Genomic DNA, 60,948 nt, shown 5'->3' with positions numbered 1-60,948 from the left:
TATCATGGATAAAGAATTATGGTGTACAAAGAAATCAAATTTTTATTTTTATTTTTATTTTCATTTTTTGAAAAAAGAGCATCTTAAATATATATATATATATATATATATATATATATATATATATATGGCAGATTTTAAATCTCAAATAAATTTCTTGAACCCTTGACTTGTCGGAGACTCACAGATATTTGGCAAGATGTGGCATAGTTACTTGACATCTAACAACACGTATCGCAATCACTTCACGTCTGTCAAGTAAACATGTCGTATATATGCATACAGCAATATACATTAAAACATAAACAGGTTGATATAGAGATAAATATGTAGACGTAGACATAGAGAAAAACTATTTTGGATAAACATAGTCAACTCCAATATTTCCATGTTTGTCTTGATGTTTAAGATCTATCTCAACAATGAGTAGAATTGATAATACTAAAGTATGCCTATTATTAGTTCTTCTACGAAAAATGACTTTTTGTTATGACAAAAAAAAAAAAAAAAAAAAAAAAAAAAAAAAAAAAAAAAAAACATTTAGATTTTTAATTTCAATGTAAGAAATTGTAGTTAGTTATCTTTTGCTTGGAGTTCCACATATAAATCTTATTTAGATGAGTGATTATTATTATTATTATTTTAATTAGACTAATAACTGCACTAGTAAGAGTTGTGTGATTTTTATTAGAAGCAATGTTAGGAAAAAAAAGAAAATAAGGAAATATATGACCACATGTAAAGTTATAATCATGGATTAACAATTATGATGTACAAGGAGGTAAAAAAAATTAATTTAATTTAATTTTTTGAAAAAAGAGCATCTTAAATATATCTTACACTGAAAATTCTCTCATTAATATGTCTGAAAAGAAGACAAAAACTTTGTTTAGCCCTAAACAAAGATGATTAAAGAATCTAATATATTTCAAGACTACAGTCCAAGCCACCTTAAAGGGAATAACAACAGGCCACAGACCTAGAGCATCAAAACAGCATCTCTCACGATCACTTGCTTTATATACATCCACATTTGTCCCACTCAACATCATCACAGAGCTCTTCTTCTTCTTCACCACACCTCACAAATCAATGGCCTTCCTTGCAACCATCCCTAACAATGAAAATTCTTTTCTTCTCAAGAACTCAATCAATGGTCTCAGAAACCCTACCAAAACCTCACATGGCCACCTTAAACTTGCTCCCATGAAAATCCAGGCAACCCATACTGCACACACATCTTTTGTGGAACAAAAACTACTCGAGAAATGGCTAAGTGAACCGGTAAGCTACCCGGTTCCTGAATTCCAGTTCGGAGCATACATGACAACAAAGGCGAAAAGAGTGAACAGAGCACTAGATGAGTCAGTTCCGTTGCAGGAGCCGGTGAAGATCCACGAGGCAATGAGGTACTCCCTTCTTGCGGGCGGAAAACGTGTGAGGCCAATCCTGTGCATGGCTTCCTGTGAGTTAGTAGGAGGGGACGAGTCACTCGCGATCCCAATGGCCTGTGCTGTGGAGATGATCCACACCATGTCACTTATCCACGACGACCTCCCATGCATGGACAATGATGACCTCCGACGAGGCAAGCCTACGAACCACAAGGTTTTTGGCGAAGAAACTGCTGTTCTTGCCGGTGATGCCCTCCTGTCCCTTGCCTTTGAGCACATAGCTGCTAGGACCGTAGTGTCACCGGACAGGGTGGTTCAGGCCATTGCTGAATTGGGCTCTGCAGTTGGCTCAGAAGGGCTTGTGGCAGGGCAAATTGTGGACCTGTGCAGTGAGGGGAAGCTAGTGAACTTGAGTGATTTGGAGTACATTCATGTACATAAAACGTCCAAGCTTTTGGAGGCCTCTGTGGTATGTGGGGTTATAATGGGGGGAGGAAATGCTATTGAAGTAGAGAGGATGAGGAGATATGCTAGGTCTATTGGACTGTTGTTTCAGGTGGTTGATGATATTCTGGATGTCACTAAGTCATCGGAGGAGCTCGGAAAGACGGCCGGGAAGGACCTGGCAAGCGACAAGGCGACGTATCCGAAGCTTATGGGTCTCGACAAGGCTAGGATGTTTGCAGGTGACCTGGTGGATAGAGCTATAGAAGAGCTTGGATACTTCGATGCTGCCAAGGCTACACCATTGTATCATTTAGCCAACTACATTGCTTATCGACAAAACTAGTTCATATCTTTTTTTTCCCGGAATAAAACTAGTTCACAGTGGTTGTCTGTTGCTTGTCCCATAAAGGAATGTATTGTACAATAAGGTTGAAAGAAACATTTGCTCTGTGTCTACATGTAATAGAAATAATCTTGAAATTGTCTAGAAACTATTTGACCACGCAAAACCTCACTTGCTTAAACAATTGTAGGCCAATTCGTAAGTTATTCTTCTAACTAAGCTTGAACAAAGAATAATATTAACTCCACCTACTATTCTGACATATATATGTGTGTGTGGGCGCGAGCGCGCGTCTGTAAAGCACGCAAGAACTAAGAAGTAACATAAGTCTTGGAATTCATGGGTGTGGGGGTAACGAAAAATGAATTAATATAATGCATCAAAACAATTGGCATAGGAAGTATCGCACTGGATTTCAAAGTAAAAACACAAGTCAAACAAGAATACAAAGTTTCACATTTACATCTTAAAGAGAAATGTAGAGCTGAAAAATTACTGGGTAATAACTACAGACCGATTTTAAACCATCACTTTTGGTCGCCAACCCTCAATCACATCCTCTCGCAGAGCTCGTGTCTTGATGAATGAATCCATGGAGAAGATTGTCTGAATGTCACAATAGAACATGGTTAAAAGCAACCGATAAGATGGATAAAAGTTATCCCATAATAAGTTATTTGCATAACTGGGACAAAAATAAATAAAATATGCCTCATTCAATCATATTGAATTTTTGACGCGACATTTAACACTTACTAGTTAAACATGAATATAAAGGAAGGAGTTCCACCAAACATATATAAGCATATATAAATGTGCATATACTCTGTGCAGTGGACAGCAGACTCGTAAGAAGAAATTTCTAATCAGCTGTGAATGGACCAACACCTTCCCCCACTTGAAGGGCAAGAAAGTGACCCTAGGTTTGCAAAGGGCAAATTTATTTATTATTTTTTTTTTTCCTTTTACTGAAAGGTTGTCCCGACTAGTTGTGTGCCAGGAAACCAACCCAATTCTCCTGCCAACCTGGCAGATTCCAGAAGTAAAAACCTGGAGATTGGTTGGGGAAGAGATCCAGATTTTTTAAAGATTCGGAGGAATAACACTCTCATCCAGAGGCTGAAGCCTGAAACTCCTCCCTACCATTTATGTAACCACAACCTTTAGGTTGTTAAAATTTTAAGTTTCACCATTTTCTTCCTATTTTTTACTTAATACACTAAGAGACCTTCCAACCCATTCCCCATAACCACCCACCCAACCAAAACACCCTCGAAGAAGATTTTCTTATTAAGACACTCTGGATTTAACATTCACAGCTCATAACCAAAACTAATTTGCGAGATATCAAAGAAGCATGCCTATGTATTAAAGATTGAGATCACAGGTTCACAGAAGCTCAGTTACCTGCAGTCCATGTATCGTTCATAGTTGACAGTGCAACATATAAAACCCCTGATTAGCTGCTGGATCAGATTTATAATTACCATTTTACTGGTTAGAAGAAAAATTAAGTCATTGAAGTTCTCATTCCCGAAGATGAACAAAAGAAGCTTGAATAATTAAGACCATGAAGGAATGCCTTCCTTGTAGCATTCTAAATAGTTTTTTTTTTTTTTTTACTTAATCTCATTTTATCTTCTTGCCAAGAAAGAAGAAGAAATAATTGAATGCACTAAACACAAAAAAGAGTTTCTTTCAAACTAAGAATATAAGATAAAAGTCTCCTAAAACTTCTTAAAGCTTCGATAAGATCCATATACTTCTCTCTCTCTCCCCCACTTTATATTATATAGTAGTGACAATTGTTCAGTGTAACAGTGGAAGCTCATATTGTGAAACTTGAAAAAGTAGGTTTAAGTCTTAAAACCGGCAGCCACTTCATTCAGATAATACAAATGTTCTACAGAGTTGCCCCACCCCACAGCCAGTGTTGGGGAACAACAACCCTTTATCTATGAACCTAAATACGCGTGTGCATTTATATAAATATTTAATAGGCCGAGTTCATGTAATGTTATGAATTGTGGTGAGATTTCATCTCTCTCAGTCTGCAACTCCATTAAGCTAGTTCCGAACATGGCACGAATTTCTTTATCAAATAAAATAAGGATACATCTGCTAAATATCCTTCTTCCACCTGATTAGCTGGTTTCTCTCTTTGTTCTTAATCTTGATCCCACATTTATCAAGCTGGTTCCGAAGAGATTCAATTTTAAGCCTAAAAAGCTTTAGCAGATTTTGAGACAATACAAGCTATTTAAAAAGTAAATTGGTCTATATCAGTTTCCTATGCATTTATGGCTGCCTTGCAGGACATCCTCAGACTGGACATCAGAAAGCAATGAGTTCACAAACTTCACGCAGTAGGTAGATTAAAAACAAAAGCATCATTGCAACGTAAAAGTTAACAAAAATTTAAGGCACGCCATGTTGAATCAAGTAGCGTAACCAAACTATGCTCTTTAACTAAAAACCTATCATTCTTTTTGCAATGAACATTAACATACACATGCTTTGCAAATCATGGACTATAAATGGAAAAGAATAGATTCTTAAGGTTTGACTTATACTTGACGTACCTTCATGTAGGATTTTACATAGGGAAGTGAATCTGGAACCGACCAATTCTTATAATGGCCCAAAGAAATCTCTAGATGGTACAGCTTTGGCCCAAGGGACAAGTCTACAGCAGACACTGCTTTTCCATTCACAAATGGTCCCTTCAAGTAACAAAATCAGAAAGTATTGTATTAGATACTATTTTTTATTTTTTGGATATATTTATATAGAAATATTTATAGTTTCTCTGCACATGAGACTGCAACAAGTGATTATATTAATAGAGAGGCACCAAAATGAGAACTTCCAAATTCAAGCAGACAGCACATGTTCCAGAAACTGAAATTGATTGGCCCAAACATACCACAGCTTTTTATACTGTTTAAACATATTGAGTAAGCTTCATCCATTAAGCCAATATTTATTTTCAGAATACAGAATGTTTTACTTTATACACTTTTAACATGGAATTAGAAAGAAAATAATAGTAGCAATAGCAACAGCAACACAAGGAGCCTCACATTTTCTTTGATATAATCGTCGAAAGCAGTCAGCTCGTCAAGTAATGCTTGCTCCGTTCCATCATTGGGGTCTTTACTTTTAAGGAAACCAATAAATGTGGAGAAGATCTTTGATCCACTACAGGAATATATTTGAAAAAAATGAGACAAGTTGCTGCTCATAAATCCACACATGTTATTCTGCAACACTTTGGAAATGTGATCTGACTTAAACCTTGAAGATACAACATCTTGCAAAATTATACCAAAAAAAGAGTACTCGCCAACTACTAAAACATAAGAGACTCACAATATCAATAACTGTTAAAGCAGCTTACATATTCTCTAAATGTTTTATAAGATTTATTTATTTATTTTTGATAAGTGGATTTAAAATTCTAATTTTTAACTAAGGTTACAGACTTACAGTCCAAATATTAAACCGAAAGACTAACAAGCTGAAGACCAACCCTTCATGTCTTACACTCTGTGGAATACCGTCCAACTTCTCTCCGGTATTGGCGGGTTTCCAGTATTTATTGCTGAGGTGAGACCTTAACAGGTCCACAACTTGTTTGTTCACTCCTCCCTCGAGACTGGATTAAATTCCTAATTCATTTAACTATATTTGCATAAATTGATTGAACTCAAAATTACAAGCACCTTTTCAAACTTTATAGTTCAAACTTTTATCAATTAAACAAGCAACCACTCCTAAATTTTAATATAATGAAGACGCATGGGAAGCCTTTGAACTCTATTTAGGGATCAATGGGTAGATTGGCGGAAAACGTACTTTTTAGTTTGAGGTTTCACAATGTGGGTCAAGTGGGCCAAAACAGTACCACACGTGACCTAGAATATGACTATGGTGAAGTGTTTAGGGGACAGGCATAGGAAAACCGTTGAAGGGGTAGAAAATTTTATTTGTCTCTCTAAACATAAAATTGGAGCTCTCTTTTCCAAGGTTATAAAACTCCTCGAATTTGCTAGATTCTTCGGTAGAGTTCTTGCCAAAACGAAAGTATACTTTGTATGAATTCCTTCTATATTCTTCTTGTGTATATGGATGCATCCAAATGATATTTATCGAAAAACTGGGAAGATTTTGAACTCTTATACAACAGCTTGTGGCATCTAGCACACATCAAAATTATGAATTCCCTCTAGTTGGGGATATAAATCAAAAATCTCATCCCCTAGAACTTTTTCCTACAGTAAGTAAAACTATATGCATTTTGTGGTGAACATATAATATACACCCTTTAATGGAGGAAAAATTAAAGAAAATAACATATGACATACACTGAAGTCTTCTCAGGTGGTGTTCCCAGAGGTGGTTCAGGAAACTTCTCTTCAAGCGATTGTGTGATAACATCTGAATCTGCAATCCACTTCTCATCAAGCTTTATTATTGGAACTTTACCTTCTGGACTTATTTTTAAGAACCTACATCCAGAAAATTGAATAAGCAACCTGCAGTTCGAAGGGGTATTTGAATATAGCTGAAAAAAGATAAATTAATAAGATTTGGCTCAAATGGGTTACTCTAATTACTACCATTCTGGCTTGTTGGCCAAATCAACCAACTTCACGTCATAAGGGAGGTGCTTCTCCTCTAATGTGAGTAGAACTCTCTGTGTAAATGGGCCTGGAAACACAATCTTAAAGAAAATCAACAGGTGAAGAAAAAAAAAACCATTGCTTTAAAACTAGCACAGAAACTAGTGTATTGCATTGCATCCTTCTACTAACTCATTTCCTAATTGAATGAGGGGTAACATACATGCCAATGCAGTGAAAAAAATTGCTTTTTGATTGAGTGAGGTTTGAAGGAAACACAATTGTTGTAAACAATAAAAGAATGTGAATTTAAGATGGAAATTAATAAAATGAGATTTTCATTAAATAGTTGACATTTAAAGAAGTCTTGTTAAAGGGGTATGGATTGGCAAACTGGATAAAAAAAACTAAAATTTGATATCATTTGAACAAAATGGTTGCCTTCATCCAATCCCGAGGTTATGACAAAAAAATTAATAAAAAAGAAAACTATTGTTTAACGGGAGAAAATCCAATTATTATTTTTTTTTTTCAATTTTTTGCTTCATCTCCCTTATCTTTCAGCACCATTCTCTACCCAACAACCAAATTGAGCAGATAATGTTCTGGGAACCTCATCAGTCATCTCCAGTTCCTAGCATAAGCATGAAAAATCTAAACTTTTAAGGCTGCACTCACATGGTCCAAAAGTATTTTAATCTGCATATTCTCAAACAAATTATGCACTTCCATTCTCAACCCCTTTTTAAAATAATAATAATAATAATAATCTTGCATTCACTTATAAATTCGTTAAAGAATCAAAGCACAGCCAATTTTTTTTTTTTTTTTTTTTTTGATAAGTAGAGCACAGCCAATTTCACAAGCCTCATTACTAGATTAAACCATTACTTACAGTAACCACGTGAAAGCAAAATGAAAATCATGCACAGGGCTCCAAATTCTCAACAATTAACAGCAATAACAATAATACTAATCAATTCAGAGAGACAGAGAAAGTAAGAGATAAAAATTATTCATATTTAAATTTCAAAGAAAAATAAAAAGAACTGCAAGACTGCAATAAAGAACAATACTACAAATGTCACAAACAACAAGCTAATTAACCTGGAAGCTAATTGCTGAGAAGAAAAGAAGAGAAAAAATAAACAAAATTCTCAACCTAACAATCATTTGGGTAAAAGTTTATTCTTCTTACCAATACCATTACCACTAATAAGAGCATAAATTCAAACCCATCTATTCTTTCCTATTTTCTCCCATTTTCTCATTAACCGTTTCTCTCAACCTAACTGCCATTTGGGTGAAAGTTGATCCTTCTTGCATACTTGATTACCAATAATAAGAGCACAAATTCAAACCCTTTTTTTCTTTCCTATTTTCTCCCATTTTCTCATTAACCGTTTGTCTCAACCTAACAGTCATTTGGGTGAAAGTTTAAACTTCTTGTGTACTCGATTACCACTAATAAGAGCCCAAATTCAAACCCTTTTTTTCTTTTCTATTTTCTCAGTAACCAAAATAGGCATATTAAACTCATTTGGGTGAAAGTTTATCCTTCTTGCCTACTCGATTACCATTAGTAAGTGCATAAATTCAAACCCTTTTTTGCTTTCGCATTTTCTACCATTGTCTCATTAACCGTTTGTCTCAACCAAACAATCATTTGGGTCAAAGCTTATCCTTCTTGCCTACTAAATTACCAAGAGCACAAATTCAAACCCTATTTTTCTTTTCTATTTTCTCCCATTTTCTCAATAACCAAATGGCATATTAGAGACATTGACAGTTGCCGAGATTGTTGGGGGTTGTGATGGAAGCTTTGACGCAGACTTCAAGAGGGTTGGAGACTGAAGAAGACGACATAGTCCCGGTGAGGTTTCTTCTGAACCATCATTACGCCTCAAATGGCCCAAACCGTTGGTCAAAAAGGAGTGATTCCGAGTAATTGGTGGTTGCAAAATTCGTTAATCAATTTATGGTGGTTGCAATCACATGGTCCAACAGCAAAATTCTCAGGCAATTTATGCACTTCCATTATCAATCCATTTCTTTTTTCTTTTTCTTCTTTCCATGTTTTCAGTTCTACATTCATTAAAAAATCAAAGCATAGCCAATTTCACAAACCTCACTACTAGATTAAAGTTTAAACCACTACATACATTATCCACAGGAAGCAAAATGGAAATCAGGCAAAGGGCTCCAAATTCTCAACAATTAAGAGCAATAACAATACTAACCAATTCAAAGAGAGAGAGAAATTAAGAGATAGAAATTATTCGTACATAAATTTTATGAAAAATTAAATAATGATAACACTAAAAATGACACAAAAAAACAAGCTAAATGACACGGAAGCTAATTGCTGAGAAAATTGATGAAAAGAAAAGGAAGAGAAAAAATAAACTAAACGTCTCAACCTAACAGCCATTAGAGTGAAAATTTATCCTTCTTGCGTACTCGATAATCACTAATAAGATCACAAATTCAGACCTCTTTTTCTTTCCTATTTTCTCCCATTTTCTCATTAACCGTTTGTCACAGTGTAAGTTTTATCCTTCTTGCATACTCGATTAACAATAATAAGAGCACAAATTCCAACCCTTATTCTCTTTTTCTAATTTATCACATTTTCTTAGTAAACAAACTGCAAATTAAACTCATTTGGGGTGAAAGTCTACCTTCTTGCCTACTCGATTACCAACAATAAGAGCAGTTAATTAACCGTTTTCTCATTAACCGTTTGTATCAACCTATACAGTTAATTGGGTGAAGGTTTATCCTTCTTGCCTATTTGATTACGACTAATAAGAGCATTAATTCAAACCCTTTTTCTCTTTTCTATTTTCTCACATTTTCTCATTAACCAAACGGCATAAACAAGAGACTTACAGTCGCCGAGCTTGTTGGGGGTTGTGATGGAAGCTTTGACGCAGACTTCAAGAGGGTCGGAGACTGGAGAAGACGACACAGTCACGGTGAGGTTTCTTCTGAACCCATCACTGCGCTTCAAATGGGCCAAACGGTTGGTGGAAAAGGAGTGGTTGCGAGTGAATTGGTGGTTGCAGGTAAGGTGTTTGATGGTTGCCGAGAAAGATGGTTGCATTCTGGCGGTGGACATTGTCTCTCTGATTGGAAGTGTCCAGAAAGCGAGCTTCGAGTGGAGTGTAATCTTTACAACATATTGTTAGCACTTTTGTCTCTGCGTTTTATATCCGCACGCCCGATTTTTTTTTTTTTTCCCCAAATATAACTTCAAAAATAAATATGGTCTATTTTCATTTCTGTTAAAGATATGTAAAAAGATAATTTTGTATCTGAATATATCAAATTTATAAATAAAAAGTAAATAAATAAAAAGACTATAATACCCCTAAATACACTACAAATTTATAATTATAGATATATCAAATTTATATATATATACCGAGCAGGAATCTAAACGAGAACTTTTGCAATAGCAAAATTTCAGCAACCTCCTAGACAAAAAAAATAAATAAATAAAAATAAAAATGGAAGGTAAAATAGCCGCGCACATGTATATTTCCTGGTAAATATGAAATTTTGGGTGGAATAGTTTTGTTGAAAATGAAAATATGAATGTTACAGCAGTTAAGCTAGCAATTAATTTGAGTTGGGTTAAATTTTGAGTCCCGCTACATAAAGGTGAATTGAAAAATGAGTAATAAAATAAAATAATGTAATGTAATGGAAGATGAATAATGAGAAGAGTAAATGATAGAGAGATTGATGGTATAAGAAGGAATAGAAGGTGAGAGACCTGTCGAGAGATGGATTGATGAGCGACCTTGTAATTCCCGTGAAGGACGTAAAGACCCAACCCAGACGCCACCGCTGCCCTGCGAAGAACAACGCCAATCTCACTCGAAGAACGTAACCCATGATTCCTGTCTTCCTTTCCTGAAATCAAAGATCAAATATCCAAGTTTGGCTAAGTTCAATTTTCTTAGGTTGTTTGGAGAATTGGACAAAATTTTTGGGATATTTTAGTCGTTTAATCTAATTGTTGCGGGCAAAAGAGTTATTTTGACAAAGTTAAAGGGTATTTACGTCATTTTATATCGTGTCAGAACTATTCAACTAATGGTTGGGGAGTAAGTGAAGTACGGAACAAAAGTTTATAATGTGAGCTATAATTATTTTAAAAAAATATTTGAGAGTGATATTTGATCAAACATATCAGTAAAATTAACTCATTTTTTTTTACTCTACAAAAGTTTGGATCTTTTTTAGTGCATTTATGAATACTTTTTAGTATTAAAAAAAATAAAATAAAAATTTTAGTTTAATTAAATCTGGAATACAATTCATGGACTACAATATTTTTAAATCGAGATCATAATAACAATGAATAAAAATAGTGTTATAATGTAAAAACTTGATATAATATATCATTTAAATGTTGTCTAGTCAAAATAAATATATTGCATGAATGTATGCAGTATTACATGAATGTTGTATTTTTGGCAAATTGCCCACATGTTTTAGTGTTGTTTTTTTTTTATTTTTTCTTTCTTATTATTATGTTTTTATTATGATTATTATAAACTTAGATTTCTTAATGTTTGGAGAATATAGAAATAGTGGTTTTTCCATCATGATTTTAGAATATTTAATGCATTACCAAGTGAAAAGTGTGGATTCACCTTTATATCATATGTTTGTTTTTTAACGCTCATCTCATTTAATAAATATATTTTCCTAAAATTAATCCCTAACATTTTTTTTTTACTTTTCTTTCATATCCTTCTACTTTTGAAAAGGAGACCAAAATTATATCCTTTTAGTTAAATTTATAAAAAATGATATATTTCTTCACTTCCATATTAAAAGTTCACATCTGTGATTTATAAGATTGTGAGTGACAGTTCTCGAGATGAATTTTTAATATGGGACAAAAATATTATATGATTTGTAAGCAATTGGGTACATCCAAAATATAAAAATTGCAAACAATGTGAGAGTCAAAATGACTAGCGGGTAAATTGACTCTTCCTTAAAGTAAAATATTTATAATTTTAATTAATTCATTTATAACTAAAAGCAAGAGAAAATAATTTATTTTAGTTGGGGTTGGTGGTGGTGGGGAGTAGGGTGTGATATTTTACAGATGAGATCATGAGAGTAAGAAATTTACAAAAGGGGTTCAAGAACCCCAAAGCCCACTGTCAAAGCCTATTGGGCCTACAAAAGAACAGGTCCATTAGGGCAATAACAAAATGTACAATACACAACCAACGGAGCCCAATTTAACCCAGTCCAGACAAATAGTCTAGTGTCTCCGGTCTACAATATATAAAATGCATATATTGAGTGATTTACAAACGTCCAACTGGTTCAGTTACTCCCCGTTGTTTTTGGAGTCACGCTTTTAGCCTCTTATAATAAAATATAACAGCCCAATAGCCCACGTAACAGTCTCATTTTGAGTTTGTCTTGCTATTGTAATATTTCATTAAGAGGGAAAATCTAGGTAAGTCTTTAAGGTCTTAAGGTCTCGTTTTCGAATACTTTTAACTTAAATAATGCGTGTGTTGTGTGGTTGATACACGTGCTCTAATAAATAAATAAAAAGGGACCAATTTTTTCTTTTCTTTCAATTTTTTTGATGTTACTTTTGGGAGTATCGAATCAACTCCATATCCAAAACACCAATTCGATACTTTCAAAATATTTCATATACCAACCAAAAGTATAATGAAAAACTAATTTTTCTTTCTTTTCCTCTCAACCAAACGAAGTGTTTAGTTGCCTAGCTATTCCATTCTATTCAGTTTGTTCGGAACAAGACTGAGATGGTGATACAACTATGTCAACTTAAGAATGAATTAAGAAATTATATGATTTTTCCTAGACCTAGACCTAGTCCTGTTTTGATTGACCATATTATTTTTCCTTAAAATGTGATAGTGTCACAATTGAACCTAATATAATATGTCCTAGACCTAGTTGACTTAATCTGTTGCCATCCCAATCTTGTTCAAGAACTCCTAAATTGTAAACTGAGATTTAGATGAGTACTAGAAGAAAATCCAAATAGAGGTGCATTGTATTTTCCCACTATCAATGCACCAAACAAAGTTTATATATATATATATATATATATATCAATAAAAAAAAAATAAATAAAAAATAAAAAATAAAAAATTCAAAATTTAGAAACAATCTTCCATCAATTGATAACTAGTTCTTGTGTCTCAGCCGGCAGCAACTATTGATGCAAACCAAGTACATGCCAATAAGCAATTGAATGATAATAAGTTCATAGTGTTTACAACTTGACATGGTTGTAAATGATAAACTTTTGAATCTAAAAAACTATTATTTGCCAGTTTTACTCTCTGGGTCAGAATGTTAATGTATGAGATCAGTGAGACATTAAACCACTACCTTGATAAAGTCCCGGAGTACTGGCCACTACGTATTTAATTAGGTCATAGTGTCTTGTTAAGCACTCAATCTTAATTAACACCACAAACTCAAATTCCTTAATCACTCTCACATGCCTCAAGAGACAATTATTTTATCTCTCATTTATCGAACGATGTGAGGGGCGAGTTTAGTGTAATAGTAAAATTGTCCCATTATAATTTAAAAGTCACGAGTTCGTAATAAGATAACACACTTGGCATGAAAAATTAAAACTGTGTAACTCTCCTAAACTCTACCATGACAATAACGCGTTACATCCATCAGATGGAATAGTACATAATATCGGTATAGCGGCCCTCTACTCTCAATTGGTTGATTTGACTTTCAAGTTTACTGTAACAAGTCTGAGGACTTTGATGGCACAAATGTTTTTTATGGGTCACAAACCACCAAACAAGCATGCATATTCTAGGAAGCTAGTGTGAAACACTGTGGGTCATAAAGAATTGTTTGACCAGATGTATAGACAAGGGCGGATTTATGAATTGTTACTGAAGTGGGCTAATATTTTTTTGAATGCGCTAATACTATTAAGTATAGTAAAAAAAATTTACGGGTGGGCTTGAGCACACTCGAGCCCCCCTGGATCAGGGGGTACGTATGGGCATCTAGAAGTTGTTCTTGTTTGGAACATTCACCATGTTTGTAATCCACAACTTCTGCACTCACCACGAAATTATGGTGTAAAAGTGCAATGCTGCAAAGGGTAGCCAAACAGTTTTTTTTTTCCACCATTCTAGAATTCATTATCACAATTTTCAAAGTAATATAGATGCTTCTGCTGAAAATGCCATCCCCAATCATAAATTATAGTATATACGTGTTGAATACTACTACATGGACCCCCTTATCAATGGGCTATTATTTCAATTTTATTATGTATTTTAGTCGGGCGCCGTTTAAAAATTTAAGAATGCCATGCGTAAAAAATATATATTACTAGCAAATTTAGAATCAAACTTAAGCATATCATTGAACTTTCGTAAGCTATTATTTTAATTTTAAAATGAATTTTAGTCAACGGACTATTTAGAAATTTAAGCATGTGATGATGCGTTATTGTGTTTAGACCTTGCATGTAAGTATATATATATTAGCAAATCAAGAATCAAAGTAACTAAAGCATATATATCATTGAACTTTAGACACAATTAACATTCATTGAACTTTAGACACAAATAACATTTTTTATTTAACTAAAAAGTTAGAAATCTTAGCTTTTAAGTTTTGGATTTAATGGTGAACGAGTTTAATTGAAGGTTTGAATGCAACAATAAATGCGCAAGAGTTTTCTGTTAGTTTTTCTTCGACCGGGAATGGGTCAAGAATGGTCAAGTTCTTAGTGCTTCCACTCATTTTTGAATTGTGTGCGATCTATAATTATGCAGTGCTCCACTCAAAAGACATCAAAAGTGGTCCAAAACGTTGTTTTACTGGTTTAAAAGTTAAAACAGACATCTCCAATATTTGTTTCCTAAAACCTCATCCTAAATTATTTTGATTTCTTAAACACTTTTGTCATCTGATTATTAATTTTTTTAAAAAATAATAATAAAATTATCTTTCTCGTACTTCAATTTAATTTCTAAGAGTAAGATCCAACCTAAAATATGATTTAGGGCAATACCCGGAATAAAGGTAAATATTTGGACACTAGGAAAAATAGCGAGTCTGGATCCTTTGCTATAATCATTTCGGGTTAGTGTGCTGTAATTTTTTTTGACACATTTGTTCTAAAATTTCAACAGATATTTTGTGTTTAAACCTAAAATAAATGTATTGAAAGATGTTTTAAGCATGTTAATATCTCTTTTTAATATTATTATTTCATGTTTCAACACATTTTTAAAATATTTAATAAATTTGTCAAAATGTAGAACGCTAAGCTATGGTAGTAATGCGGCATTAACTTCTGGATACTTTTTTTACTTTTGGTTTTATGATGGATTTGTTTTGTTTATAGTTTATCCAAAAGGTCAGGGCCATGAGGCCAAATAAAAAATTGATTTTAGATCATAAACAAGAAGAATCATCAAAAACTCTATTTATTATGACTTAAAAATACAATAAAATTTAAAATGGTTTTAGGTACTCCAAATTTGACTTTTTTAGTCGAGCCAGTTCTTCGTGCTTTTAATAACCCAAACAGTGGATTAGATCTGATATGGTTTAAAGTAGGTAATATTATAAGTTGTCAGCATTTGACTTTATATTATAAAAAGTTTCAAAAAAAGTGGCTAAATCTAATGTGGTTCAAGTCATACCTTAGCAAAGGCAAACAAGGATAAAATAATATTAACTGTATTGTACTTGAAGTTCCTACTTTAATTAACAGGACCCTCGGAACATAACCGCATTGAGAGAGATTTGAAAAGTAAATTTTTATTACTTTCGAATGATACTTTTAACTTGAATAGTGTATATATTTTGAAGCTGATACACATGCTCTAAAAAATAAAAAATAAATTAAAAAAAAAAAAAACTTCTCAATCAATAATGTTCATGTTTTTTAATTTTACCCAAAGGTCCACTCAATTAAATCTCAATATTTTCAATATATTTCATACTTCATTTTTTTAATGACCCAAAATTTGTAACTTCCTACCCATAACTTTGTTTTACATAGACTAATTACAGAATCACCAATATAAAAGTGTTGATGAGTTAAGCTTCATTTTTTTAGTAACAAGTCAAAACACTAAACCTATTAAGCTACACGAAAGAAATCGAGTAAACCAATAGATGTTATGTCATTAATATTTATTGGTTATCTTCCACTCCTACTGTCTAATCTGTTCAGTTTTCTTTTTTCTTTTTTTTTTTTCTTTTTTTTTTTTTAATTTTGAATTCATATATAAGTAATATTTGTAGTGCCTCAATGTGCCCATTCACGTGGAGGGAAAAAAACAAAAGTTTTACCTTTCAAAATAATTTTAAAAAAAAAATTGTGCACACCCCACCCATCTCAACTGAACACACTATTAAATTGTCTTAATAAAAAATAAACCACTTCAGTTATAACTTCCACAAATTAAATTATTTCTGATGAAGATTTCTTATGGCTCATACAAAGCTTCATTTGTGTCCACACAATCTATATATTATTGTATTTGCATGATACCATTTAACAAAATATAAAGGACTTTACTCTCCTACTCTCACGTCCCACTGCCGGGCTACAAAACAATTTTTATGTTATTGCATTTGAATGATACGGTCTTAAAAAAATATAAAAGATGACTTAATAGATTGTAACGGATTTAAACAAATATTGATGTAAATCGATCTAATCGGCTCGTTCATGGAGGTAGGTAGCAATATCAAATCCTTAAAAAAGAGTTAAGAACAGGGACTTAAATTCAGGGTGCACAGTGTAAAAAAAATAAAAATCAATAATCACACCAATAAATATAGATTCTATAAATCAAAAGACAAAGAATAAAAATTACTCAAAATAATATGTCAATTAATGAGTAGTTTAAGAATGATAAATGGTCAACAAAAAATTTAGAAAGGAAAGAAAAATGAAAGAATTTTAGAAAGGAAAAAAATTGGAGTTTGATTCAAAAAGGAAAATTTGACTTTTTTTAAAAGGAATTTAAAGAGTAAAAAGGAGAAGAAATATAAAATTTAAGTAATAATTTTAGAAAATAAAATTTTAAGTGTTGCATTATATGAATTTTTTCATATATATATATATGTAAACATATATAAATTTAGTATATATTTTATAATTTTAGCTTAAGATTATTGTTTTAGGCCAGGCCCCCTAGACATAAACTGGTTCTGCCCCTGGTTACGCTAAAATATAAGTGGTACTGAAGCCTACAAATTAAAGCTGCATACTATAACAATAATCTTAAGCTTATAATTTGAAGAGTGGATTCTCTCTTGACCTATGCCCAGGTGCAATAAAACAATCTTTATGAATTGTATATGTATGGTAGGGTTTAACAAAATATAAATGATATCTTAAGTCTACAACCACAATCTTAAGTCTATAATTTGGAGAGTGGATTTGGAGAGTGGATCCCGACGTGTCCTATATATATATATATATATATATATATATATATATTATATTTGCATGATACTTCTTCCATCTTATAAAAAGTCACTTTTAGAGAACCGTGACTCTCACAAATTGAACTGACACGGTTCTCCATTAACGACATTCTTATTAGGACGGAGACAGTAGCTTTTAACAAAATATAAAGTACTTCACAATGAAGTGAATGAACCCTAAAAAGTAAGTGGTACTAGAAGCCGTGGACTTCAACTACAATCTCAAGGCTGTAATTTGGAGAATGGATCATTTTCAATTCTATGCCCTATAGGGTGCATCAAAATAACGTTTCGCTGCACTAGATGGCCAGGTACGGAACCCTCCTGAACAGGAGGGAATCTGGGTTCTTATATTTTTGTCTTTACAAAGTGATGTTGGCCTGCTTTTATTCAATTTTGGTAGGCAACACTCGAAATACGGGTGAAAAGAAGAAAGTGACATGGGTTTTGATGTGACACACCACATCTAGGCGAGGAGGATGAGAAATGCAAATAAAATTTGGTGGGTCAACCCGTTTGGTATAGGAAGGTCTTAGGTTCAATTTAAAACAACTTCAAATATTCGTTTCAGTTGATAACTTTTGAAAGAAGGCATATAAAAAATTGGACACAACGACATTGATGTCTATTGAATTCACTCGTCCTTCTAGTTTGGATCCAATGAATACGATTTCTCGAAAAGTCTCTCATTGTAGGTCCATTTTGTTCACAAAAATCAATAATGATAACGACTTTATAGTTTATAGTTTACTGTTAAATTTATATTTAATATTTGACATCATTTACACAAAGTAAAACAATCTGAAAAAAACCAAATCAGTATTGCTCTATAACCTAACTTCCACGTCATTGATTTAAACAAATACTATTAATTATCTTATTTTTTGTGAATTAGAGAAGTGTGAGACTGTAATTTTAAGTACATCAACAATAATTATGTTCAAAATAATGTCAACTGTTAAATATGTATTCTAAGATTAATTAAAAGATGTGGACATGGTGATGTTTAGGTATTAATTATCATGCTTCGTCATTAATTGTTCAATTTGGCAACATCAATCAAATAATATTGACGTGTCTAACTTCTCTAATAATGTATGTCACATTTTCACGAAATTTAACAAGTATTATGTTTGACAAGTAACTATACATTTCCTCAATTTTCATGTTTTTTTTTTTTTTACCAAATAAAAAAAGTCCATTTATACCCACATGCGTTATCAATTCTTATTTGGTGCAACTGATTTTCATTTTTAATTATAAAAGATAAATCAGTGATATCAGTATGGTGATATAATCTTATATATAATATAGGAGTTGTTTATTTTGTTCACCAGCTAACCATATCCTTTCTATAATTCTATGTATTATATTAACGGAATCCAATATCTTTATAAAACTACAATTTGTCTCCATGGAATTCTAAGGTTCCAAGTCAAAACCTCTGAACATGCAAAGAGAAAAATATGTATGTTAGTTATCCAAAAAATAAAAATAAAAGTATGCATGTTATTAGATTCAATAGCAGATTCATTAATTATCAATGGGGTAGCTAATATTAAACATAAATTTAGCCAATTTGAACTTATTTGGGTAATAGAGTCTTTTGGCTTAACATTAAAAGTATGAAAGACATTTCACACTTTTAAGTCTCGTTTGGATTGAGGGTTTTGGAGAGAAAAATTGAAGGATAGGGATAGGTGTATTTGGATGGAGGGTTTTGGAGAGAAAAGAAAGGATTGGGAAGGATTTGGAGGGATAGCCTAGCCCTCCAAATCTCTCCTAAACAGTAAAACCAAATCCCTCCAAAATTGACAAGATTTGGAGAGAAAGGGAGCTACTGGCGTTTGGAGCCCATCCGAAAAAGTTGCCGGAAGTTGCAGAGATCGTCGGAAAATTCGCCGAAAATTGCAAAGACTGTCGGAAAACTCGCCGGAAGTTGCAGAAATCATAGAAAAAGTCGCCGAAAGTTGCAGAAATCGTCTGAAAATTCGCCAGAAGTTGCAGAGAACGCCGAAAAATTCGCTGGAAGTTGCAGAGATAGTCTGTTGCAGAGATCGTCTTCTGATTTTGGTAGATTTTGTAGATTTTGTAGTTGGCAGTTGGAGAGAGAGAGAGCCGATATGGGTTTTGACCTTCTAGGATTTTGTAGTTTGCAGCTACGGAGAGAGAGAGAGCAGATGGGTTTTGATCTACTAATTTTGGTAGATTTTGTAGTTGGCAGTTGAAGGGAGAGAAAGCTGATATGGGTTTTGACTATTTTTGTAGATTTTGTAATTGGAGAGAGAGAGAGAGAGACACACGGAGGGATCTGTGAGATCGGGAGTAGATAGATGGAGGAGGTTGAAATGATTTTGCCTTCTAACCCTACCAAAAAGGGTAAGATAGTAATTTTATTATTATCAATTCTTTTCTTTTCTCTCCTTTTTGTTATCTAATCCTGTCTATCCAAACATGAATATAAACATTTCCGTCCCTTTCTTTTCTTTTCTTTTATCTCATAATTATTTCCTTTCTTTTCTCTCCAGTGTATCCAAACAAAGCCTTAGGGGATGTTAAAGTAATAAAGATCAAACTCCCTATCAATGTATAATTTGTTCAAATTTTAAAAAAAAGTTAGTGTAATTTACCTATTCTTTTTTTAGTACATCTTACCTAATTTTGTAATACGTTCCTTTTGCTTATTTTCTTACCCTAGGACAAAATAGAAAATGTTCAATTTTGAACCCTACAATTTATTTGGTCCATTTAAATGCCCAAAATTGCTTCAAGATGGGGATATATGTGATGTGAACCACCAAACGTGGTCGGTTGGACACTCGGAACCAATCAATTTCTCGCATTATGTCAAAAGTCAATAAAGCTATGATGTAGTCCTATTTTAATATGATGTGGTCCTATGATCACTTGAATAGTCATGCATTCCCTCCGAATGAAATTCTCTATGTTTATGCTTTATTTTTGGCTAAATAATGGGAATAACTTTAATCATTATTTAATTTTATATTTTGAATTATCAACTTTTTAAATTTGAACCGGACCCAATTCTTAATTCGATGTTACGCTAATACTTGGTCCAGATGTATCCGGTGCGCCACCCTAGATAGGCAAGGTGACTTTGAGGGCACGAATTTGGGTAGGGGAGAATGTTGCAAGAGAGGTTTGTTTTCGTATCAAATCCAAATGGAAAGTGAGATGTTTGAAGGGGAGATTTGTTCCACATGAGATTTGAATCCAATGTGAGACAAGTCTCACTTATAACATCTAATTTATTTATTAAACTGAATGGAGAGGAGAAGCCAGAAATTTTCGATTGAAAGGCCAAATAGTGATATAAAGTTAAATTTAATAAGTAAATAATAATTGCAATAATTTTTTTCCCCGGTGCATTTTTAATGTATACTTTAAAGAACAAATCTATAAACAATATGAGAAAAATAAATAGAAAAAAGATAATTAACGGTCCAATAATAAAGTTGTCATTGTCGAGTATTCTTTTTTTTTTTTTTTTTTTTTTTTCTTCTCTTTAAATCACAACACATAATTTATATATTTATATATATATATATATATAGTACTAATACGTTTTTGCAAGACTTACAAAATAATAAAACACTTCTATAATTCAATTTGAATTTTTAAAGGCAATATCAAAAGGTTCCAAAAAGTCATATATAATTTATTTCACAAATCATCTTTACTTTTCATAAATAAATAACTATAAATAACAACTTTATAAAATGTTAGAAAGGTCAACTTTAATTTTCTTATACAAAATTACTATTAAGCCTTGGCTCCGCCCCTTGGGAGTTTCTTGTCTAATTCATTAGAGTTTCCATATTTGGTGGTTTAACGGAATAAATTGCTGACTTAATAAGGTCTACAAAGAAATTTTGAACTTGCATCAAAATCTCAAAAGACTAATCATGAAGACTCAAATTTGTATTCCCATGTTAGTTAATATGAAGTATCATTGCACCAGAATTTACCATAGTTAAGACTTCGCTATAGACAATGGACCAACATTTTTTCTATTGATCGAGGTTCATTTTTTAATGGTATCTCATATTTTATTATATTAATTATATTTTTCTTATTATATTAGAATATATTTCTTGTAATGAATTAATTATGTTTTGTGTATGATATTAATTACTAAATAAATACAATTGTTTTCAGTCAATATAAGTTTTTTTTTTATACTAGTTATAAATATTTTTTAATGAATGAATTAATTAGGCTCCGTGTATTCTATTACTTACCAAATAAATACAATTGTTTTTTCACTGGCCAATTTATGTTTCTTTATATTAGTTATATATATTTTGTAATGAATTAATTAATTATGCTCCGTATATTCTATTAATTACTAAATAAATACAATTGTTTTTCAACGGGTCAATACAAGTTTCTTTTATTAGTTACTATATGTTTCTTTTAATGAATTAATTATGCTTGATATGTTGTATTTATATTGGTCAATACAAGTTTCTTTTATATTAGTAATATATTTCTTTTAGTGAATTAATTATGCTTTGTGTATTGCATTATTTACTAAATAGATATAACTGCTTGTCTATTAATCCATACATGTATCTTTTAGTTTATTTTTTTATTTTTATAATTATTTCATTTTTTTTTTCTAAATAATTTCACACCTTTTGAATTTTTTCTAATTTTTAAATTCTCTTGCTTGTTCAAAACTTTGTAATTCTAATTTATTGACTCTTTTTCACGTCAATTTTCAAGTTAGGAAAGAAAACATAAATAGTATTTTTATATTTCTTTCATTGAGCTTATGGTAAGTTAAGTTGAGAGTATAATTATTAAATAAAAATTATTAATATTGTATTAATACAATTAATGTAAGAAGACCTAATTTAACGACTAACGCGTAAAAAAAATTATCATATTTAAAGCGTTCTTTAATTATCAACAGGCCAATGGTACAGTGGTATGAACCCCTTACTTTTTAAAAAGAGGCAAAGATTAAGTCTTAAGGCTCGTTTGACATGCATTTTGTTTTTGCTGTTTTTATTTTTGGGCTATTATAGTATCAAATTTAGCAACAAAAGCATATTTTGTGCGACGTTATTTTATTTTATACTGTGCTAAAACACTTCGTGACCCAAAACCAAAATACCAAAAAGTTATTTTTTCTTATTTTAATAATTGTTCATGGCCCAAAACCATTTTTTTTTGCATGTTTCTGTTTCTGATATTTCCACAACAAAACAATGTTTCCAAACGTGTTTCAGATTTTTTTTCAAAACACTCTTATAATAAAAACATTGTTTCTATTTTAGCCAAAAACAAAATACCTAAACAAAACGCATATCAAACGGGTTCTTAGTAAAGATACTTGTGTGTGAATCCAATTATGAAAAAAATAATAATAATAAAAAGTGTTCCCTAATTTCAAAAAAGAAATTAAAAATTGTCTATAATTTTTGCTCCTAAAGTGTCCATAATATATATATATATATATGTATGTATGTATGTATGTATGTATGTTTATACCTAGTGGATATATAATATTTTAAATTATTAAAGCCGGCAACATTGGACTGCTCTCATGTCCCCATCATCCAGAAGCTGTCAAATACAAAAGGCGGGTCACACCCGAGAACTATCCAGGCGCGTCCCCAGCAGTCACACGGGGCTCAGGCCTTGGAGTTCTCTGTCAACTGTCGCCATATCATCAACAAATCATAAGCCGCATTATCCAACTGTCGCCATATCATCAACAAATCATAACCCGCATTATCCAACGGGTTTACCCGAATGCCCATTCCCCTATCATAATTTTCTCCCAAAATTATTCCATTTAATCCAAAAAAATTTAGTCAAATATTTTGCGTACAACGATACATATTTTTAACATAATTTATAATTGTCACCCAAACACATATATAAATGCTTCTTTAAAATTCAGTAAAATATTGTAAACCCCTAGATCTTATTTACTTTTATTTGTTGAGAATTGTTTTTTTGTTATCGGAGAATTAAAAATTAAGAAATTATATTAAAAAATCTGTTCCATTAACAATTTTTATAAATTATTTTTTAGAAAACCCATTTAAAAAAAAAAGTTTATTTTTAGATAATTGTATTTTATAATTTTTTTTAGAATTAATTTTAAAAAATTGAACTAAATAACTAAGTACCTAGAACTTGGTGTATATTTTTAAAATACTCAATTGTTCATATATTGGAGTTAGGGTGTTTGAATTATCATGGAGTCCCTTTAGAAAAAAAAAATTATATGTTGATACTTGATAAGAGAATTGCATGTATTTAGTAATAAATTATAGGTGCTCTATAAAATTCTAGACACTAAAAAAGGTTAACCGCAAGAGGATGAGTCCAATGAGAGTGGTCAGACTGACAAAATATTTTATCCAAAAATATGGATCACATTCCGAAGACCAAACCAAACAAGGTTTCGTCACCAAATCACCTACGGCTGGTTTTCTCTCTCTACATAATACGTAGTAATAATATACACGTAGGTTGTATAGTCAAATCCTATTGGCTATTTCAACACATTGTTTGGCAATATAATCTGACCAGAATACCCATTCTCTCTCTCTACTCTCTCTCTAGAAGGTGAGATAAAAAATTCCAAACGAACGCGTGATCTTGTCAAACAAACTAAACTATAACTCGGGTTGAAAATGATTCTGAAGTGGGTATAAAAGCACCACAATAGGTTAGAACAAGGAATCAGAGCCACCACCCCCACCACCACCGTTTTTGTCCACTCCAAAGTCCCTCTGTTCTTTCTTATAAACCAAACACAAACCTCTCTGTTCTTTCTTTCATTTTCAAGTCATCAACAGTTATTAACTTGTGAATCAACTTATTGAAATGGAACACTTGTTGGGTCTTCTCAGAATTCACATCCACAGAGGGGTAAATCTTGCCGTCAGAGACCTGAAAAGCAGCGATCCTTATGTTATTGTCCGGATGGGCAAACAGGTAATTTTGATACAAGTTTTACTTTTTTTTTTTATTAGTTGGTGATAAGTTTCTTGATGGGTTGTTCATGGTTTGAGCAATTTTGGATGATAGCATAAAGTTTCATAGTTATTTTTGGAGTTAATCAAGCTCTGTAATTAATTACATTTTAGGGGCTAGCTGCTTCTCCGCTTAAAATCAGAATACACACATGTACACTCAGTTGTGTGTGTATATTATGCCCAAAATAGAAGTCCTTTTGGTTCTATAATTGTTAGTTCTTTCTCAATTCTTCTCATTTATCTATTTATGATCCCTTTCTAATTGGGTTTATTTATTTCAGATTAGTATCCCAATTTTCCTTAATTGGGGTTTTTTTTTTTCCTCTCTCATTATTTTCTAGTACCAATTTCTAATTAAAGCTAATCTAGGATCAGAAATCTGTTCAATGTTGCAGAAGTAGAATGTTCACACTTCTCTTTCAATGACTTGTTATGTTCTGGAATATTTGTCTCATTCATAATCTTGATATAGTTCTCAACAACCATCAATCATGACGGAATCGAACTTACTATTTACATAATTATCCTACAAAAAGAGCAGAGCTTTAATCCAATATTTTTTTATTTTTTTTGGAATTGCACAAAAAATTGAATAAAGTAAATTCTGGCACTGGAATTTTTTTTCAACTTGGTTATTATTTTCTTTCTATCTTGAATTTTCATATGCTTACCTTTTGGCTGCACTTATTGACTTGTGTTTATATCTATTAAATTCGATGCAGAAATTAAAGACACGGGTGATTAAAAGGAATGTCAATCCCGAGTGGAATGAAGATTTAACTCTTTCCGTCGCAGACTCTAATCTTCCAATCAAGCTTGTAAGTATTTTATTTGCTGCACTTTGGTGTGATTAACTCCAGTTCTTGCACTTTCTGCACATAATCTGCAGTCAGCACAAAGAGAAAAATAATAATATTTAATTAATTGAAGTTGCTCTAACTTTAAAAGAAAAGAAAGAAAAAAAAATTAAGTTGCTGCATTCATTTCGTGTATTCGCTTATGGATACAATGTGAGATAGAAACTTGAATAAAACTCTTTGTCAAATGTTTTGAATGATGATCCGATTTTGTCAAATGTAGCTCAAGTTTTTGAATATTGAACATGCAAAACAAGAAAAGACTCGAGTAATGAGCATAATGAAGATGAAATGAGTCATTCCTTGGACGAAACAAGCTTTAAATTGTGATTAGTGAGGATAATTCACTTGTCGTTCTAAGCTTAATTCTTACACCATTTTATTTTATGCAATTGCAGGCAGTGTATGATAAGGACACATTCACCCTTGACGACAAGATGGGAGACGCAGAGTTTGACATTAAACCATTCCTAGAAGCAGTAAAAATGCGGCTGGGGAACCTCCCTAGTGGAACCATAATAACCAGAGTAAAACCAGGCCGGGACAACTGCTTAGCAGAAGAGAGCAGCATTGTGTGGGCTGAGGGCAAGGTCGTCCAAGATATGGTTCTTAGACTGCGAAACGTTGAGTGTGGTGAGGTTGAACTCCAGTTACAGTGGATAGATGTTCCGGGTTCCAGAGGTCTGGATATGTAAATTAAGCTTTCTTAGTTTTTTTGCACGCAGTGTACAGGCTGGTTTCTGCTGGTGTCATAGAATGGCTCCATATGAGTTTTCTCTCAAAGTTGTTTTGTTTTTTTCATTGACATGTAATGACAATTTTTTGTATTTGCATGATACCATTTAACAAAATATAATACCCTATTACTTTCCGAAATATGTATATATATATATATATAATACCCTATTATTGTATTTGCATGATACTATTTAACAAAATATAAAGGACTTTACTCTCCTACTGTCTTGTGCCCCACCGGGCAACAAAACAATTTTTATGTTATTGCATTTGAATGATAGGGTTGGGTTTAAAAAAATATAAAGATGCCTTAACAGGTTTAGGGTTCGTAGTTTGGTCGCAGTCACGATTGCAGTGTAACGAATTCGGACAAATATTAATATAAATCAATCGAACCAACTAGTTCATGGAGGTATATAACGATATCAAACCCTTAAACAATAAATAGATCCTAAAAAATAAGTAGTACCGGAGCCTGCAAATTAAAGTTGCAGACTACAACCATAATCTTAAGCTTATAATTTGAAGAGTGGATTCCCTCTTGCCTATGCCCCCGGTGCAATAAAACAATCTTTATGAATTGTACATGTATGATAGGGTTTAACAAAATATAAATGATATCTCCATAGACCCTAAAAAGTAAGTAGCCTCGGAGGCTACAAATTGAAGTTGTGGACTACAACCACAATCTTAAGCCTATAATTTGGTGAGTGGATCCCGACATGTCCAGTGTCCCGCTGCTGCATCAAGACAATTTATATATATTATACTTGTATGATAGATTTTAACAAATTATAAAGTGCTTCACAATAAGCCCTAAAAAGTGAGTGGTACTTAGAAGCGGGGACTTCAATTACAATCGTAAGCTTATAATTTGGAGAATGAATCCTTTCCAGTTCTGTGCCCTATCCGGTGCATCAAAATAACATTTTGATACACTAGGTGGCAAGGCACCGAACCTGCGTAAACAGGAGGGAATCTGGTTTCTATATTTTGTCTTTAAATTGTGATCTTGGCCTGCTTTTATTCAATTTTGGTAGGCAACACTCGCAATACAGGTGAAGTGGAAGTCACAAAGATGAAAGTGACACACCACATATAGGTGAGTTGGATGAGGAAATGCTAATAAATTTTGGTGGGTCAACCCGTTTGGTATAGGAAGGTCTTGGTTCAATCTAATGCAACTGCAAATATTCGTTTCAGTTGACAACTACATTTAAAAGACGGCATTTAAAAAATTGGACACAAGGAGATTGATTTCTATTGAATTCACTCTTGTCCTTCTAGTTTGGATCCAATGAATACGATTTCTCCAAAAGTCTTTGTTGATAATCGCGCCACGATAGCTGACTAAGTAGCGCCACCTCTGCAACATAGGCACAATTGGCCAGTGCTGACCTGGCGTGCTCACGATGGATTAGGTATTCTCGAGCTACCTATCCAATAACGGAACTCATTGACCGAGGGAGGGCTCGCTACCCTTCCTCTACTGTGGATGCGCCCCGCTCCAGTCGGATGGGCTCTCCCCCCCTGGCTCGCTCGAGGGTGTTTTCTGAAAGAGAAACCTCTACTGACCTGTTTATACATTTCCCTTCTTGGCAAAGAAGACCTCGGGATAGAACTGGGATGGGAGCCCGCGAGGTCATAAAGGCAGGACCTCGAAAGGGGGGCCTATCCCCACTGAAGCACGGGAATCTGAGGACATGTGGATAGGTGGCTGAGATCTAAGAGGTCGCCTCAGTCCGAGGCCAGCACAAGAGGGAAAGGATACCCGGTACCTAAGCTCGAGCGATGAAGGATAAGAAACGCATTAATTGCGAAAGACATTTGATAAGACCCACATTAATTAGGGAGTGCCGTTACCTCTTTTGACAAGGAGGCAAAGCGTCGCGACCTATCCATCAGCGTCTCATTCGTCAGACGAAGAGACCATCGAACCTTTGGATAAGAGCGGGTTCAGCTAAAGGACTAAAAGACATTGACCGATGAGATAAACGCTATAAATAGGGGTGTTAATCAGCCTTAAAGATATCAACCACCACATTAACAATTATCCTCTGACAAGCTCGAGTTTGCATAGTACCGAAGTCGGCCTTTCCTTTCTTAATCTCCATACCTAGAGAATCCATTGTATTACTTGGATCTCCACTTGGATACTGATCTTAGATCTCTTGGCTGACGTGGAACGATCTCCTCATTTTACTCACGAACTACCATCAACAGTCTCTCATTAAAATTGGACACAAGGAGATTGATTTCTATTGAATTCACTCTTGTCCTTCTAGTTTGGATCCAATGAATACGATTTCTCCAAAAGTCTCTCATTCTAGGTCCATTTTGTTCACAAAATTCAATAATGATAACGACTTTATACTTTATAGTTTGCAGTTAAATTTATATTTAATATTTGACATCATTTACACAAAGTAAAACAATCTTAAATCAGTATTGGTCTGTTACCTAACCCTTCACAACTTCCACGTCATTGATTTAAACAAATACTATTAATTATCTTATTTTTTGTGAATTAGAGAAGTGTGAGAATGTAATTTTAAGTATATGAACAATAATTATTTTCAAGATAATGTCAAGCATTCTAATATTAATTAAAAGATGTGGACATGGTGATGTTTCCCTATTAATTATCATGCTTTGTTATTAATTGTTCAATTTGCCAACATCAATCAAATAAGATTGACGTGTCTAACTTCTTTAATAATGCCTGTTAATTATCTGAGGCTCCAAGTCAAAACCTCTGAACATGCAAAGAGAAAAATATGTATGTTAGTTATCGAAAAAAGAAAAAGAAAAATATGTATGCTATTAGAATCAATATTGGATTTAGTAATTATCAAGGGGTATGCTAATATTAAATATAAATTTAGTCAACTTGGACTTGTTTGTATAATACTAATATTTTCTTTTTTTTTGGTTGGGCTAAAATTGCCTATATTAATAGAATTTTTTATTTTTTTGGGTGGGCTTGAGCCCAACCCTAGATTCACCCCTTATTAGAATAATGACGAGTCTCATAATTGGATATCTCTCCAATCTATTTATATGAGTTGGAACTAACGGTATTATTCATCTTTATGACGTTATAATGATATCAATATTTGCTCACATAATATATCTTGACTCCCTTATATACCTCAACTTAAAATGTCACTCGCATTGTGGAGCCGAGGCGGGTAACGAGGTTTACCTGGTAGCTATAAGTTCAAAGGGCGGCGGGCGCGAGGGTTTTCACGTCATAAAATAAAAATATATAAAAAAACAATTGCTCACATAAAATTATTCAAATTTGTCCTATTATCGGAATTCAATATGGCACGTTACCTAAATTTTTTGGATAAATTACATTGACCTTTCCTGAAATTTAGACAAATTACACACAAATAGAGTTTTTGACCATTATTACTTTGACATATTTTGAAATTTGATGCATGTGCTCAACGACACCCCTTATCATTAGTGAACATTTTCTATAAAATTACTAAGTTGTTCTTTCCTTATATTAAAAAACCTCAACAACTTTATATTTTGACATGAAATGACAAAAAGTATCATAAAATATCATTCAAATACAAAATATTAAATTTCATACCAATTTTAGATTATTAAATTTTATAAAAAGATATATTTTTTTTTAATTAATGACATTTGATTAGGTTTCTTTTTTTTTTTTCAACTTTTTTTTAAAGGGTAATATAGTGTTTACAAGATTGAGAAAAAAAAGAAAAGGATAATAAAGTCTTTTGGCTTAACAATTTTTTTATTATATTATATTATATTAAATTAAATAAGAATATAAATAATATTTAACACTTTTAAAGAATGTTAAATTAATAAAGATCTAATTTTTTATGAATGTGTAATTTGTCCAAATCTCAAAATGTCAGTGAAATTAAAATTGGTTCAAGATGGGATACCTGAACCACCAAAATGTAGTTGGTCGGCCACTCGGAACCAATCAAATTCTTGCATAATGTCAAAAAGTTAATAAAGCTATGATGAGTCCTATTTTTCTATAATGTGGTCCTATGATCACTTCAATGTCAAGTCATGCATTCCCTCCAAAATTCTCGGCCAAATAATGGGAATAGCTTTAATCATTATTTAATTTTATATTTTGAATTATCAATTTTTTAAATTTGAACCAGATCTAATTTTTGATTCGATATTATGCCAACGCTCGATTTAGATGTATTTGATGCGTCACCCTGCTTAGGCAGCTTAGGCAGGGTGACTTTGAGGTTGCGAATTTGGGTGGGGGAAAAGTATTGTAAGAGAGACTTGTCTCATATCAGATCTGAATGGAAAGTTGTTTAAAAGTAAGATTTGGCCCACGAAAGACAAGTCTCACTTGTAATACCTAGCTTATTTATCGAACCGAATAGATGGGCGGAGTTAGAAAATTTCAATTGAGGGGTCAATAGTGATATAAAGTTAAATTTAATAAATAAATAAAATAATTGCAATATATATATTTTTTTTCCAATGCATTTTTAATACACATTTTAAAGAACAAATCTATAAACTATATGAGAGAAAAATAAATAGGAAGATTAGTTAACCATCAATTAATAAAGTTGTCATTGTCGAATATATATATATATATATATATAATACTAATAAATTTTTGCAAGACTTACAAAATAATAAACACTTCTATAATTAAATTTGAATTTTTAAAGGAAATATCAAAAAATTCCAAAATGTCATATATAATTTATTTCACAAATCATCTATAATTTTCATATTTGGTGGTTTAACGGAATAAATTGCTGACTTAAGGTCTATAAAGAAAATTTTGAACTCATGTTTTACATCAAAAGACTAATCATGAAGACTCAAATTTGTATTCCCAGAATTTACAAGTTAAGACTTCGCTATAGACAAACGATTTTATAAATAAAATTATGGACCAACATTTTCTCTGATGATCATTCATTTTTTAAAGGTATCTCATATTGCATTATATGAGTTATATTTTTCTTATTATATTAGAGATATGTTTCTTTTAATAAATTAATTATGTTTTGTGTATTGTATTAGTTATCAAATAAACACAATTGTTCTCGGTCAATAAAAGTTTGTTTTTGGTTTTTTATACTAGTTATAAATATTTTTTAATGAATGAATTAATTATGCTTGGTGTATTCTATTACCTACCAAATAAATACAAATGTTTTTTCATTGGTCAATATAAGTTTATTTATATTAGTTAGTTATATATATTTTTTAATGAATGAATTAATTATGCTCAGTATATTTTATTAATTACCAAATAAATACAATTGTTTTTCAACGGGTCAATACAAGTTTCTTTTATTAGTTACTAAATGTTTTTTTTTTAATGAACTAATTATGCTTGATATATTGTATTTATATTGGTCAACACAAGTTTCTTTTATATTAGTAATATATTTCTTTTAATGAATTAATTATGCTTCGTGTATTATATTATTTATTAAATAGATATAACTGCTAGTCTATTAATCAATACATGTTTTTTTTTTATTTTTTATTTTTTTATAAATAATTTCACACCTTTTGAATTTCTTCTAATTTTTAAATTCTCTTGCATGTTCAAAAATTTGTAATTCTAATTTATTGACTCTCTTTCACGTCAATTTTCAAGTTAAGAAGAAAACGTAAATATTGTTTTTATATTTATTTCATTGAGCTTATGGTAAGTTAAGTAGAGAGTATAATTATTAAATAAAAATTATTAATATTGTATTAATACAATTAATGCAAGAAGACCTAATTTAGCGAATGACGTTTACCATACCATGTAACAAAAATTACCATATTTAAAGTTTTCCCTAATTTCAAAAAAGAAATTAAAAATTGTCTATAATTTTTTCTCTTAAAAATTGTCTATTATATATATATATATATATATATATATATATTTATACCTAGTGGATATATAATATTTTAATTAAAGCCGGCAACAATGGACTGCTCTCATAGAGTCCCAATTATCGAGAAGCTGTCAAATACGAAAGGCGGGCCACACCCGAGAGCTTTCCAGGCGCGTCCCCAGCAGTCACACGGGGCTCAAGCCTTGGAATTCTCGGTCAACTGTCGCCATACCATCAATAAATCACAACCCGCATTATCCAACGGGTTTACCCGAATCCCCATTCCCCTCTCTCCCAAAATTATGATATTTAATTCAAAAAAAATTAAATTAATCAAATATTTTGAGTAAAACAATACAATTTTTTAACATAATTATAATTGTCACCCAAACACATATAGAAATGCTTCTTTAAAATTCAGTAAAATATTCTAAACCCCTAGATTTTGTTTAGTTTTATTTGTTATCGGAGAATTAAAAATTAAGAAATTATATTAAAAAAATCTGTTCGATTAACAATTTTTAAAAATTATTTTTTAGAAAACCCATTTAAAAAACAAAATGTTTGTTTTTAGATAATTGAATTTTATATAAATTTTTTTTGAAAATTAGTTTTTAAAAAATTGAACTAAAAACCTTAAAAGTTTAAGTCCCTAGAACTTGGTGTATATTTTTAAAATACTTAATTGTTCATATATTGGAGATAGGGGGTTTGAATTATCATGGAGTCCACATTATAAAAAAAAATTCAAAATGTTGATAAGAGAATTGCATGTCTCTCATAATAAATAATGCGTGCAATGTAAAACCCTAGACACTACATTGTCGGGAAATTAAAAAAAAAAAAAAAAAATGTTAAGCACAAGAGAATGAATCGTATGAGAGTGTTCAGACTCTGACAAAATATTTTATCCAAAAATATGCATCACATTCCGAAGACCAAACCAAACAAGGTTTTGTCACCAAATCACCTATGGCTGGTTTTTCTTTCTCTATATAATAATAATAATATACACGCAAGTTGTATAGTCAAATCCTATTGTCTTTTTCAACACATTGTTTGGCAAAATAATCTGACCCAGTTACCCGAATACCCATTCTCTCTCTCTACTCTCTCTCTAGAAGGCGAGACAAAAAATTCCAAATGACCACGTGATTCTTGTCAAACAAAATAAACTAGAACTCGGGTTGAAAATGAGTTTTGAAGTAGGTATAAAAAGCACCACAAGAGGTTAGAACAAGGAATCAGAGCCACCACCACCATTTTTGTCCACTCCAAAGTCCCTCTGTTCTTTCTTATAAACCAAACACAAACACAAACACAAACACAAACCTCTCTTTTCTTTCATTCATTTTCAAGTCATCAACAATTATTAACTTGTAAATCAACTTATTGAAATGGAACACTTGTTGGGTCTTCTCAGAATTCACATCCACAGAGGGGTAAATCTTGCCATCAGAGACATGAAGAGCAGCGATCCTTATGTTATTGTCCGGATGGGCAAACAGGTAATTTTGATACAAGTTTTACCTTTTTTTATTTTTTATTTTTTTTTATTAGTAGGTGATAAGTTTCTTGATGGGTTTGTTCATGGTTTGTTCAATTTTGGATGATAACATAAAGTTTCGTAGTTATTTTTGGAGTTAATCAAGCTCTGTTATTAATTACATTTTAGGGCTAGTTTCTTCTCCACTTAAAAATCAGAATACACACATATACACTCAGTTGTGTGTGTATATACATGTATCTCTGTATTTGAGTACTAGTCTAGATTAATATGTCCAAAATAGATGTCTTGTTGGTTCTATAATTGTTAGTTCTTTCTCAATTCTTCTCATTTATTTATTTATGATCCCCCTTTCTAATTGGGGTTTTTTTTTCCTCTCTCATTATTTTCTAGTACCAATTTCTAATTAAAGCTAATCTAGGATCAGAAATCTGTTCAATGTTGCAGAAGTAGAATGTTCACACTTCTCTTTCAATGACTTGTTATGTTCTGGAATATTTATCTCATTGATAATCTTGATATAGTTCTCAACAACCATCAATCATGACGGAATCGAACTTACTATTTACATAATTATCCTACAAAAAGAGCAGAGCTTTAATCCAATATTTTTTTATTTTTTTTGGAATTGCACAAAAAATTGAATAAAGTAAATTCTGGCACTGGAATTTTTTTTTTTCAACTTGGTTATTATTTTCTTTCTATCTTGAATTTTCATATGCTTACCTTTTGGCTGCACTTATTGACTTATGTTTATTTCTATTAAATTCGATGCAGAAATTAAAGACACGGGTGATTAAAAGGAATGTCAATCCCGAGTGGAATGAAGATTTAACTCTTTCCGTCGCAGATTCTAATCTTCCAATCAAGCTTGTAAGTATTTTATTTGCTGCACTTTGGTGTGATTAACTCCGGTTCTTGCACTTTCTGCACATAATCTGCAGTCAGCACAAAGAGAAAAATAATACTATTTAATTAATTTAATTTGCTCCTAACTTTGAAAGAAAAGAAAGAAAAAAAAAATTAAGTTGCTGCATTCATTTCGTGTATTCACTTATGGATACAATGTGACATCGAAACTTGAATAAAACTCTTTGTCAAATGTTTTGAATGATGATCCGATTTTGTCAAATGTAGCTCAGTTTTTGAATATTGAACATGCAAAACAAGAAAAGACTCGAGTAATGAGCATAATGAAGATGAAATGAGTCATTCCTTGGACGAAACAAGCTTTAAATTGTGATTAGTGAGGATAATTCACTAGTCGTTCTAAGCTTAATTCTTACACCATTTTATTTTATGCAATTGCAGGCAGTGTATGATAAGGACACATTCACCCTTGACGACAAGATGGGAGACGCAGAGTTTGACATTAGACCATTCCTAGAAGCAGTAAAAATGCGGTTGGGGAGCCTCCCTAGTGGAACCATAATAACCAGAGTAACACCCAGCCGGGACAACTGCTTAGCAGAAGAGAGCAGCATTGTGTGGGCTGAGGGCAAGGTCGTTCAAGATATGGTTCTTAGACTGCGAAACGTTGAGTGTGGTGTGGTTGAACTCCAGTTACAGTGGATCGATGTTCCGGGTTCCAGAGGTCTGGATATGTAAATTAAGCTTTCTTAGTTTTTTTGTACACCGTGTACAGGCTGGTTTCTGCTGGTGTCATAGAATGGCTCCATACGAGTTTTCTCTCAAAGTTGTTTTGTTTTTTTCATTGATATGTAATGACAGTTTTTTTTTTTTTTGGTAATAAATTCATTGTGATTTGGATTGTAACATATTAATAGATAATATTATTTTGCTTCAGTGTTAATATACATGCCAATTTCTGATATGGAGAATGCAGATCACATTCACAGTACTGCATATGACAAAAGTAAAGTAGCTCTTTTACATTTCTTTCTCTAGGCATTGGGTGCACATGACACAAATCATTAGGCCCTTTTTATTCTGTATAATGACCAAATGTACTGTATTTGGATCAATTCAGGGTTGCAATCAATTTTAGTCTTTCAAGTTTTTATTATTTAGAATCGATCAACAACGAATATTATCTTTATTTTGTTGGAGCACGTTGTCAAAAATGAAAATGCTTTATTATGGAAATATTGACATTCCAAAATAACGTAATTAAAATTTCAAATAAAGACTTAGAGATCTGTAAATTTAAAGTTGAAACCTTTCCAAAGTGTAATTTGAATTTTAAATGATAGCACTATAAATCTTCGAAATTCAACTCAGACAGATTATCCGAGTGTGAAGCCTCTTGGGGTACGGGCTGAGACTTGGTATGGAGCAATTACACCATTCTCTCCATCCGCGCATGACTAATCAAGAATGAATTTCGACCTTCTTAGGCGCTGTGGAATGGTCCCGAAAAGTAGGCTTTGGGCTGCTGGAGCCTTAGGTGAGTTAGGCGATCTAAGGCTCCAAAATTTTTACTTCTTTATATGTTATAACTTTCCGAAAAAAATTATTTTCTTCAATTATTAAACTTCAACTAATAAAGAGATTTGATAGTTGGTCTAAGAGATTTTTATCATTTTTCATACATATTATAACCTAACTAAATTTTTTATTTTTTCTATTATTAAATCTCAACCTCTCACTGAGAATTGGTGAAACTTTCTATACATATTTATTTGAGACTCCTATTAATTTTTATCTCTCTTTTTTCCTTATTACTCACATATATTTCTTCTCACTCGTTACAATTTACAATTTCACTATCTCACTTCGTCCGAAGATTTTGAATATATTTTTATTGTATTGAAGAATTTGTTGGAGTATTGAAGAATTTGTTGGAGTATTGGATCAAATACTTCAAAATTAGTTTATATTATTCTATAACTTAAATTATTTTATAATTTTATTTATTTTTGTTACCATAAAATTATATATTTTTACTTGTAAGTTGTCATCATTTTTATTTATATTGTTGAATGTGTCCGCTATAAAGTACAAACCAATTAACTAATAATGTAATTAGAGATTGGAAACATCTAGTGCTAAGTTAAAAATTACGAAATAACTAATGAGTATATTTATAACACAAACATATGGATAGATTTTATTAAAAGATCACTTTTTTTTTTCTTCACCTAGGGTCTCAAATTATATTGAGCCGCCCCTGACCAAACTAGATTATCAAAACAATTGTAGTGGTTACCCGGAACTTCATCAGAAGTCACCAAAATCTTGAGTTTGACCATCATAAACTTCATCGTTAATGAACAGAGCCTTACACCAAGAACCACATTGACAAATCAGAAATACCTCATACACACTTCTATTTGGAAATGAAATATTGAAGCTTTAACATGTTGCCAATGTGACCTAATTCCATACTTTTGAATATGATCAAGCTTGTTCGGATCTTATAGAAGTGGCCACACCTGCACACTCCGATCGTTGTGTCCATCAAGAGTGATCTTTCCACACTCTAACCAAATACCGGTCATGGATTCTTTAAGAGAACTTCATCTCATTGCATTCATGCAAGATTAGTGATGAGTACTGAAAAGTGCGCATTTAAACTCCTTAAGCTTACGTATTTTAGGACCTTTATCTATCTTACTTTCCCGTTTTAGACTAATTTTATCTTATTGTCCTTTTTAGGTGCTTATCCCCAAAATAAATTAATTCAGCCAAATAAGAGCTTAAAAGAAGCTAACTCAAGCTGAATGGAAGAAAGGAGCAAAGTAGAAGCAGAATGAAGCAAAGTGTGGAAATCAGCATGTTCGATCGATCTCAAGAATACTTCGATCGATCGAAAGTTATCGATCTCAAGAATACTTCGATCGATCGAAAGTTCATCGATCTAGACTTTCCAAGGTGGATCCAAGCCCTGTTGTCCTTATCCAAAGATCCCATAAAATTCGATCGATCCAACAATGCTCAGATCGATCGAAAAGATTCCATCTTATCCTATTGTACCACCCTACCTACCATTTTTGTCTCTTTCCCCAAAATTAAAATATATCAGATCTGTCCTTATCCAAAAAGGCGCCACCATGGGAGGATCAATCCAGCCAAAGTTTGATAGATCTCAGCCATGTTCGATCGATCACAACACAGGTTCGATCGATCGAACCCTTTCACATGCGAATTAAATTAATTTCTAGCTCATTAAAAGTTGTCTCATTGTGCAATCATTGGAGGAGCCCTTGTGTACGAGTCTAGACCATTGGGTGTGACATTTGAGTTACCTATATAAGGATTCTGAGCCACTTTTACAAATAAGTCTTGGATATGCTTTTTAGAGTAGAGAGATACAATTCTTAGAAAGGAAGAAAAGAAAAGGGGAGGCTAAAGACACATTCTAGAGAGGTTTTCCATCTTCCTCAAGAAGAAGAGCACTTCTACCATGGAGATAGCCCTTGAGGGTTGGAGGACACCATTCATGAGTGGCTAGACATCCTCTTGGGGCTAGAGTTAGTCCTAAACATGCTTTCTTTACCTTGATTTATGTATTTTTGAGGGGATTTGTGTTGTAATACATGTTTTGACATCTTTATATACATAGATCTTATTTATTCAATAATTTGTGTGGTATAATTCTTCCAATTGATCATTTCATTCTACCCATATATCTATGTAAGCTAGAATAGATGTTCATGTGTTTATCTCTGTTTCTTGTATTGTTGATGCATGTTTATGTGTGTTAATGCTATAAATCTAGAGATTGTCAAGACACAGTGCTTAATAAAATGCTCTTGTAGTTTATTTGATGGTTCATTCTAATTTCTTGATGGATTGTGCCTCTCTCTTAATTTAATTAGTTTAATTTCCATGTCATTAGTTTAGATGTAGTATAGTTACTTTAGTTGTTAAATGGGAGGACAATCCATGCTTGTTGTTTGATGTTCCATACTTATGAATGCAAGTAGTATATTTCTCTAATTATGTGATGTGTTTGGATTGTTAGCTTAAAGAAAGATTAATGACTTAGTTTGATGTATTGTATTATTCATTGTGTTGTTTAAACAATATATACTTAATTGGTCATTCATGCTTGTTAAAACAACCACACACACTCACTATTGTTGCAACATATGTTTTCCCCCTCATTAATTGTGAATTGAGTGTACAGAAATGTGATGCTTAGTGGTGATCTCGAAGTCCCAAGATCTCTCTCTTTTGTTTTCTCTATCCTTTAATTACTTGTTTTACATTGAATTTTCTTAATCTTAATTGTAGTTTAATCAACCAAACAATCTACTTTTGATCACTCGACCTACTAACCCTAAGCATTGTTTCCATTACTAGTAGCCCTCTAATCCCTTGGGACGATCCCTACTCACTCTTGCTACGTTAGTAGTTATGGTGGTAGTGATTTTTATAAATTTAAACTTGACCCAAAAAGTTTTTCTTGAACCTACATTCACTACATTATTTTGGCGTATAGGAACTGGTCATCGTCCTACCATAGGCTTAAGAGTGTGCATTAAGGCGAGGGCCTAGAGTTTTACATTTATAGAAGCCACTACTACCTTTCACTATAAATATAGTTAGGGCGAGTAGGGATCGTCCCAAGGGATTATAGGGATTGAGCAATGTCGGAGTTGATTGTGGAATCGCTATTAGTAGGTCGAGTGATCAAACAATTGGTTGGTTGGTTGATTAAAGAGCAACTAAATTAAACTAAGTAATAGCAAAAGAGTGCAATTAAGAGCAAGTAAGAGAGAGAAGGGTCTTGGGGTTTAGAGATCACCACCAAGCAATGCATTTCTATATTATTGACAAGTGATTATTGAGGGCAATTAAGGTGTTGCAATATTGGTGTGTGTGTGTATTTGGTTGATTCAACAAATAAGGATGACTAGTTAAGCATGTATTGTCTAAACATCATGTGAAAGGCACAATATATCTAAGTAATGAAGCATATATTGTCTAAACAACATGTGAAAGGCACAATAAATCAAAAAAAGTCATTAATCCTTTCATTAGGCTCACAATCCAAATACAACACAAGATTAGAGACATATGTTAATTGCATTCAAAAGCTTGGATCATCAAACAACAAGCATAGATTGTTCTCCCATTTAACACTACACTATAACTACACTACATCTAAGCTATTAGCATGAAAATAAATTAGGGGAGAGGCACAATCCATCAAGAGATAAGCATGAACCATCAAGAGAATCACAAAAGCATTCCTTTAAGTACTATGTTTTGACAATCCTTAAATCCATGGCATCAATACAGATAGACACGCATCAACAACACAAAATCTAGAGACAAGAACATGAACATCAATTCTAGCATACATAGACATATGGATAGAATGAAATGATCAATTGGAAGCATTAAACCACACAAATCATTGATTAAACAAGATCTATAAATATCAAAGTGTCAAAACATTAATTACAACACTAATCCCTTAATAATGCACAAGATTAAGATATAGAAAGCATGCTTGGGGCTAACTCTAGCCCCAAAAGGATGTCTAGCCACTCATGGTGAGGATGCTCCAACCCTCAAGGGCTAACTCCATGGAAGAGGTTTGCTCTTTGTTGATGAAGATCTCCAATGGTGTCTCTAGCCTCCTCTTTCTCTCAACTTCCTCTCCAAGAAATGATATCAAAAATAAATGTTGGCTCCCTTTGAAAAAGCAATCCTTATCCTTATATAGGTAGGTCAAAATGACACCCAAAATGAGCTAGGGTCATGCACACAATATTCCTTAATGATTGGATAAAGGACAACTTTCAATGGGATGGAATTTTAACTTTTTCGCACTGGAGGAAGTGAGATCGATCGAAAGGAAGTGAGATTGATTGAAAGTAAGTGAGATCAATCGAACTTAGGCTGGATCGATCCAACTGGCTGAGCTTTTTGAAAAAAGACAAATCCGAGATATTTACGGGAGATATTTATGGGAAAAGTACAAAAGTGCTTAGTGGGTGGTATAGCCGTGGATAGGATAAATCATTTGGATAAGGACAAAGGTGTTCGATCGATCGAAGAATGATGTTGGATCGATCGAACTTTTGGACTTAAGTGCTTTGGGTCAAGGCTTGGATCTATCTTGAAGTGCTGAGATCGATCAATATTCGATCGATCGAACTTGCTGCTTTGCTTCATTTTGCTTCTTTCTTCCTCCACTTTGCTCCTTTCTTTGTTCAACCCCAGAATTACTTCAATTAAGCTCTTATTTGGCTAAGTTAGCTTATTTTCGGGATAAGTGCCTGAAAATAGAAATAATACGAAATCAATCTAAAACGGTAAAGTAAGATAGATAAAGATACTAGAATGCCTAAGCTTAACGGGTTTAAATACGTACTTTTCAGTGCTCATCACACCCCCAAACTTAAATATTGTTAGTCCCTAGCAATGAATTAGAAAGTAAAGGAATGAAATGAACAACTATACAACTATAACTAGAAAGCAATAAATGGATAACGGCACTTTCGTAGGGAACACGATTGTACTTAGCACATGTAACAAGCCTTTTAAACCCCTAGGTTACCCCTAGTGGACAAGTGAAGTCTCGTGAGGGTTTCCAGAAATGGTACCAACAAACCTTAAGCTCATTTTTGTCAAAAGAGGTACCAATATTACAAACAAGCATTGGGAGAAAACTATATCAAGTATGCAATTTTTCAACCCTTTCCAAGCAAGCTCTCAAAATTTCAATATCAAGCAAGCAAGTATGGTCCTCCACACATCAAGAAAGTGATCATGCAAATCAAAACAACTCTAGAATTCTTTTGAGTGGACCAGCATCAATGTGTTGCTATCTTAGTCAACTATAGAATAAATCACATCCTTACCCTCAGACTAGCATACAAATCTAGTACCGATCATCAAGACAAAAAATTGACCTTTTATTAAAGCTTTATTGTTCTAGGTGCGCTTATTCTTTTCACTCGATTTTATTATTATTATTATTATTTATTTTTTATTTTTTTTAGGATCAAAGATGGAAGCATAGTGCAATGTGTTGATCTCTTAAGCTTTCTAGCCATTTATGAGGTCGAGCGTTAGGTCAATGACTCCCAAACCAGATGGCTTTAGGGCACTAGGTGTTCAAACACCCCTACGGACTTACAAGCTCAAATCAACTAGGTTACAAATCAAGACAACAACCATCTAATCATTTCCTACTTCTCACCTTTTTGGGAGAAGTCCTCACTTTTTATTACTTTTTTTTTTTTAAACAAATTCAATTATTAACCTAGAGTTTGGGCCCTCTACCTTTCGGCGCGAGAAGTTCAGTGCTTGATGAGGCTAGAATCCCGGCTACTTAGTGAAAAGGGATTGTTATCCACCTTTATCAAGAATGAAAGCTTTCAATGCACAACTAGCTTAATTGGGATATAACCAATTCAATAATCAACAAAGCATGTACCCCACAAATGAATGTTAGTGTGCGCCTGTGCTAGTGTAGAAGACTAGAGTGAATCTCAAAACAATCACAAAATCAGGATGATGTGGATCACAAGTGCAAGCAAGATATCAATTTTTCAAAAAATTTACTCCTAAATGGCATTCATAAGGCATACAAGGAGTATTGGACTCTCAAGTCAAGTAATTTTTAAATTTTAAGCAATATAGTCCTCAAAAGATCAAAATCATAGCTAGGTATGGACCAATCATAGAAATATCCCTCAAATACACGAGTCATGCTAAAAGTTTGAATTTAAAACTATCACTATAGAACACCATTCCCCCCAAACTTAAATTGCACAATGTCCTTAATGTGCAAGGAGAACAAAGGAAAGAGTATACCAGTGCCACTAAGCAAGAATGATCGGGACTGAAGTATCCGAAGTGGGTGGCATGGCCCCCCCAAACTTGGGATGAACAGTCTTAAAAATTGGCACTTGGATAAACTTATCAGATAACAAAATGGGATAATCAGTGTACAGTGAACATGCAAGTGTAAATGGGATAAACATAAAATGAAATGAGAAAGGTATAAGGGTGGTCCTGAAAATTGGGTAGCACTCTCTCACTGAAGTCATTGTGATGCACCTGATGGAGTCAAACATACAGATATGAGAATACAATCAGATGACATCCATAGCAAAAATAGATATATAAAATAGAAAAAGTGCAGGTACAACAAAAATAACAAAGCCGACAGACCGGCTGTAAAAATAATACAGTGACAATAATAAAATATCAAAAGGAGAGAGGGATCATAAGATAGAAAAGAGTGGGAGCTCAGGAAGATGAGGTAGGACGGGCAAGTCTGGCTCCGCGGATGTCTCTAGATAAATCTCTGAACATGGTAGCGACATCGGTACGGAAGGTAGCGAACTTCGCTCTGTGGGCCGTGAGGTTAGCTCTGATGGCAACAACAGTGTCCTCGAGCGTCTGTAGACGCACTCCAAAGCCGGGGGTCAAGTCTGGTATGGAGGAGTCAGAAGACAGTTTCTGGGTCTGCTCCTACTCGTGGATAAGTGACCTGGCTGGAGAATGCTGAATTGCATCATCCGCTGAGTGCTAGAAGTCAATGTCTACATCAATGTCATCATGCTCGGCAGCTGGATTGACTGGTGCCTCATCCGCTGCGGGAGCTGCTGCTGCTGGCTCTGCTGGTGCCGGGGCTGCCTGTGCTGTTGCCTCCTCTTCTAACTCCAGCTCTGTAGCCGCTAGTACGGCATGGGTCTGCAGGTGAGTGATAATAGCTCTGTAGCTCTTGTCCCAATCCTTCTTGAGGAAGTGACAGAAACCTTTCTCGGGGTCCTCCTGCGGGTGGATGGGCTAGCGCTGGTCTATGAGAATTTGGGTGATAAGGTGGCTGAATGGAAGAGACTTGGCCCTTCCGGGCGCCTTCTTGCTGACATACTCATCGTAGAGCTTCCTCATCACGCTCCAGATAAGGGTAGGAATAGACACCCAATGGCCGGTATAGAAGGCGTACAGGGCTGCTAGATAGTCGCCCCGCCTCTGAATCTTGTGGCTTGCCATGTATATGTTTCGGTAGAGCACCGAATCTGTAAACCACAGGTCATCCGGCAAGAATGTCTGAGTGGTGAAGGTCTCGCCACCGGCATGGTGACCTGTGAGAAAAACTGCCATATCGGCGTAAGAAGGCCTGTAGAGCCTGTGATATGTCTCTTGTAGCTCGGGCGGGCACCGATGTGGACAGCGAGTCGAACGGGCCAGAGTATCCACTGTAATGGTGATCTCATGGCCATCGATAGAGGTGATGAGCTCGGCTGTAGTGCGCGGCGACGGTCGGAGGTTCTGGTAGAATAATCGTACCAGTTGCGGGTAGATCGGCTTTGTGATTGGGGCAAGAATAGCTGAGAGGCCCCGCTGAATGATGTCCTGGTAGGTAGATCGAGTCAGCACCAATCTGGAAAAGAATGCAGTGTCGAATACTGACTCGTGGTCGATAGTCATGTGTGCATATCGAGGCGCGAGTCTGTCGCGCTGTAAAGGAGCTGGCTGAACAGGTGGAGCCGGCTGAGCTGGCTGCTCAGTGCCTCTATGCAGTGGAGATGGTGATAGAGTGAATGCTGGACGAGCTGGCGACTGGGGTGGAGTAGTGTGTAATGGCTCCTCTGTATGGGAGAGCTGCGCAGTCTCCTCTGTCCGCTGTCGGACTCTCCTTAGTGTGTGCTCAGGTCTAGGATCCCGGACATGAAATGGACCGGCTGTGATACCCTTCGATTCTAGAGCCACGGGTGATCAAGTCCGAGCACAGATCCGAGGGATACCAAACAATTAATATGTAAACAAGTAGAAATAAAACTGAATTAAGAACAAATTAATAATACGCTGAAAGAAATCTAAAATAAGAATCCTCAAACTTCTAATAAATAAATTAATATGATTTAAAACCGTACAACTCGGGAATCCATCTAGTGGACCCCTAATCCCAAATCCTGGAATAAATTTACAGAATTAAAATCCAAAATTAAAATAGAAAGGAAATCCTATGTAACCGGAAGGGTGTCTGTATCTGCATCAACACGATCCAGCTCTAAGCCTGGTACTGTCGAACGCCTGAAAAATAATAGAGTGGGTCAGGCCCACATGCAAGTCCTGATCTACTACGATCCAAACAGTAATCCGATACGTAGATACATCTTAAAAAGACTCAACAATATCTAGAGTAGTCCATATATGTATATATAGTACACACTATAGGACGCTCGCTAGTCCAGTAGGTCTGTCTCAGCCTGAATAGAAGGCAACATGCGAATACGCACCCTAAGGTGGGCATGAGTACCTAGACCTACCAGGGAACAACACCTATGTCCAGTTATCCATCCTAGGCGATATACGAGCCCTAACTATGGTCCTGAGACTCAGGCTCATACCATGGCACATATAATAAATATATAAAGTCCGTACTCCTCTTAATACAGAATATCATCCATCTGTGTAGTGGTTTGATATCTGTATAATAAATCCATCTTGAAACCATAGTAAGTTTTTCAATTCACAATTGATATGACACATGTAGGTGATGGACTTAACCTCTATAGTTAATCCATACCTTAATCCAATTTAGATAGGTCTTAGTATTTTGAGCTAAGCCATCCCCAATATGACACCGTCCCAAACCTGTTCATATATATACATCCATATAAGTAGGACTTAACCTTTTTATGGCTAATCCAACTCATTCCAATTTAGGTAGGATTGAGTGTTTGAATAAATCCATACCTGGTATGTCACCGTCCCATACTGGTACATACAATCCTCCAGTTAACACAGTTGACCATACAATGTTAAGTAGTCGTCAACCACACTCCAGAATATGCACAAGATAAATTTAATGCATACACATGAATAATAGGCATTCATTACGGGCCTAAAATCTAATTCCAATAATGTAAAGTGCTATAATAAAGTCAAGCATTCACATACTCCATTATAGTCCACGAATTGATACAGTGAATAAATATTTTAAGTATCAAGTTCACCCAAGCTAAGCATAGATAATTGTAGTTATTTCACTATACTTACAACACTATGGTCATATGATTTATTATATATTTTCAAATCATATTTAACAACCTTGTTAAGCTCCAATATCTAAAACTAGCAAATCCTCTAACATAACACAGTTACTAAAACAACACTATATAATCAACTGCCATCCTCCAAACTATGCACCCATATGAATTCATACATGCATATCAACATTAGGTGTTCACTTCAGAACCTAAATATCATACTTCAACAATTTAAATAACTAAAATATTTCATAGTATTTAAATTCTACCTACAGTGCATAAGCTGATACCTTTTAACAGCCCTTAAGTACCAAATTCATTCCAAACCAATCATAGTTGAATTTACAAATAATTCACTACGTTCATTACATGGTGGAAAATAGGATTAAATATAATTAATTCATATACCAACAATTTGCTAAGTTTCGGTAATTTTCCTTAGCCAAACAGTGCAACGTTTAGACATTTCTTTGAGCTGTTCCTTACTCCTTTCCTTAGTCCACTTCTGTACTAAGTGTTTTCAACTTTAACATAAGTCCCTAACATTTAATTACACCTTACAATAGCCTTTAAACAGCTTCTGAAAACACTGTATAGCCCAAACACGCCCAAAACCTCACAGAAATGCAAAAACTGGACAAGAGCAGACTCTATAAAAATGGAGCCTGCTCTTTGGATGATTGAGCCGGCTCTATGGCCCTAAGAGTCGGCTCTAAGGCTGCCAAGAGCCGGCTCCAACATTAGGGAGCCGGCTCTAAGGGTTACAGAGCCGGCTCTGTCCCCTTTTTGAGCCTGCTCTCACTCCCTTAGACGCCGTCGACTGTTTCTGTGTTTTCTTCTACAACTCCGGTGATTAACGAAGCTTCTGTGATGCTTTTAAATCTCTGTTCTAGGTTTAAACTCAGTCCTAGATAAATTTTAAATCACTTATATGCATTGATAGCATGCATAGAAAAATAGGTTTAGAATCACTGATCATAGAAACTTAGTCTGAAATTTGTAAGCAACCCACAACAGAGTATTTTGGTGAATTCAAACACTGTTTTAAGTACTTGTTTTAGAGCTTGTTTAATGTCTCAGACTAATCCTCCAACATTAATACATGATCACAATAGGAATCTAACACCAGATTTGAAAGCAATCGGTAACAAGTTTCCAGTTAATACTTTTATGCAATAATAAGGCAGAGTACTACGATAGAACTAGAAACTGGTTTAAACATGCATACAAAATTAGTTTCATCTATTTTAAATCTTTGATTAATCCCTGGAGTCTTAACTAGGCATGCACAGAACACGAATTAAAGGGAAAGGGTAAGAACAAGACTTGCCTTTGAAACTTAAACTTGCAAAACTAATTCCACGTCTCTGAGTGTTAAACCACCCTTGCTGCTCCTACTGTAGTCCGGTAATACACACCAAACTTCCCTCATTGATTCTGTTTTGTGAACCACCCAAACTCCCACTCCGGTTCTCTCTGTATCTTTCTGGTCTTCACTACCAATTTAGGGCTCTGTTTGTAGTTTACAGAACATACGGTTATTCTGTTCTCCAAACCCTAAACCATGTATTGCTTTATATTTATAGGTGTATATTAATACCTTAGTCCATGAATAATCAGAGACTAAGCCCTAATCCCCATCCTAACCGGCCCATGAAACTATCTCAGTTCTAACATACGGCGGCTCACCTATACGTGAATTATAAACCAAAAAATATAACTGTAACCCTAAGTTACCATACAAAAAATAAATAAACATTACATTAATTAAATAAAACAATTCAATAAGTATAGTAATTAAACAGGTAATAAATCCAAGTTACATATTACTAAGGCAATTAATTTAAATAAAATCAAATACTATAATTAGAACAATTTCAATTAACATGTAAATTAAATACACACAAATATAAACTAAATCAATTAAGCAAACACAATTAATCACTTAAGAAAAATAAAACAACTAAGTCACAAAACAAAATCAATTAATCAGTGAAAAATAAAATAAAATTTCCAATTCTATCCTTTTGAAAACTAGGGGTATTACACCGACCCCGTCGTCAAGTCTGCGTCTGGTGCCGTGACGGTGTCTACGTGCTACAGTCTTGACGCGAGCCATAGTCTGCAAATAGAATTTCAAGAGTTAGTGCCAGCATATATAGAATATAAGGCACAATATAGAAACATGTATGTCAAATAAGACAGACAAAACAGGATATCGCATGAGTCTATGCAAGTGGCAAAATATGAAACATGCCAAACAATGTAAGTATGAAATGCATCCAATGGGGAATTTCACAGGCATTGGGCATATATAAGGTAGCATAAACATAAGATAAGATGGATGGAGTGTGTATATGAGATTTGTGAAATTCGATCGATCAGAAAAAGAAATAAGATCGATCACAAAAGTTGGATCGATCGAAGGTTGAGTTGAAGCGATCGCAAATATTCGATCGATCATAAAGTTGTTCGATCGATCGAACAGTGCGACGATGAAACCTAACAGTCACAGATCTGTGACTTTTGACACAATTGAATCCTAATTCCATCCCAAACATGGCCCAACATCTAAATCTAACCAAAATCCCCAAAACATATACATACATATATATATACAGAGACATGGATGCTCAAGCTTGGAGAATGGTAGATTTAACATGAAAGCAACACGATTATGACATTTAGAAACAGCTATTGATGCATGATAGGTCAAATCCATGGAGGGTGTGTCGGAACTTACCTCAAGAGAATGAGAGAATGGAGAACGAGCTTGTGAAGAACTGAGATGAAGAAGATAAAGATGGACTGAGATTCAAGGTGCTTGGATCTCGCCGAAGTGGTGGCCTGAGCTAGGGGAGATGATTTACAGTAGAAGGGAATGAAAGGTTAGGGTTTGATGTGTTGAGATCGATCCAAATGATCGATCTCAAGACCCTTGGATTTTTTTTTAAAAAACATTTCCCTACTAGTTCGATCGATCGAAGATGAGTTGTGATCGATCGAACTTTGATGAACTCCTTTCAAATTATTTTTGGATTTTTGAAAAGTTGAACAATCAAACTAAATTTAAAATAATGAAATGAAGATTTGTGATCGATCGAAACAAGAGTTCGATCGATCAAGCAGAGAGCAAAAATATGCAGGTTTTTGGTTCAAAAATTTGGCTAAGTGTTGGAACATGAGATCGATCGAACTTGGAAGTTGGATCGATCGAAGAACTTCTTGATCGATCTGGGAATGTTTCGAACGATTAGACAGAGAGCTGAAACATGCAGGTTTTTGTAGGTTCAAAATTTTTCTAAGTGTTAAGTCCTGAGATCGATCGAACTTGGAAGTTGGATCGATCGAAGGTCTCTTGATCGATCTTGGAGTTGGTTCGAACGATGGGGCAGAGAGCTAATTTTGGATGCAGGTGGATGCAGGTCGAAAATTTTTCTAAGTGTTGAGTGCAATCCACAGTTCGATCGATCGAACTTTAATGTGAGATCGATTGAACTTTGCCAAATGCTCAATTATGACATAAAAGCTTATGCAATCCTCACCAAAGTTCCTTGAAATACATATGAACCAAAAACAAGTATCTAGACTTCACAAGAAATGAAATGAAAGATAAAAATGGGGGAGGATAGGGTTTTGACACCCTACGAATACTTTTGCTAGTCTTTAACGTCTCTAGCAAGACATTGGGCTCTTTTAGCCCGGATCAAAGATCTTATAATGCATCCCCTCCTTTTTAGGGTGATGGATGCTTTGAACTCTACCCAACAAATGGTCCTTTGAAGAACTTATTGGATCAAGCTCAAAAGAGGCTTTTGATCCTTTGTCTATGCCATCAAAACTTTTGGGCTTCTATGCCCTTTCAAAGCAAGAATCTGTAACAACACTTTGAGAATGTAAGGTTGAAGATGATCCTTTGGAAGTTTTGGTTTTACGCAAAAGTTCATTTCCTTGACATTGAAGATCATGACATTTTTCTACAACATTGACCTCTTCTTCATATTTGTCAAATGAATTGGGTGTGGGATTAAAGATATTCAACTTCACCTTCATGTGGCCAAATGAAATCTTCATTATCCCTGTCCTACAATTTATGTTGACATTAGCGGTTGCCAAGAAAGGACGGCCAAGGATAACGGGAATTTGGCTTTTAGGATTGGGAACCAGTTCCGTGTCAATGACAACGAAATCAACCGGGAAGAAGAATTTATCAATCTTGATCAAAACATCCTCAATGACACCCCTAGGTTTCTTAATGGATCGGTCGGCAAGTTGCAAAACTACCGACATCGGTTTCAATTCACCTAGGCCCAATTTAATATAGACCGAATATGGAAGAAGGTTAACACTTGCTCCTAAGTTAAGAAGTGCCCGATTAATGATATGATCACCAATGATGCATGATGTAGTGGGTGAACCGGGGTCCTTAAACTTTGGAAGAGTGTTATGTTGCAAAATTGAGCTTACTTGCTCGGTCAAAACCACTTTTCTTGGTGCTTGGCTCTTGTTCTTCCGCTTTTGGGTGTACAAGTCTTTTAAGAATTTGGCATAAGCCGGAATTCGCTTGATTGCATCCAATAGTGGAAGGTTAACTTTCACTTGCCTAAACATTTTCATGATTTCATTGGTTTTTGCCTTTTGCTTGTCTTTTGAAATGGATCCTTTTAAGGGATTCGGAAATGGAATTTTTGGTTCAAACACTTTTCAAAATTTTCTTTTGAACTCTCTTTAACGCAAGAAGTTTTCGAATCATTTTGTTTCAAATCATTTTTCAACAAAACTTCTTTCTTAACATCATTTTTCAAGACTTCTTTGTCAAACACATTTTTCGAAACTTTCTCATTTGCAAGATCATGTGTATACAATGAAGGAGGAATGTGATGTGAAACGGGACGGGTGACAACTTGAGGTTGCACTGGTTCACTCTCTTCGTTGGACATTTCAACTTGATTGTCCACAACTCTACCACTCCGCAAGGTAGTCACCGCATTAACATGTTCAATGGTATGCCCTTTCGATGAGGAATGGGTTTTCATAACACATTGTTGCTTAGGTGGGGCATTAATGGGCATTTTTCCCTTCTCTCTTGCATTGAGAGTGCTTGCTATTTGCCCTACTTGGGTTTCTAGCTTTGCAATAGATTGAGAGTGAGAATGAAGCAATTGAGTGTTAGCCTCAAGAGTCCCCAAAGCATTTAAAACTTTTTCTTCAAAGGCGGGACTTCTAGTGTTTCCTTGGGAATAAGATTGGTTGGGAAAATGAGAATTAGCAAATTGATTCCCTTGTGATTGATAAGGTCTATAACCTTGGGATCCTTGGTTTTGAAGTGGAGGTGGAATGTATTTCCCTTGGAAACCGCCTTGGGAAGGGTTTAAGCCCTCTCCTTAGTTTTTCCAAGAGAAATTTGGATGATTCCTCTAACTTGGATTATAATGAGAACCATAAGGATTGTTCCCTTGGTTCACAAAAGTTGCATTGACTTGCTCAGTAGGCTCATTTTGCACTTGTCCATGAGGACAATAAGAAGTAGAATGAAGAACACTAGAATAAGTCATACAAGTTTCATTTGATGCACGATGAGAATGGTTAGAAAAGGAAGATACTTGGTTCGCCGAGTTTTGGTTAATAAAAAATTGATCAAACCTTTGAGACAAAGACTTCATTTCGGCGGCTATTTCATTTAAATGTTCGACTTGATGTAAGCCTACACTCTTCCTACCTTGTGAATTTCTACCTGTAATACCCTAATTTTAAAAAGGATATTCCTGGTATTTAATTGTATTTAATTTATTATTTAAGCGCATTTTATTTGATTATGTGTCATTATTTTTTATTAGGTGTTTAATTGTTTTATTTTGTGGTGATTTAATTTATTTCTTTTGTAGTGATTTAATTTATTTAAATGATATTTATTTTTAGTTAGTGTTTTAATTATTTAAGTGGCATTAATGGTTTAAGTGTAATTGGTTTAGTTATTTGATTGGAATTACTTGTTAGTGTTTTAATTATTTAATTGGTATTAATGGTTTAAGTGTAATTGGTTTAATTATTGTATGTGTGTCTTATTTTATGTGTATCTTATTTGGTTTAATTGGGTTTACTAATTATTATTTTGTTCAATTAGATTATTTGTTAAGTATTTAATGGTGAATAGGGTAATTAGGTAAATACATCTAATTAGGGTTTTAATTACAGTATAAATTAGGATTTTATATTATAGCCGTCGTAGGTTTCTACGTTAATTGGATAGGCCGGTTAAGATTGTGAGTTGGACTTAAATGAACCTAGGGTTTAGGAAAACTCTATAAGTATAAGGTAGACGTCCGTGTAGGGTTTTTTTTAAATAAAGCACACGTTTTGTGGAAGTGGAGAAGGAAAAACGCAGTTTTTCACATTCTGCCAAGGTTTGATCAAAGCTCCGATCCTGCTTCGTCCGTGGTCCGATGGAGCTGAATTTTGGAGGAGAGGTTCACGACTCAGTGACGCACAATCTGAACGTTGGAGATCAGAGTTTGACCTCGGGAACAGTGATTTGTACTCGTGAACAGTAACTGGGTCACACAGGTTTTTTTCCATTCTGCCCAGATTTCATCAAACATCCGATCCCGCTTCGTCCGTGGTCCGATCGAGCTGAATTTTGGAGGAGAGGTTCACGACTCAGTGACGCACAATTTGAATGGTGAAGATCAGAGTTTGACCTCGGGAAAAGTGATTCGTACTCATGAACAGTAACTGGGTCGCACAGGTTTTTTTTCCATTCTGCCCAGATTTAATCAAACATCCGATCTAGCTTCGTCCGTGGTCCGATCAAGCTGAATTTTGGAGGAGAGGTTCAAGACTCAGTGACGCACAATCTGAACGGTGGAGATCAGATTTTGAGTTCGGGAATAGTGTTTCGTACCCGTGAACAGTAACCGGGTTTTGGAACTCGCCGGGATTTTTTAAGAAGACGACGTTGAAACTTTGAACAAAAGTTTCCGAGGCAAGATTCTATCCTTACTCTTTCCCTTAGGCTTCATACTCTTTGCACTCTTAAATGATTTCAGGATTAATGAAGATTAAACCAAACTAAAATGATATCTGTTTTGCTATGAAACTGGTAGTTACAGTAGTGTTGTATGCTTGTTCAACCTAGACTAAGCATGTTTGTGGATGCATTGTGGTTCTATGGTTCACGTTTTTCCTTACCACTGCTAGTATAAATTATTGGAAGGATGGGTCTAGATGATAGCTATCTTAACTTCTGTAATAGCAACTGTTGGAACTTAAATACTAGGAGGATTTGAGTTTAACACTAGATCGGTTTTGTGGAACACTATAATTTGAGCATGTCTACATACATACTGTGAATATTGTTTTGATGCTTACATTATCACAGTTAGTATCAACTGTGGAGGTTATGATTTTGTGATACATACCCTACATATCTGTATGTCATTTGTAAGGTGTTAAATGGAAGTTTTAATTAATTCTGTCTTTATATCAGACTAAAGGGAACAACTTAAATTGGGCATGTATATGTTGTTGTTGTGGCTCTGTTTGTCAATGCTTATTTTATCACTGCTAACATTGAATGTTGGATGTTGGAATTTAGTTAATATATACTTGATTTATTGGTATTATTGACTACTGGAGGATTGGAAAGTAGGCACCGGTATGGGACGGTGGCATACTAAGGATGGGTTTGGTTTTTAAAATAATACCATTACCCACCTACTTAGAATAAGGATGGGATTAACTAAAAGTTAAGTCCCATGGATTTGTATTGTCATGGCAACTACTTGTTGAGCGGCAATACCAGGGATTTTGGATGGATTTTATATATGTACTGTTATGGTGCCTCGGTATGAGCTTGAGCCTCAGGACCGATGGCTAGGGAGCGTATATGCATCGGGATGTGTAGCTGGCTACGATGGTTGGAGGTGTACCTTGTTTAGGTATAGGTACATATGCCCACTTCGTGTGCGTTTTAGCATGTTACCTCTGTTCAGGTTGAGACCGGCCTGTAGTCCAGTGAGAGTCCTTTAGTGTGACTATATATATATATTTACGGACTATTAGCTATTGTTGAATTGTTTAGGATGTACATGCGTAGCGGGCCTCTGTTTGGATTGTAATAGTATAGAACTTGCGCGTGGGCCTGACCCACTTCTATTTTTCAGGTACACGACAGTTCCAGGCTTAGACGTGTTCGTGCTGAGCAGAGGTCTCTATTCACTCTTCCGACGATGTAGGGCTCTCTCTATAGTTTTATTTCTGGACGTTTATTACAGTTGTTCTATCTTCCGTTTGGATGTTTAATAGGGGTCCACTAGAGATGGATTCCCAAGTTGTAAACTGATGGAGTTTTGGAGTTTGGGTTTGATGGATTTTAATAATTATAATATTTTGCGGATTCTATTTTTAGTTCCTTCCAGCTTTAATTTCATTTCTTAATCTATTTTGTATTCCGCGTTCATTATAAAATATTAATTGTTTGATATTCCCTCGGGTTTGGGCTTGGGCCTGATCAACCCTTGTCTCGGATCCGAGGGGTATCTCAGTTGGTATCAGAGCACTCCAGGTTCAAGTGTCTCTAGAATGTTTTCGTATTAAGTCTTCCGCGTAGCGTTTTCTCTTAAATAGAGCTTAAGTTAGGATTCATTGTATTCCTTATGGTTCGTATAGAAAGGGTACTGACGTCTGTCTTTTCGTGTTAACAGATGGTTAACGCTAGAAATGGACAGAACATGCAAGGAACTAGGAAGGAAAGGAGAACGGCACGTAGGCAACTATATCTCCTACGGCGTCAGCAAATGGAGGAAGAGTAGCAAAGGCTTGGGTTTCAAGATGACATGGATCAATTTCAGGAGGAATAGGAGAATGTTCAACAGACTCTGGACCAGGTCAGAGATCCAGAGATTCCTCTTCACCTCAATGACCTCGTTGCTCGGGCTATAGAGGCTGGGGTAACAGCTGCACTTCGGAATCAGCCTCAGGTACAGTCGGCACCTGTACCAGCACCAGTGGTTCAGACGGATTCTTGGGGAAAGGCTAGGAGCTCTTTCACAAAGGGGAGTCCACCTGTGTTCTCAGGCTCAACCGATGCGAGAGCAGCTCACCAGTGGAAACAGGACATTGAGCGTCATCTTCGTTTGGTTCAGTGCACGGAGGTTCAGAAGCAGATGCTTGCTACTTTCAAGCTAGTTGGGGATGCACTACAGTGGTGGGAGTCAGTTACCACCTCAGAGGAGAGGATGACATTGTCTTATGATGAGTTCAGTGCTCGCTTTGATGAGAAATATTTTCGCTATACAGTCAGGGCAGCTATGAAGACCGAGTTTCTAAGTCTGCAGTAGGGAAACATGACAGTGGCGGAGTATGAGCAGCAGTTCACACGCTTGTCTCTCTTTGCACCGGAGGAGGTGGATACAGAGGAGAAGAAGCGCAACAGTTTTGTCAAGGGACTGATGTGGTCTATCAAGAGAGCTATTACAGGTAGTCCAGCCTATACTACCTATGCTCAGGTGGTAGACGCCGCTCTACAATAGTATCAGTTGACTGTGGACATCAGACAGGCTCGTGGTGAGAAGCGGGGTGATAAAGACTCTACTAATCAGTCAGCTGAAAAGGGGAATGGCAATGGTCACCGACAGAATGACAAAGACAAGTTCCAAGGACAACAGCCTTGGAAGAAGCACAAAGGTGGTTCAGATGCTCACCGAAATGGGGCACCTATTCAGAGGTAACAGAATGGGGGACCACAGGTAGGACAGGGTCAACCACAGGCTAACTGACAGAGGAGGCCATTTGGTACTTTCCAGGGTAATTGTTACACTTGTGGAGAGTATGGTCATACCATCAGGCAGTGTCCTAAAGCAGGACAAGGACAGGGACAGAGACAGTATGTGCAGCAGGGAAAGAAGGCGCCAGTGCCTCTACCAGCTCCACAGGTTCCACGGGTTCAGGGACAGACACATCTGGCTTTACCGGCACCGCCGCAGACTCAGGGACAGATACCACAGCAGTTGCACTTTGGCAGGGTGTATAACCCCATGCCACAGGATGTTCAGGCACCTCAGACTATTGATGGTAAATTTCTTATTCATGGTTTGCATGGACGTGTTTTATTTGATACGGGTGCTACATACTCATTTGTAATTAGGACTTTTGTTGCTTTGTCTGGGATGAGGACGAGGGTATGCACTAGACCTCAGGGTATTTCTACACCATTGGGTGATACAGCTATTATACATGAGAGTGATGGGCCTGTGACACTAGATATTGGCAGACTCAGATTTCTAGCCAATCTATTGGTCCTGGACATGCACACTTATGATGTGATACTTGGGATGGATTGGTTGTCTCACTACCATGCCCAAGTTGTTTGTTTTGATAGATCTATTATTTTTACCATACCTGGTCAGGATATGTATGTAGTCGCTATGCCACGTTCTAAAGGGGGCGGTAGCACCTATTTGTTCCATATGGAGGAGGAAAATGAGGAGGGGATTACTGTGTCATTGGATAACATACCGATTGTACAGGATTTCCCGGATGTATTTCAGGAGATTCCAGGGTTGTCACCTAGTCGCGAGATCGATTTTGTGATAGACTTAGCTCTAGGCACGGCGCCTATTGCTAAGGCACCCTATAGGAAGGCACCGGTAGAGATGAGAGAGCTGAGGGATCAGATTCAGTAGTTACTCAGCCAGGGTTTTATTCGTAGGAGTACATCACCTTGGGGAGCACCGGTTCTATTTGTAAAGAAGAAGGATGGTTCACTTCGTCTGTGTATAGATTACAGGGAGTTGAACAAGGTTACGATTCGTAACAAGTATCATTTGCCCAGGATTGATGACTTGTTTGATCAGTTAAGGGGAGCCACATATTTCTCCAAGATTGATCTGCGTTCTGGGTATCATCAGCTGAGGGTCAGGGAGCAGGATGTTCCTAAGACAGCATTTCTCACGCGATATGGTTCTTATGAGTTTCGAGTTATGCCGTTTGGGACGACTAATGCACCTGTAGTATTCATGGACTTAATGAATAGAGTCTTCCGGGCTTATTTGGATCAGTTTGTTATTGTCTTTATTGATGACATCTTGATCTATTCTCGGTCGGAGGACGATCATGCTAGACATCTTCGCATAATCTTGCAGATGCTTCGTGAGCACCAGTTATATGCCAAGTTCGAGAAGTGTGAATTTTGGCAGCGGGAGGTGAAATTTCTGGGTCACGTGGTGTCAGAAAAGGGGATAGCAGTGGATCCGGCCAAGGTTTCAGCGGTGGTTGAGTAGGGACAGCCTACATCACCTATTGAGATTCGGAGTTTTCTCGGTCTGGCAGGATATTACAGGAGATTCATCCAGGGGTTCTCCAAGATAGCAGGACCACTCACTCATCTGACTAAGAAGGGTGTACAGTTCGTGTGGGATGAACACTGTCAACGAGCTTTTGATGAGCTGAAAAGGAAGCTGACTTCTGCACTGGTTCTGGCTACTCCGCAGAGCGGGATAGAGTATCTTGTTTACACGGATGCTTCGTTGTAGGGTCTTGGATGTGTATTGATGCAGGAGGAGCGACCGATTTCTTATGGATCTCGGAAACTTAAGCCTCATAAGCTTAATTATCCAACACATGATTTGGAGTTGGCAGCAGTGGTCTTTGCCTTGCGTATTTGGAGGCATTATCTGTTGGGTGAGTCCTTCAGATTATTTAGTGATCACAAGAGTCTGCAGTACTTGTTCATTCAGCGGGAGCTAAATATGAGACAGCGCAGGTGGTTGGAGTTTGTAAAAGACTATCATTTTTCTATACAGTACCATCCAGGGAAAGCGAATGTAGTGGCGGATGCACTCAGTCGCCGACCTGTTGGTAGTCTTTCTGCTTTATTCACTACCGAGTGGAATGTTTTAAAGAGTGTGGATGAGTTATAGGATGCTTTTATGGCTTGCATGGTGGTTACACCTTCCATCATTCGCAAGGTTTTACAAGCACAACTCACCGATCAGCAGTGTGTCGACAAGGTCGCAGAGATAGCTTCCGGAGAGTTTCCATTCTACTATGTTTGGGCTGATGGAGGTTTAAGGTACAAGGGACGGTTAGTGGTACCTTCTGCTGATAATTTGAGGAAGGATGTAATGACTGAGACTCATCACTCTGAGTTCTCTGTTCATCCAGGAGGCGATCAGATGTATCAAGATATGAAGCGGCAGTTTTGGTGGGCAGGTATGAAGAGGGACATTGCTCTTTTTGTTTCTCAATGTAGTACTTGTCAGATGGTTAAGATTAATCATCAGAGGCCGCCAGGAGCTCTACAGCCACTACCAATTTCGGAGTGGAAATGGGAGAGCATATCTATGGATTTTGTGGAAGGGTTGCCAAATTCTTTCAAGGGGCATAATTCCATATGGGTCATTGTGGATAGGTTGACCAAGTCAGCTCATTTCTTGCCTATTTGCACTGACTACACTTCGGAGCAGTTGGCGAGGCTTTACATTTCAGAGATTGTGAAGCTACATGGCATTCCATTGTCTATTATATCGGACAGGGATTCGAGCTTTGTATCTGGATTTTGGAAGAGTTTTCAGCAGGCTTTAGGTACAGAGTTACACCTTAGTACTGCTTATCATCCTCAGACTGACGGACAGACTGAGAGGGTGAATCAGATTATGGAAGATATGCTTCGGTCGTGTGTTTTGGATTTCAAGGGCCACTGGGAGGAATATTTGCCACTTGTGGAGTTTGCTTATAACAATAGTTTTCAGAAGACTATTGGTATGGCACCATTTGAGGCATTGTACGGTCGACCGTGTCGGTCACCTGTTTGTTGGATGGAGGTTAGAGAGAATCGATTCTTAGGTCTTGAGTTCATCAAGGATACCTCTGAAAAGATTGCTCTTATTCGAGATCGCATGCGTACTGCCCAAAGTAGGCAGAAGAGCTATGCTGATCGTCGTACTCGGGCTTTGGAGTTTCAGGTTGGGGATCAGGTTCTACTCAAAGTGTCTCCTATGAAGGGTGTTATGCGCTTTGGGAAGAAAGGGAAGTTGTCATCGCGATTTGTTGGTCCATTCATGATTACGGATCGCATTGGAGCTGTTGCGTATCGGTTGGCACTTCCGAATACTTTGGATCGCGTCCACAACGTGTTTCATGTTTCCATGTTCCGGAAATTTCTTCGAGATAAGGATCGGTATCAGCATATTGATGTTGGGGAGATTGCGTTGCAGCCGGATGCAACTTATTTAGAGCCACCGTGTCGTATTGTCGACCGACGAGATCAGATTCTTCGTAATAAAGTTATTCCTTTGGTTCGTGTTCAGTGGAGTCATCACAATGAGTCTGAGTCCACTTGGGAACGAGAGGATGTCATTCGCTCACGGTTTCCTGAAATATTGGAAGAAGGTAAGAGTGAATTCCGAGGACAGAATTCCTTTTGTTAGGGGGGAAGAATGTAATACCCCTAATTTTAAAAAGGATATTCCTGGTATTTAATGGTATTTAATTTATTATTTAAGTGCATTTTATTTGATTATGTGTCATTATTTTTTTTATTAGGTGCTTAATTGTTTTCTTTTGTGGTGATTTAATTTATTTAAATGATATTTAGTTTTAGTTATTTGATTGGAATTACTTGTTAGTATTTTAGTTATTTAATTGGTATTAATGGTTTAAGTGTAATTGGTTTAGTTATTTGATTGGAATTACTTGTTAATGTTTTAATTATTTAATTGGCATTAATGGTTTAAGTGTAATTGGTTTAATTATTCTATGTGTGTCTTATTGTATGTGTGTCTTATTTGGTTTAATTGGGTTTACTAATTATTATTTTGTTCAATTAGATTATTTGTTAAGTATTTAATGGTGAATAGGGTAATTAGGTAAATACATCTAACTAGGGTTTTAATTACAGTATAAATTAGGGTTTTATATTATAGCCGTCGTAGGTTTCTACGTTAATTGGATGGGCCGGTTAGGATTGTGAGTTGGACTTAAATGAACCTAGGGTTTAGGAAAACTCTATAAGTATAAGGTAGACGTCTGTGTAGGGTTTTTTAAACAAAGCACACGTTTTGTGGAAGTGGAGAAGGAAAAATGCAGTTTTTCACATTCTGCCAAGGTTTGATCAAAGCTCCGATCTTGTTTCGTCCGTGGTCCGATCGAGCTGAATTTTGGAGAAGAGGTTCATGACTCAGTGACGCACAATCTGAACGGTGAAGATCAGAGTTTGACCTCGGGAACAGTGATTCGTACTCGTGAACAGTAACTGGGTCGCACAGGTTTTTTCCATTCTGCCCAGATTTCATCAAACATCCGATCCCGCTTCGTCCGTGGTCTGATCGAGCTAAATTTTGGAGGAGAGGTTCACGACTCAGTAGCGCACAATCTGAATGGTGGAGATCAGAGTTTGACCTCGAGAACAGTGATTCGTACTCATGAACAGTAACGGGGTCGCACAGGTTTTTTTTCCATTCTGCCCAGATTTCATCAAACATCTGATCCCGCTTCGTCCGTGGTCCGATCGAGCTGAAATTTGGAGGATAGGTTCATGACTCAGTGTTGCACAATCTGAACGGTGAAGATCAGATTTTGAGTTCAGGAATAGTGTTTCGTACCCATGAACAGTAACCGGGTTTTGGAACTCGCCGGGATTTTTTAAGAAGACGACGTTGAAACTTTGAACAAAAGTTTCTGAGGCAAGATTCTATCCTTACTCTTTCCTTTAGGCTTCATACTCTTTGCACTCTTAAATGATTCCAGGATTAATGAAGATTAAACCAAGCTAAAATGATATCTGTTTTGCTATGAAACTGGTAGTTACAGTATTGTTGTATGCTTGTTCAACCTAGACTAAGCATGTTTGTGGATGCATTGTGGTTCTGTGGTTCACGTTTTTCCTTACCACTGCTAGTATAAATTATTGGAAGGATGGGTCTAGATGATAGCTATCTTAACTTCTGTAATAGCAACTGTTGGAACTTAAATACTAGGAGGATTTGAGTTTAACACTAGATCGGTTTTGTGGAACACTATAATTTGAGCATGTCTACATACATACTGTGAATATTGTTTTGATGCTTACATTATCACAGTTAGTATCAACTGTGGAGGTTAGGATTTTGTGATACATACCCTACATATCTGTATGTTATTTGTAAGGTGTTAAATGGAAGTTTTAATTAATTCTGTCTTTATATCAGACTAAAGGGAACAACTTAAATTGGGCATGTATATGTTGTTGTTGTGACCCTGTTTATCAATGCTTATTTTATCACTGCTAACATTGAATGTTGGATGTTGGAATTTAGTTGATATATACTTGATTTATTGGTATTATTGACTACTGGAGGATTGGAAAGTAGGCACCGGTATGGGACGGTGGCATACTAAGGATGGGTTTGGTTTTTAAATCAGTACCATTACCCACCTACTTGGAATAAGAATGGGATTAACTAAAAGTTAAGTCCTGTGGATTTGTATTGTCATGGCAACTACTTGTTGAGCGGCAATACCAGGGATTTTGGATGGATTTTATATATGTACTGTTATGGTGCCTCGGTATGAGCTTGAGCCTCAGGATCGATGGCTAAGGAGCGTATATGCATCGGGATGTGTAGCTGGCTACGATGGTTGGAGGTGTACCCTGTTTAGGTATAGGTACATTTGTTCACTTCGTGTGCGTTTTAGCATGTTATCTCTATTCAGGTTG

At 35.1% G+C, this 60,948-nt stretch overlaps 4 protein-coding genes across 5 annotated transcripts; 3 read left to right on the top strand and 1 right to left on the bottom strand.

The window, feature by feature from the left end:
• The first annotated feature begins 949 nt into the window (after nucleotides 1-949).
• LOC132266249 (geranylgeranyl pyrophosphate synthase 7, chloroplastic-like) lies at nucleotides 950-2,366 on the top strand. Its single transcript, XM_059767102.1, has one exon. The coding sequence runs from the start codon at nucleotides 1,093-1,095 to the stop codon at nucleotides 2,182-2,184; it is 1,092 nt and encodes a 363-aa protein (XP_059623085.1). The 5' UTR covers nucleotides 950-1,092; the 3' UTR covers nucleotides 2,185-2,366.
• Nucleotides 2,367-2,572: 206 nt separating this feature from the next.
• Nucleotides 2,573-10,010, bottom strand: LOC132266250 (probable glutathione S-transferase DHAR2, chloroplastic). Of its 2 annotated transcripts, none has more exons than XM_059767103.1 (6): nucleotides 9,702-10,010; nucleotides 6,807-6,897; nucleotides 6,552-6,695; nucleotides 5,268-5,385; nucleotides 4,767-4,907; nucleotides 2,573-2,790 (listed from the first exon to the last, which is right to left on the bottom strand). In XM_059767103.1, the coding sequence occupies exons 1-6, from the start codon at nucleotides 9,928-9,930 to the stop codon at nucleotides 2,704-2,706; spliced, it is 810 nt and encodes a 269-aa protein (XP_059623086.1). In that variant the 5' UTR covers nucleotides 9,931-10,010; the 3' UTR covers nucleotides 2,573-2,703. The 2 variants fall into 2 exon arrangements, with proteins under 2 accessions (XP_059623086.1, XP_059623087.1); XM_059767104.1 differs by lacking the exon at nucleotides 9,702-10,010 and adding an exon at nucleotides 8,597-8,723.
• A 13,918-nt stretch (nucleotides 10,011-23,928) lies between these two features.
• On the top strand, nucleotides 23,929-26,082 carry LOC132267471 (protein C2-DOMAIN ABA-RELATED 4-like). The gene is made up of 3 exons (XM_059768634.1): nucleotides 23,929-24,308; nucleotides 25,072-25,167; nucleotides 25,605-26,082. Exons 1-3 carry the CDS (start codon nucleotides 24,198-24,200, stop codon nucleotides 25,899-25,901), a joined length of 504 nt encoding a protein of 167 aa, XP_059624617.1. The 5' UTR covers nucleotides 23,929-24,197; the 3' UTR covers nucleotides 25,902-26,082.
• A 6,951-nt stretch (nucleotides 26,083-33,033) lies between these two features.
• Nucleotides 33,034-35,130, top strand: LOC132266236 (protein C2-DOMAIN ABA-RELATED 4-like). The gene is made up of 3 exons (XM_059767089.1): nucleotides 33,034-33,325; nucleotides 34,102-34,197; nucleotides 34,636-35,130. The coding sequence occupies exons 1-3, from the start codon at nucleotides 33,215-33,217 to the stop codon at nucleotides 34,930-34,932; spliced, it is 504 nt and encodes a 167-aa protein (XP_059623072.1). The 5' UTR covers nucleotides 33,034-33,214; the 3' UTR covers nucleotides 34,933-35,130.
• Nucleotides 35,131-60,948: the final 25,818 nt, after the last annotated feature.

This window comes from Cornus florida, unplaced genomic scaffold (assembly GCF_030987335.1).
Source record: "Cornus florida cultivar Cherokee Brave unplaced genomic scaffold, ASM3098733v1 CherokeeBrave_3.0.0_Hap2_Chr07, whole genome shotgun sequence".
Classification (NCBI taxonomy): domain Eukaryota; kingdom Viridiplantae; phylum Streptophyta; class Magnoliopsida; order Cornales; family Cornaceae; genus Cornus; species Cornus florida.
Note: the sequence above shows the minus strand (reverse complement) of the source record. Positions and strands in the feature narration are given on the sequence as shown.

Bases quoted from the DNA above. Each gene is read 5' to 3' on its own strand.
- LOC132266249 (XM_059767102.1), top strand. From the start codon at position 1,093: ATGGCCTTCCTTGCAACCATCCCTAACAATGAAAATTCTTTTCTTCTC.
- LOC132266236 (XM_059767089.1), top strand. From the start codon at position 33,215: ATGGAACACTTGTTGGGTCTTCTCAGAATTCACATCCACAGAGGGGTA. The intron at 33,326-34,101 runs GTAATTTTGATA...AATTCGATGCAG, and splicing joins TTGTCCGGATGGGCAAACAG to AAATTAAAGACACGGGTGAT. The intron at 34,198-34,635 runs GTAAGTATTTTA...ATGCAATTGCAG, and splicing joins CTAATCTTCCAATCAAGCTT to GCAGTGTATGATAAGGACAC.
- LOC132267471 (XM_059768634.1), top strand. From the start codon at position 24,198: ATGGAACACTTGTTGGGTCTTCTCAGAATTCACATCCACAGAGGGGTA. The intron at 24,309-25,071 runs GTAATTTTGATA...AATTCGATGCAG, and splicing joins TTGTCCGGATGGGCAAACAG to AAATTAAAGACACGGGTGAT. The intron at 25,168-25,604 runs GTAAGTATTTTA...ATGCAATTGCAG, and splicing joins CTAATCTTCCAATCAAGCTT to GCAGTGTATGATAAGGACAC.
- LOC132266250 (XM_059767103.1), bottom strand. From the start codon at position 9,930: ATGTCCACCGCCAGAATGCAACCATCTTTCTCGGCAACCATCAAACAC. The intron at 6,696-6,806 runs GTAGTAATTAGA...TTCTGGATGTAG, and splicing joins TTGGCCAACAAGCCAGAATG to GTTCTTAAAAATAAGTCCAG. The intron at 2,791-4,766 runs GTACGTCAAGTA...TGTGACATTCAG, and splicing joins ATGTAAAATCCTACATGAAG to ACAATCTTCTCCATGGATTC.